Consider the following 72089-nt stretch of genomic DNA (forward strand, 5'->3'; position numbering starts at 1 on the left):
GAACATAGACATTGGCAACCCTCAAACAATGGACCCCACACAGATTGGGCACATGGAGGTCCAGTCTTGTCTACTGAAATGAATGACTGCTTTGACTCAGTCTGCATAGCTGTTGAAGAGGGTAAGGCAGTCCACAAAGCCTATGTGGACCTCGCCATTCCCTTCAACACCATCCCCCAGTCTGGAAACATAGATTAACATACTAATCTGGCCAAACATCCGTATGCCACTCGCTCGTTTACCACATGGCTTACTGACAGAACCTATACTGTAGGTGTAACTGACTCCAAATCCATCCTCAGGCAAGTGACAATGGAGTACCTCGGGGTTCAGTCCTGGAACTACTGTTGTTTGGCATCTATATCTCTAAAGTACAGGCCAACGGTATGGGACTCTGGCTAACAAAGGTAACAGATGACTGCAAAATGGGAGTCATTATTAGCCTGACTGTACTGCATGAAATGTTACTGATACCAGCCTGACATCATACAGGTGGGATGGAGTACTGTTAACATCTTGTGCCCTTGCCGTGTAAGGTCCTGGTTATGGGATCTGCAACAGTTGGTAGTGTATTGCAGGGCAGACATATTTGGCTGTGGAGGGGCATACCTATTCATACATGGCATATGTTGTTTGTGCCTGTCAACCCCATTAATGGAGCATGTGGACATATATGTTTCTGCTATGTTCCCACTTTATCTACAGATGCATTTATCTACAGATCTATACCTATATAGATATATATATCTGCTTACACATATATATATATATATATATATATATATATATATATACATATATATATATATATATATATATATATATATATATATATATGTGTGTGTATATGGGTCTACCTGATAATGCTGAAACTGCAAAATGCCGACGACGAGAACAGCAACACTGGAAGATCGGCAACGGAGATGATCGACAGTTGAAAATCCCGACGCTAAGAACACCGACATGTTAAGGTAAGTGTGGGCTTAGAGTTAGGGATGGATTAAGTGAGTTAGGGTTATGGCGTGGGTTAGGCGAGTGTGCGATAGTGACAGACTGTAGGGTTAGGGGCAGGTTAAGTGAGTTAGGGTTAGGGCGCTGGTTAGGTGAGTGTGCGATAGTGGCGGACCTTAGGGTTAGAGTTTGGGTTAAGATTAGTGTATAGATAGTTGTGTACGTAAGGTTTAGTGTAGGTTGGTAAGGTTTTTAGTGTGCTTGTGTTGTGTGTGTGTGTGCTTTTTGGACAGGGGATTTGTTTTGTTTGTCGATTGTTGGGATTGTGGTTTGTCGGGCATGTGAAGTTTCGTGTTTTGAACTTTCGGTTTTGTGGTATCGGTGATTTAGTTGTCAGTGTTTTTGCATGTTGGTGTTATCAGATAGACCCATGTATATATAGATATACTACATATATCAATATGTTGTACCTGTGTAGACATTAATATATTTTCACACACACATATATCTACATGTTGGAATACATTCTCTGTAACGTTTGTATGACTGGATTGGATGATATGTTTGTGAATACAGCAGGGTTATGTATATCTGAGATGGCTTAGAGGTAAATCACTTGGGTTGTGGTGTGCATGGTCCTGGGTTCAAGCCTAGCAGAGGTTATTTATTTTGTTGCTAGGCAGAACAAGGGCTGATGGATACAGAGTGATTAAGGCACTTTAAAGCAGTTGTAAGCAGGTTTGCGCAGGTTTGCGCAGAGGTAAGCACTGCTAAAGTCTGGTTACAGTTTCTTATACTCAGTTAGTTATTGAATTGCTTAACTAGTGTAGGCATTGCTTAGCTCCTCGCAAGCCCATGCACACCTGCTTACAACTGCTTTAAAGTGCCTTAATCACTGTGTATCCAATGGGCCGTGTTCTGCTCAGCAACAAAATATACAGCTCTTGCAAGGCTCAAACCAAGGACCCGCCATGCCATACCATAGACAAAGTGATTTACCACTAAGCCATGACAGATACAAAGAGATGTGATGTTTGCAGAAACATATCATCCACTCCATTCATGCAACAGTACAGAGAATGTATACCAACATCTAGATGTATGCGTGTGTACCTACTTTAATATTTAAACAGATACAACATATCTAGATATGTATATATATATATATATATATATATATATATATATATATATATATATATATTGATTTCTAAAGCTATATACATATATATCAATATATATGCACATATATACATGCATATGCCTTAATCAACACATATATATGTCTATACCTATATGTCTACATATACACAGCACGTTACATATGTGTACACAGATATATATCTATGTAGGTGTATACGGACATAGTTTATATATATATATATATATATATATATATATATATATATATATATATATATATATTAGCAGATGTATAAATCTATATAGGTATATATGGCCATACATTTGTAGATAGCAATGGCAGATTAACAACTACACATATGTCCACATGCACCGTTAATGGGGTTGAGAGGCCCCACACACTATACATCTTGTACGAATAAGCATTCCCCCCACAGCCAAACAAGTGGCTGGTTTTGATGTCACATGTATGGGTATGGCTTTGCACCCCAACCTCTCAGCTAATTTAATCTGTTATCCCTGTATGGTTGACATTGTGATATATAGTAGGGCTGCCATAAAAGAAATAAGCAAAACCCCCTCCACATTGCCCACAGCTGTCACCCACTCACAACCACCTCTACACAGGATTCGAGTTTCAAACACAGACACACACACACACACACACACACACACACACACACACACACACACACACACACACACACACCCACACACCCACACATACCTGGTATGTCTGTGAGGTGAACCCCTACCTAACTAAATTATTACACTACAGCACTACGCAGTTATAGTACACAGCATGGACATTACTGAAGTACTTCTTCCCCAAAGGTGTATTTCACAATGAATGACATCAGCAGGATTGCCAAAGTAGGGCATTCAAAATGGACTGTGAGTGTGTAGCCTATAATGCATTCCTCCATATACAGACATTGGAACTCACACAAAATATCCAGAACTGCCATGGGTGGAGATGGAACCCTACCATGGTTCTAGAGCACACTACAGCTGTACGCAGTTACAGGACGCGCTGCAGAGATTACTGAGTTACAACTTTCCCAGCAGTGTTTTTCTAGGTGGATGACATCAGCAGCCTTGCCAAAGTTGAGTATATGAATTCTAAGGAGTGTGACTACCCTAAAAAGCATTGTTCTCTACTCAGTGTAAGCCAGACAGAGACACATGCACACACAGATTCACACACACACACACACACACACACACACACACACACACACACACACACACACACAGTTGCCAAGTCTGGGGTTGGAACATCTACCTAACCACTTATCACACTAAAGCAGTACACAGTTACAGGATGCGCTATGGAGATTACTGGGTTATAACTTTCTCAGAGGTGTATTTCTAGGTGAGTGATATCAGCAGCCTTGCCAAAGTTGAGTATATGAATTGTATGGAGTGTGAGTGGCCTGAAAAGCATTGCTCTCTACTCAGTCAGACACACACACACACACAGATTCACACACCAGCACAGTTGCCAAGTCTGGGGTTAGAACACCTACCAGACTACTTTATCACACAACAGCTGTACGCAGTTACAGGATGCACTACAGGGATTACTTGGCTATTATTTTCCCAGAGTTGTATTTCCAGGTGAGTGACTTCAGCAGCCTTGCCAAAGCTGAGTATATGAACTGTACGGAGTGTGAGTGGCCTAAAAAGCATTGCTCTCTACTCAGTCAGACACACACACAGATACACACACCAACACATACACACACAGTTGCCAGGTCTGGGGTTAGAACACCTACCTAACTACGTTATCACACTACAGCAGCATGCAGTTACAGGACGCACTATGGGGATTACTGGGCTATGATATTCCCAGAGGTGTATTGCTAGGTGAGTGACATCAGCAGCCTTGCCAAAGGTGAGTATATGAATTGTACGGAGTGTGAGTAGCCTAAAAAGCATTTCTCTCTACACAGTCAGAGACAGAGAGACACGCACACAAATACGCACACAGTTGCCCAGTCTGGGGTTAGAACTACTACCTAACTAGTTTATCACTACAGCAGTGCACAGTTATGAGACGTGCCATGGGGATTACTAAGCTACAGCTCTCCCAGAGGTGTATTTCACATTGGATGACCTCAGCAGGCTTGTCATGATACTGCTATGGGGAGGGTGGTGTGTGCATGGGCCATAACCCATTCATGTAGGGGTTGTCATGCCACATGCAGGCTCATATGGGGTCATATGCCAAAGGTACATGTATACAGATACTAGGTGACTATTTCCTTGTACAGTCATGTTGCACAGCTCGCATGTGCACCATATAGTCTGTCATGCTGACAGATACTGGTGGCTAGTATCTGCAGTGAGTGACACCTGCACCTCATGTGTTTGGGGTCCTTAGGCTGTGTGCTGGGTGGGACAGGCCCAGATGGCTCCTTGTCACAGTCACCCTCTTCCACACATCTATGTCCATCTACCTTTGGCTTATTATAGTGTGTTGTCCTTACATATATCTCTGTATTCCCATCCACTGTGTGTGCAAGGCAGGAGTGGTGCATACTGACATGTGTCTGCAATAAGAACTGCAACTGCCAGATATGTCTGGTCCACTGGTGTTTGCAGATATGGCCTTCATGTGTTTAAGTGTATGAGCATGCCCAGTATGACCTTTCAGTATGTTGTTGACTGACATTGCCTTCATTTGTCTAAGTGTGTGAGCATGGCTAGTATGGCCATCTATATTGCATGTGTGGATCAAGTCTAGGTAGCTTGTACTGCGGTGCTGACCTTTGTGTTGTACACCGACAGGTAGTATGTTGTGTATGCAGGGTATACAATGGTCATTTGACATTGACTGTTGCTACATTTCTGCATGGGGGGCACCTGACTGTTTCTACATTTCTACACAGGGGTGGGGGAGCACACCTGACTGTTACTATAAGTGTAAGTAGGATGGCAGGGCACACCTGACAAGTTTACTAATTTGCTAGGACTGTACTGGTATGTCGGATACACCATTTCAGTCTGTTGACTTACCTATCGTGCTGGCTAGAGGCATACCAGTGTACTACAGATCTTAGCTTTCACTACCTACGTATTAGTTTCTGACTTCCTAGACTTCACAACTTACATCCAACTGCCTGACCTGCTGTAGTCTGTCTGTGTAGGCCTGGGGGAGGGGTTACCCATAGGGCTCATTCAGAGGCCATAGTGCAGCATTTGTTTGTGTTTGTTTACACCTATCCTGCTGGCTGTGACTGTTGTTGGGTGTGCGCCCCCCCAACTGGCATGTGTGAGTCACTTACCTTATGGGTGTCCCAGTAATGAGGGTGGTGCTGCAGGGCTGCCTATGTCGGATGCACACAGTACACTCCCTATACATGGTTGAGCACTGGTAGTGTCATGTTTGGCATCCCTTTTACTGTATGTGCGAGTCGGAGAGATGTGTCATTCCCTAGGTCCATACTGTGTCAGTGCATATGCTATGTGTTGCCTCTTTGCCAAGGCCATGGCATACTGGGCATGCCTACTTCTGCCTACTGGGGCAGGCTCAGGTTGTTCCTCCTCTGAGTCACTCTGTGCCTGTGAAGGCCTTGGCACTGGTGGGGGGCTCTGTGGACCTGTCCCATGCTATTCCTGCTGCAGCTGTTTCCACAGGATCATACTGTGTAGCATGGCACATACAAGGACAATTTGGGTACTTGTAGTTGGTGAGTACTGAAAGGCTCAACTTGATGTGTCCAAGCACCGGAACTGTGACTTGAGCATCCCAAACACACGTTCTATTATGATTTGTGTTTGTGCATGTGCCTCATTATAAATTTCTTGTTCGGGTGTGTGTGCATTTCTGATGGGTGTCATCAGCCATGGCTCCAGTGTGTATCCAGCATCCCCCACTAGGTGACCGTCTGGGATGTCCCCACTGGCAAATGTCTGGTACAACTGTGTCAGATGCCAGATGTGGGAATCGTGGTAGCTTCCAGGGCAGCCAGCACACCATTCATTATTATGCCCTGGGCATCGCACACCACCTGGCAGATGATGGAGGGGAAATCCTTGTGGTTGATGTAGACCCTACCCCACTCACCTGGTGGTGCATTAATGCATATGTGCGTGCAGTCTATTGCACTCACTACTGCAGGGTATTCTGCTATTTGGTGAAAGAAATGCATATTGCTGGCCATTGCCTCACAGGTGATGGGGAAATATACTTGCTCACCGACATGTGCTGACATGGCATCCAGGAACTGGTGGAGTACCCTGGATGCTGATGCCTGTGAAATCCCCATCATATCCCCAATTGGCCTTTGGAAGGTACCTGTAGCTAGTATTCTTAGGCCTACACTTACCTTGGTATCCACTGGGATGGGTTCCCTCTGTTAGTTCTGTGTGTGAGGTGTGGCTGGCACAGCTCAACAATTTGCTGTAGGAGGTCCCTGTCCACTCTATAGCACTCCACTATCTCCAGCTCATGTAGCCCTTGGTAGGTTACCCTGGGATTGTACACTCTTCTCCGTCTCCTCACTGTGGGTTGCTCAGCAGCATTCGCGTCCTCGCCACCCTCAGCCTCTTGCACATGCTGGTTTATGATAGCAAATGCAACCCCTAACATTTTTTTCTCTTGCTTTCCTTTTGTAAAATTTCCCCATCTGTATACACCGGTGGTGCAGAGGTTTTGGGAAAAACAAGGGGGACATGTGTTTGCATAGTTTATAGTGGTATGCTGGGCAGGGCTGGGCTGCTGCCTATGTAATTGGCTGTTTCTGATACATTTCACCTGTCAGCTAAGCTAGTTCTCCTTGATTACCTTCCTACTGCTGTTTTCCCTTCCCATTGCCTCCTTGTTTAAGCCTATGTGCGCACCGCACAAATGGAGTGCTCAAATGTGCACAGAGCTGCTATTTCCTCGTTTAACTTCCTTTTTCTTCCTGTAAGACCTAGTGCGCTGTGCGCACATCCACTTACACTTTGTAAAGAGTGCTAGGCAGTTTGGACACACCTCTGGCTTAGCTGTGCTAAGCTAGGAGCGGTCCTGAGCCACAGGTCTCCAATCTGCTTACAGTATGTCTGACACACACCCCCATGATATCACCTATATTCTAGTCTTGCACCCAGCTATTTATACTCTTACACTCTTGGGACCTGCTTCACATCCTGGGAATATCTGGGATTCTCTAACCTTTCCCTCATTTGCATAGGATTGCCTACTAATGCATAATTACATGTCCCACACTGAGCCTCCCCGCTTAGCAACCACTACTCACTGGCCAAGTTGTCTTTTGCCTGCCATTGACGTGCATGGCAGAATACTGATTTTTGTTAGAATGCTCATTTTCAGTTTATTTTATTATTTCCCCCCGATCCCATTTGCATGCCGCTGCCCTATGCTTAAACAGCTGAGATTGGCGAAAAAAAAATAAAAGTTGTTTTATTATTTTTTTAAATGGTTTGCGATGCCAATGGCCTTCTACTTGGCCATTGGCATGCTTCCTCAATAATATGCAACCTTTATTTGGAGCTGTCATAGCTCCGTTTTGGAATTTGCAGATATGTACTCGGTTACTAACCGAGTACATTTCTGCAGATAGCACTAGTCTTGCACGGACTTTTGCAAGCTTCCTGGATTGCAAAATCACCTCGTTTGCATGGATTTCTACTGCAAATGAGGTGATTTGCATACCAGGGCTTAGTCCGTGCAGGATTAGTGCTGGAGCTCTCGTGCATGCCCCTGCAGGCTGTTCCTGGATCGCATGGCAGACATATTGCCTGCATGGACTCCTGCAATCATCTTGCACTTCGTGGAAGCTTTTGAGAATCCGGGGGATTGTTTTCCCATTAGTACTTTATTTATCAAATAAGACTTTTTTATGAATGATAATTTATATGTTCTCCAGGAAATCCAGGTTTGTTTTATTTCTTTTATTGTTTTTTTGCATTGAATTCTACTTACATCTTGATTCCCAAATTTTATAACTAACACAGAAATTTTATTTTTTTATTTATTTGACATTTGTTTACCAGGATGTCCAACTGGACAGAAAGCCCTATATACCCTTATATTTACTACATTACCCAAATCTTTACTTTTCTCTTTATTTAAAGCTATCCTTATCACTTCTAGATATTCACTTGTGCAAATTATTTTGTCTTTTATACAAATTTTGTTTTTCTGCATTAATTATTATACTGTCATCTTCTGCATATGTTAACAGAACTGGAATTCTTAACCCTTTAGGTGTTAAATACCATGCTTCCTTCATTCTATAATTTATTTCACATGCTATCAAATTCATAGCTAATGAAAAGACTAAACAACTCATTGGACATACCTGTTTTATACCATTCTACATATGTACCCCTTGGCTTAACCAGCCACTTACAAGTATTTTACTTTGTTACTACTATACACTGATATACATATTTTCCTAATGTTCTCACTTATATTATATTCTTTCATTATTCCTCCATAAGATTTCATGTCCAGTTGTGTCAGATGCCTTACAAAAGTCTCCTATCATGATTTTTGCTTCGTCTTCTTTTCTATTCATAATATCATCCACAATTTCTGTACCATTAATAAGTATTCACAACCCTTCCCTTTCATACTATATATACTCTCTTCCATAATATTTCCCATTTTATTTTCAAATATCTTATATATTATTTTCATAAAGATCTTATAATCATTACTTTTCTGTATTATCAGTCTCCAGTTTTTAATTGTTCTCTATCGTCCTTCTTCTATGTGAAATTAAGTATTCCACTACATAACTCTATATATAAAACCTTAATTTAACCATTCATTCAAAATCTTTAAAAAACATTTTTAAGTCCCTTAAAATTTTTGACATTTCTTACTCTATTCCATCTTGTCCTGCAGCTTAATCTATATTTTCTTGTCCTAATACTTCATCTAGCTCATTTAAATAAACCCATTTCCAACTCTTTATTCTCCTTTTCTGTTAACTTTGTTTTAAGTTCCATATTTTTCACTACATTTTTTCTTTAAACATTTCTTGTATATATTGTACTATATAAGGCATAATCTTTTGTTGTTTGTTCTATTTCTCATTTTACATTTTTTATTTCTTTTAGGTTCATAGGTGTGTCCTAGGCTAATGGACCTGAAGCCTTTACAAGCCTAGCCCATTAAAAAATTGCCCTAGCACCGTGCCACCCAATGTTAGTTCACAGTGTCTCTATCCAGTAAGGCAACTGGTGTGATCCCTGGGATGAACTTTGTTACCCATCCACTCATCAAGATTTCTCTTGAAGAGGGCCAGTGAGGTGCTCTGCTTGACATGAATGGGAAGCTTATTCCAGAATATGGTCAGTCTTTGGGAAATGAACCTGTCCCTCCAGCATGTTCTGTTGATTGTGGTAATAAGGTTGTGATCTCTGGAGCATGTGGGCATGGGGGGATTGGGATTTTTTTAGGTGTAGCATTTCAAGTAGGGCTGGGTCAGACATTGGCCTTGTAAGTCAAGCAGAGGTCACCTCTAAATAGACAGTAAGAGACTGAAAACAGCTGGAGTTTTTTGTCTGTCCATGTAGGACTTGTGTTTAAGGCCCAGGAACTTTTTTGTGAGGTACTTTTGTGGCCTCTCCAGCTGCTTCAGGTGTCTGGCCAGGTACATGGCAAACAGGGCATTGTATTTGATGACTGGTCTAATGAGGGAGGAGTACAGAGGGATGATTTTTCCTGTATGCTGTATGCACTGACTTACCCTCATCCACAGCCTTGGTGACTGCCTCAAAGACGTCAATCAGGTTCAGCAGGCAGGATCTCCCCTTGACAAAGCCAAACTGTGTGGGGTCAAGAGTTTGGAGATTGCCTATATCTTTGTTATGCAGGTCCATGATGATGCGCTCCATAGCTTTGCATACCAGACTTGCCAGGCTAATGGGGTGATAGTTCCCAAGGTCTGTAGTTGCTCCCTCTTTATGGAGAGAAATGACTGTAGCAGTGCACCATTCATTGGGGACAAAGCCTGAGGTAAGGCTGTGATTCAACAGGGCACACAGGTGTGGTGCCAGTTCATTTTGTAGCTCATGTAGGATGCAGCCAGGGATATTATCAGGTCAGATGGATAGTATATTCTTGGCTTTGGACAATGCAGCTTTTACCTGTGCCACAGAAATGGTGGGTACCAGGCTTTCTTCTGGTATTATGATAAGGCCTTTGGGGAAGGGAGGGCTAAAGTTGGGACTGAATCTGTCAGACAGTATGTTGATTATATCGGTTGTCTCAGTATAGGAGGCACCATTGTGCAATAACTCAGAGCAAATCTGGCTATTGCCTTGGAGGTTCTTGATATAGCTATAGAAGGCTTTGTGGTTGTTTTTGGTGTCAGCCACAATTCTGCCTTTGTAGCTGGCTTTAGAGGATTTGATAAGGGATTTCAACTTTTTATTGAGGCTAAAAGGGAGTTTTTCCAGTCTTGTGACTTCATTTGTTTCTGCAATAATTTCTACCTTCTGTTGTAAAGTTTACTGATGGCTGGGGACCACCAGATTGGCTTCCTTTTTTTAGAGGAGAGCATCTTGGTTCTATTAGGTATGGCAAGATCCATGCATTTGTGTACATGCTTGTACAGTGCATTGGTGTATGATTCGGCAGTCATGCAGCTATTTTCCATTGGCATGGGCACCGATAAGTTAGCCACCACTGTTTTTAGGAACCCAAAGTCAGCTTTGGAGAAGTTTTTCATGGTGGTCATCTTAGTGAGGAGTATAGGTGAGATGGAGATTTCCATGGTGATCAGTTTGTGATCAGATTTAACCAGGGAGGAATTGATTATAGGTGTGCAGCAATGGTCACCCATGTTGGTGATAACCAGGTCTAGGATATTGCTTCCTCTAGTGGGGGTCAGAAAGACCTGGTCCAGGACTTTGGAAGTGATAAATTCCAGGAAGAGTTGGCCTGTACATTGGTACTCGAATAGTTTTCAAAGTTGATGGAAGGGTAGTTTGAAGTCACCCAGTATGGGTGTATTGGGTTGGACCTTGATAGATTCCAGGGTGCTTAGGAACTTGGAGCGAGAGTCTAGGGACATGGTTGGGGTTCTGTAGCAGGCTGACTTATATCGCCATTTTAACCCGTGTTAGTTGTACCTGAAGTATCTCGGATGCATTATGCTGGGCTACCAGTCTAGAGGTGTGTGCATCCTCTATGAATATGGAGACACGACTATCTTTGGAGGTTCTGGTCAAGTTCTGGGGATGAAAGCTATTAAATGAGTTGTAGCCTGTGAGTGCAGGAGTGCTTTCTACCTCTATTAACCAGGTCTCTGTTACAACACAGATGTTGACGTTCTCCATTTTGATTAAAGCTTGAGCGATTGCATCTTGAGATTTAGACTTTGGGCATTGAGCAGCATGACCCTCAGATTGCATTTATTTGTAGCTGTTACAGTGGAATTTTGGTCTTTGGAACACTGCTTAAAAAAGGCACTATAGGGGTGGTAAGAGCCTTAGCCAGTAGCCAGAATCCTAGGGGTGATAGATGCGGGCCATCTCTGATAAAGCATCAAGGTCTGTCGATCATGTCGTCCCAGGCAGACAGATACTGGATCCCCTTATAATGACACCCAAAACTTAGCCAGTTGTTGAACTCAATCATTTTCTGCTTGTACTGTGGTATCATTCTGGGCAATGGTAGAATAATGCTCAGGGCTAGGGTCATACCTGCCTGGGCCAGATAATCTGAGTTCCATCACATGTCTTTTCATGTAGTCCAGAAAGGTACATCTCAGGTCATTCACACCCACATGGACAATGACTGAGTCATATTTGTACTTGTTCTGGAATGACCTGAGCGAATATGTTATGTGGTGGATGGTGACAACTGATAGACAACTAACTGTCACATTCTCCTTGTTCAGCCTAGTGAGTGGGACATCAGTGTTCCTCACAATTGAGTCTCCTATGATTAGAACATCGGTCAAGGTATTTTGCCTTAAGGGCTTAGGTTGAGGGGCACACTGTGGTGGTGAGCTGTGTTCTGGGGTTGGTGTTGTGGTGATTGAATGTGCCATTGTCTTGGGGGTCTCTGTGTTTGGGTAAATTTTTATTGAGAGCCTCCATGAAGATGGGTGTATGGTTTGTGTTTCTATGTGTAGGTTGTGACGGTTGGTGTTTTGGAGGAGTGTGTGATCCAAGTAGTGAGTTGCAGGTGCTGACCTTCTCCTCTTGACCAGCTAGTCCGGTCTTGGCTGGAGAGTGAACTGTTTACAGTTTGATGATATGTGTATCTCTCACATGTATGAGTGTTGGGAGGTAAGAGGAGAGGGTTGTCTGTGTACATGAGACAGTTGCCACACTGTCTCAGAATGCTCAAGTGCAGCAGATTAGCAGGAGAAATCACAGGAAAGTGCCCTACAATCATTTCGGAAGGGGTGGTCATAACTAATAAGTACTGGTGCTGTTACTGCGTAGTAACAGCTAATGCTGATAGCATCTGAGTGTGCTACAAATAAATGCTAGAAAAGCCTGTTAAAGTGCTAGTTGATTAAGCTAATTGAAGTGCAAGAGTAAAAGAACAAGCATGTTCTAAGGGAAAAATTGAAGAGCAGACTTTCTGGCACTACCTACTAAACTACTTAAGTAATTCAACACTTTTATTTTTCCTTGTAAAAAATATATTTGCTTATATACAATTCTTATATTTTTCTTATTTTTTTCTTAAAATTCTTTTTCTTTGTCAAAGTACTTTTTATCATTATGTTCTAAATCATCCAATGCATCATTATATGTGCTTTTATATTTTTATTTCTCTGCTTTTTTCACATCATATTGCCACTGTAAATAAACATTTTTTTTTACATTTTCCTTAAGTATAATCTACCATTCAGACATTGTTTTACAAAATGTTCTTATAGTAATATGATCTTTCCATAACTGTATTGGTAATCTGTTTCCTGTTTCATTCCATGCTTTGTCATTTATCCTTTTAATTCATTTGTCTATTTTTTATATTCCTTGTTTTCCTTTATCACTAGCCATATTCCAAGATGATCAGAACATCCTGTTTTAACTATTACCTTTTCTCCTATAACTAAACTGTTGGGTACTGTAAAATAATTTATTTCAGTTCTTTACTGCGGTAGTGTTGTCACCTCACAGTAAGACGTTGTCCTGTTCGATTCTGAGCTAGAGCGTCTTCTGTGTGGAAACATGCATGAATGGGTGTACCTTCGTTGAAGGTTGTGCGTCAGGGATGGCAACTCGGCACGTAAATATTTACTGCCAATCATTAGCGGACCGGAGTTCCGCTGTGGTGACCCCTATCCGGGAAAAGCTGAAAGACACAACAACATATCCCTTTTGTAAGTCCATTAATTTTGTCCCAAAATTTTTAACTTACCACATCTTATAACTTCTAACATTTTTCTTATATCATTTCCTTTCTTTTTATGCTTGTCTCTTAAATCACAATTAAATTCTGCTGTTATTATAATATTAATATTTATCACTATATAGTCTAAAATCTGATGAAACAAGCTTTCCCCTTCTTTACAGTTACTATAAGCATATAATGTTATAGGTTCATAGGTAGGTACTAGGCTATCAGTCCAAGGGCCTAAGTAATCCTAGCCAACAAGGTTCCCTGGCTTATGCCACCCAAGAAGGTTAATTTCCTGTGCCCCTGTCAGGCAGAGCCACAGAAGTGATCCCCAGGGTATATTTTCTATTTCCCATCCACTCATCAAGATTTTTCTTGAAGTGTGCTAATATATTTATTCTTTCCATTTTAAATCTGCATTGGTTAATCTTCACATTTTTGCTAAAGTTACATCTGGTATTTTTGCTGTATTTATACAGAATACAGCTACTCCAGAACATCTCCCATTTTCCAAATTACAGATGATCTTTCCTCTTAGTCGTTTCTCTGTTTGTAATCGTTCTTCATTTGTTAAATTGTGTGTTTTCTAATATAATTACATCTATATCACGTGTATTGCACCTCTCCTTCTTTTGGCTTTTCCTGGTTAGGGGTCCCCACAGCAGATCACCTTGTCCACTCATGATTGGAAGTAGAGTTTTATGGTGTTAAGTTGCCATCCCAGCACCCAACTTTCCAAAGAAGGCACACACACACTTAGGGCCAATTTGGAGTGTCCAATCCACCTACAGCATATCTTTGGGATGAAACTGGAGCAGCCGGAGGAAACCCACACAACCATTGGGAGGACATGGAGACTCTGCACAGAAAGCACTCTAGCAGAGGACTGAACTGGAGAACCTCTTGCTGTAAGACAGCAACTCTAACCACTGCACCACTGTGGCCACCTGTGTATTGCACCACTCCAAAATCCCTATTTTTTTTTACTATATCAGCAATACGTATACCACCCTCAATCATTAGAGGTATATATTCATTTTCATCCATTTCCTTTCTTTTTTATTTTGTACTTTTCCCTTTACATTGTTTTACTGTGGTTTACCCTTTTTCTAAAAGAATTGTTTTTTCTTTTACTACCACTTCTTCATAACTTATTTCAGAAACTTTTTCTATGTTGCCTTTATTATTTTTTCATCTACTTTTTCTCCTGTTTCTACTACTTGTAAAAGTTCTTCTCTTTATTTCATTCTCTTACCTTTTCTTTGTCTTTACTCTTATTAACAGTTTTGCAATTCATCCATACATGTCCAATTTTATTACATATATAACATTTCAATTTATATTTTTTGCATCATGCCCCATTTCCCCACAAATTTAACATTTTCCTTTGTCAAAGTTACTTATCAAATGTCTTTTTCCATAGAAAAAAAAAATCATGCTTTGGGTTGTCCACAGAATTTTACAACACCCCTGTTCCCCTCCACATTTATCATACTTGGTATATGTATAGGTTTTCACTTTCTATTTTTTCCACAGTATTACAATCCCAGCCACCAGTCCATAAACCCCTTTTGTCATAAACATTTGTAGTGTCAGTGTCTAGTACTTAGGTTCATAGGTTCATAGGTAGGTACTAGGCTATTGGCCCTAGGTCCTATACAAGCCTAGCCAAAAAGGTACCCTGGCTTTCGCCACCCAAGAAAATAATTTTCCTGTGCCCCTGTCAAGCAGAACCACAGAAGTGATCCCCGGGGTGAATTTCCTATTACCCATCCAATCATCAAGATTTTTCTTGAAGAGTGCTAATGAGGAGCTCTGTTTGACATAGATAGGTAGTCTGTTCCAGAGTATGGGAAGTCTCTGGGACAGGAATCAATCCCTCCAGCATGTTCTGTTTATTGTGGTGACAAGGTTTAGGTCCCTAGACCGTGTAGCTCAGAGGGATTGGGATTTCTTTAAGTGGAGCATGTCCAACAGCTCTGGGTTTGACATAGCTTTGTATGTTAGGCAGAGACCACCCCTGAGTAGGCGATATGCGACGGAGAAAAGCTTGAGTTTTTTTTAGACGGTCTGCGTAAGGCATCTGTTTGAGGCCAGTAATCCTCTTTGTGAGGTATTTTTGTGGCCTTTCCAGTTGTTGTAGATGTCTTGTGAGGTACATACCAAAAGGGGCATTGTACTCTATAATGGGTCTAATGAGTGATGAGTAGAGGGGAACAATGACCTCTTTTTTTCTGGATGAGAAACCTTTTGTGATGAGGTGTGCCACGTAGAAGGATTTCCTGACCACTGTGGCAATGTGATTATCAAAGGAAAGACTACTGTCCACCTGTGTCCCAAGGTCTCTTATCACACTTTCAATGTTAAGTAGACTACTGCCTATGTGGTACTTCATGGGTACAGAGTTTTTACCAAAGGGGGTGACAATGCACTTTTTGGCATTGAGCTTGAGACCATGTCTTTGACACCAGGCATCTGTCTCAGTGAGGCCCTTTTGTAGGATGCCCACCTCATTAGGAGTTTCGATTATGGCTCCTAGTTTGCAGTAATCTGTGAATTTAGTTAGCCAAAGACTGTCTGTGTTAGCCTGTACTTCAGAGACATAGATACCAAACAGGAGAGGACCCAGGACTGAACCCTGTGGTACTCCACTTGTCACTGGTCTGAAGTCTGATTTGGAGTCTGCTGCTTTCACAGTGTGGGTTCTGTCAGTAAGCCAGTTGGCAACCCATCTTGTGACATAGGGATTTGTACCTAGTTTAGTGAGTTTATCTATAATTGCAGAGTGGGGGATGGTGTCGAATGCCTTGGTGAGATCTAGATAGGCTGTGTGAACTACCTTACCCTCATCTATGGCTTTGGTGACTACTTCAAAGAAGTCAATCAGGTTTAGGAGGCATGATCTGCCTTTTACAAACTCGAACTGTGTGAGGTCCAGAGTTTGGAGATCTCCAATGTCTTTGTTTATGAGTTCCATGATGATACATTCCATGGCCTTGCAGACCAGGCTCATCAGGCGAATGGGGCGGTAGTTCCCTGGGTCTGTTGTGGCCCCCCCTTTGTGGAGTGGGATAACCGTCGCAGTGCACCATTCGATGGGCACAAAGCCTGAAGTGAGGCTATGATTGAACACGGTACTTAGGTGGGGTGCCAGCTCATTCTGTAGTTCGTGTAGAAGGCAGCTTGGGATGTTGTCAGGTCCCATGGATGCTGTGTTCTTGGCTTTGGAGAGTGAGGTTTTTACCTGTGCAGCCATGATTACAGGAACTTTGCATTCTTCCCTTACAAAGATGGGCCCTTTAGGGGGTGAGAGGGGGGTAAAGTTAGCACTGAATCTATCTGCCTGGATGTTAGCAATATCAGTTGGCTCTGTATATTTAGTCACAAACCAAACGGGGAAAGTAGGAAGTCCAAAAGCTTCAGACAAGTACTTTCAACAACCTCAGACGAAGTTCTTTAACGTAAAAGAAGTTTAATATAAGAAACTCTCACGTTTTTGTCACTCTGAATGGAGTAACTTCTTCAGAAAACAAAACGCCGGCTACACAGTAACCGCTAATTTAAAAACTGTTACATAAAATTATGTGATGGTGGCAACCAATCACTCAAAGCCAAAGTAGTATATGAAATATGAAATTCAAGATTTAATTCCAAGGTGATATATAATACATACATTAACTAGAAATACAAACTCAAGTATTAAAATATTTGAATATTTAAATATTGTTAAAAAACGGCATAACAAACACATAGCCATAGTGTTCTGATGCAAAAGCAATGTTTAAGTAGCACCAGTACTATACCAACAGTCACTGTAAAGACCAGCGGGTATCTATAACCTCAGGAAAAACAATCATCCGCAAAATACAGATGGATAAATGAATGGAAACAAGCAACAGCATACAAGCAGACTGGATGGCACTAATAAACTAAACAGTCTGCTGGTATACTAAATAAGAAGCTTCACATGTATGTATGAATTCATGATGTTAAAATTGAAAATTACATTGTGTAGTTAGCATATTCCATTACTCAAGTATAATTGTGAATGATGCAGTCATACTGACAAATGCCAGTAGCTTCATCTCATGAGATTTTTTAATTTGAGTAAACATTGGAGATTGCTTGTTTTGATGAGGCCTTGCCCTCTGCCCCTGGTGCAAAGTTGTCTAGTAACTGGTCAGATTTCCTGAAGGGCTTAGTCCTATCAAGGTAATATCTGAGCTGTCTGTGCATGTCTAAAGAGTGCAGGATCCTTCACCCTTATTTTGAGGATTAGGGAAAAAGGGCAAATGGATAGATTGGTTAAGAGCCACACTGGACACCACTTTAGGCATAAAAGTAGGGTTAGTCCTGAGGGAGACCCTGTCAGCATGAAAAATAATGAAGGGTTCCACACCCATAAGTGCTTGTAGCTCAGACACTCTTCTAGCTGAAGTGATGGCCAGAAGCAAGGCTGCTTTCCAAGAGAGGAATTTTAACTCTGCTGATGCTGCAGGCTCAAATGGGGTAGCATGAGCTTTTCCAACACAAAATTAAGGTCCGAAGCAGGGGTAGGGGCTCTTCTTGGTGACCTTAAGTTGTTAGCCCCTCTCAGGAACTGTTTGATGAGAGGGTGAGAGAAGAGAAGTGGCTCAGTGCTGTAATGAGCAGAGATGGCAGAGGCATGGATCTTAATGGAAGAGAAGGATGGGCCTCTGTGGAGTAGGTCTGCTAGGTTATCCAGGATGAGAGGTAAGGAGGGCAGTGCTCTGTCTGCTCCTTTAAAGTGAATCCAGGAACAATACCTTTTCCACTTATAAGCATAGGATTTCCTTGTACTGGGTCTTATGGCATCATGAATGACATCCAGCACCTGCTTGCTTAGGCTGGCTGCCACTGGAGGAGAATTCAAAGAATAAGACAGCTGCAAGGTTCAGGGTTTGTAAATGCACATGCAAGATCTGTCTCTCCTGCCGAGTGAGGAGGGTTGGCATCTGGGATAGGTGACATGGTGGCACCGATGACAGACTGCACAATAGTGGGTACCAGTGTTGGTGTGGCCAGTGTGGGCCAATCAGGATTGCCCTTGGTCTTTCCTACCATATCTTGAGTAGTACTCTTGTAAGAAGAGGCAGAGGGGAAATGCATAGATTCAGAGGTTTACCCACTGGAAGGATAGGGAATCCACTTTCCAGGCCTTGCTGTGAGGTACCCTGGTGCAGAATTTGTTGAGCTGGTGATTGTAGGGGGAGGCAAATAAGTCCATCTTTAGGGTATCCCATTTCTGGGTTAGAAGGCTGAAGATGTTGTGGTCTAAGTGCCACTCTTGTGGGTCTAGGAGATTTCTGCTTAAGCCGTCTGCCAGAGAGTTTTGTTTGCCTGGCAGGAATTGAGCTTGCAGGTGAATATGCATAGCTGAGGCCATGTTCCACAGAGTTATGGCTAGCCTGCAGAGTGGGTAAGAGTGGGTTCCCCCCTGCTTGTTGACATACACATCACTGTGGTGTTGTTGGTTTTTATTAGAAGGGGCCCAGGTGAGAGTAGGGATCTGAAAGCTGTCAGGGCATGCTGAACAGCTAGCATCTCTTTTTGGTTGATGTGCATATGAATTTGGTTTGGTCTCAAGTGGCCCTGAATGCACCTGCTGTCCAGATGTGCACCCCAGGCATAGTCTGATGCATCTGTGGTTAGGGTCTGGGCTGCATGGGGTTGTGTAAAGGGAAGTCCCTTGTTGTGGTTGCATGCTGCTGCCCACCAAAGAAACTCTGTCCTGAGACAAGGTATTATATGTATGATAGTTTCCAGGTCCTGAGAATGTTGGCACCAAAGACTTTTTAAGTACCATTGAAGTTTCCTCATATGCAGTCTGGCATATGGAATTAGTAGAATGCAGGAGGCATGAACCCCAGAGGCTGCAGGATTTTCATTGCAGATAGTTGGATTCTGGTGGCCATTTGAGCAAAGTAGCCTGTCAGATAGGCTTGTTTTTCTGGAGTAAGGAATACCATCTGGGATGCTGTGTCCAAGCTTGCTCTTAGGAATACAATTTTTTGACTGGGCACTAGGTTTGATTTCTTTTCATTTGTAGTGTACCCCAGGGAGGTTAGAGGGTCCTTTACAAATCACAGCTGCTGCAACAGCTTTTTCTGCATGTTTGCCTGAATCAGGCAATCGTCCAAGTAAGGGTATTTTGAATCTTTCCCTGTCTGCAATAAGCAATGGCTGGAGCCAGGCATTTTGTGAAAACTCTGGGACCAACAGATAAGCCAAAGAGAAGTGCAGAGAACTGATAATGCATAGATCTTGCCCTGAAACATAGATATTTCCTGCAGGAGTCCCTGATAGGGATGCGCAGATAGGCTTCCTTTAGGTCTAGGGTGGCTAACCAGGCATCTCTGGACAGCATAGGGAGAAGCTGCTGTAGAGTGAGCATTTTGGATTTTGGTACCACCAGGAATGTGTTTAGAATGGATAGATCTAAGATTGGGCACTAGGTGCCCTCTTTTCTGGGTACCAGGAAAAGTCTGGAATAAGACTATTAGCCTATCTGTTCTGCAAGAACAGGCTGAATTGCCCTTATGAAGAGCAAGGGCTGAACTTTGTTGTGTGCCTCTGTCCACTGTTTTTGAGGAAGGTCTGGGAACCCTTTTGGGGTTGAGAGCGTGTGGAAATAAAATCTGCATCCCTGGGATACTATGTTGAGAACCCATCAATTGTTGGTGACGGAGGTCCAGTTTTTTGTATGGTGGGTATGTTTTCCTCCTAGAGGCACGAGCAATTGGGCAGAGGTGAGGAGTAGAGTTGAGAAGTCATTGTAAATTCTTTCCATAAGGGGATGGCTTAGCACTCCCTGTTTTAGAAGTTGAGGTACTCCATTGCTTAGATCTCTGCATACCCTGAGACTGTAATCTGGGGGGTCTGTTTCCCCTGGGTCTAGTTTCAGATGGTCTTGAGGGGGCTGGAAAGGACCAATGTTTTGAGGGGCAATGCCTACTGAATCTTGGAGGCTGCACTTGCAAAAAATCTTTGACTGTCTGCATAGACTTAGCCTTTTTCTTCCATCTGTTTTAAAGCCTCTTCTGCTTTGGTGCCAAACAGATTGTCCTTGTTCAAAGGAGCGTCCAGTAATTTTGATTTGACATGGTCTGGCAAGGTCTGTTCCTTAAGCCAAGCATGCCTTCTAAGTACAGAACCTGTGACTGCTGCCCAGCAAGATGCTTCTAGGGTGCCAAACCCACCTTGCAGGGTATGCTTGCTGACTTGGCTTGCAGAATGCATAAGATCCTGTAATTGTTTATTTTCTGCACAGTCAGGAAAGGTAGATAATGTTTGCTTAATAAGTTCCATAGCATGTTGCTGGTATTTCAGCATGTGGGACTGACAATTCAATGCTTTAATGGCGAGAGTTGCAGAGGTGTATACTTTTTTACCCATCTGTCTAAAGCTTGGGAATCCCTGTCCAAAGGGGTGAAATTCTTAGCTGTAGTTGCTTTTATTCCTTTAGTTCCTTGGGAGATGATCTCTGGTTCAGCAGTAGGATTTTTGAAAAGAAATCTGTGAGAGCCAGGGACTCTGTAGTTAAACTGAATTCCATAAAGACATCATCCACAACATCTAGAACAGGAGGGATAGCTAAGGGTCTGTGCTGTGGTAAATCTAAAAATTCCCTGAGTCTCTTTTTGGACTGAGGATAATCCTGCTATTCCCAGTGGAAATGCTCTCTCAAAGTATGTAGGGTTTCACCAAAAGAAAAATCCTCTGGATGGGAAGCATCAGGAATGGTTTTCTCTGCATTTGAATCCTCATAGGCAGATAAGGGCATGCCTTCATATTCAGAAACCTCAGAGTTGGACTCTTGGTCAGTTAAAGCTGCTGGGGGACAAGTCTCATTTTCTTTTAGCAGGGGAAGGCTGGCTTCCCCTAATCAGCATGATCAGGTCTTTTTCCATTTTAATTATTTGAGACTATAGGAAGGAAGCAGGTGCTTGAGTTTGGGTCATCGTTTATTTTAGGCATAGCTCATACTCTTGGCCTTAGAAACTCGGTAGTTTTAGAAAGAACTGAAGACATGAAAGAAGTCATCAGTTTGTGTCAAATATCCATAATGTGAAGAACTTCCTCAGAAGTCGGTGCCTACACAGTGGTTCCGGACCCATCCAAGGTAGAGACATCTGCAGGTTCCATAGTCAAAGAAGAGTCTTGTGGCATACCGGACTCCGAACAGGTCTCGGTAGTGACCTGTAAATCCACTGAAGTGGGCATTAGGGGCTGTGAAAGTGCCTCACTGGAGTACTGGTGAACTGATGACTAGCTTAATGGAAGCATCATTGGCAGTTTTGGACCTGTGAGGTCTGTCTCTGTCTGTATCCTTACGTTTTTTCAGAAGATCGGTAGTCAGATGGCTTACGAAGCCATTTCAGAATACAAAGGTCGAGAATGAAAGTATTTAGCTACAATAAGGGCCCGACGACAAATATTTTGCACTTTGAACCAAGCACAAAACCAACAGCGAGGTACGTCGTGGTCTGGGCCTAAACAGGTGATGCAGTAAGAATGGAAATCTCTTTGTGGTATTTGCTTTCCACAGGTGAGACAATTGTTAACTTTTTCTGACATCGGTTAGAACAAGAAAAAAGGATTCCCAATGGGGTGCTTAGCTTTAGAAGACTTCAGGATGATTCAATTTCAAAAACAAAAACTCAGGTAGCAGCCGACCGGCACTCGGGTGAACTGCTTCTGCTTCGGGCTCCTCAGCAAGAAAGACAGGTGTAATGGCATCGGCTGCCTGTTTTTATACATCTGATGTCAGTCCTGAAGTGACAGCAACCAACACAGAAATACTAAGTCTCTGGTATTCAGGCCAACTGAGGGCTACCCCTGGCAGGATAACCCAAGTGTGATGACTGCAACAGTGAAACACAAAGAACATTAATCATTTTCCACAAACATTCTACTGTTTCCAGCTTTTAATATGTCCTTTTGCCATAGTTTTGTCAGGATCAATTCTTTCTCCTGGTAGCTTACACACTGATAAAGGTTGGCTAGTTTCTCATGGCCAGATTCGGAGCATACACATGGTTTGCCCTTCCAGTAAACAGTTCCTACTGTGGCATACCAGTTCAATTGCTTATTCATGCCTTCATAAAATTAATACAGTCAGTTCCTTCTAGTTTCTCTGGTACAGCAGAAAATATCAGATTTTCCTGTGTACTCTGTCCTCTAATTCTACCAGTTTTTGAAATATCTCTTCTTGAACATTCTTATACTCAGTGAGTTTTTTCCTCATTTCAGCCTCTGATTTTTGCAGTTTTATCAGCTCACCTGGATATCTGTTTAAAGCTTCTATTTTTCCAGCCTTTTGTTACTGAGTTAATATACTCTTTCAGTTTTCCCTTTATTTTAGTCAGCTCTGAGCACATGTAAATTGTTTTTCCTCTAGATTACTGGAAGTCCTGTCTTGCACCAAAGCTGGTACTTGAACTGCTTTTTGCTAAACAGCTTCAGGATTTGTCACAGTCAATCTTTTCTTTTCACCTTTTCTAATATATTTTCTTTCAGGATCTCTTAGTTTCTTCTTTGATGGCATCCAATCAGTAACTGAATTTTACTCAAGCTGCCAATATCACCAACTGTTGTTTGTCAATTTCTGTTTTCACACTGGGAAAGCGGACGTTAAGCTGTTGGTCCGTGTGCAGCCATCTTAGAAGTGAAAGACTGATATTGTTGAGAGTTCACTGCATACCAGAGACTGGAGAATTTTCCCTTTTCCCCAGTACTGGCTTGGGTCCAGAGTTTGTAGATTATCTATGTCCTTATTTATTAATTCAATAATGATCCTTTCCATGGTTTTAGAGATGAGAATCATGAGAATTCTGGGTCTATAGCTTCCTGGGTCAATTGATGCCATGTTCTTAGGGTCCTGTTATGTGATGTCATTTACTATTAGCTCTGCACAGTGCTGGCCATTGTTTCTAAGATTCCCAACACAGTCAAAAAAGGCTTTGTGGTTTTCCATTGTCTGGGTAGAAGTATTTACATCCTGTTTTTACATTATATTTATTTTTGGTTAATTTGATCAAGGTCCAGAGTCTTTTTTTTTTTTTTTTTTTTGAATCTTGATATTTTCACATGGAATGATTTTTATTTTTTTTTAATTCTGTTTATATATGGGTTCCAACACAGGGATGTTTTTTGTATTTGGCATTGCAGTTACATTGGAAGAAAGGGGCAGATATATATATGCAACTATTCACACGTGCATAGAATTTGGCAGTAAAAGATTCTGCATAATCAGTGGTATCGAGTGGGAGGGGGGGTGCTGACTTAGGGACATCATTGGTTAGTGTTATCATGTGACTCCATACAGAATATCAATAGTGATGTAATACATTTTATATATATATATATATATATATATATATATATATATATATATATATATGTATATATATATATATATATATATGTATATTGTTGTTGTTGTTCTTGTGTGTTTCTGCTTTTCCCGGTTAGGGGTCGCCACAGCGGAACTCCGGTCCGCTAATGATTGGCAGTAGATTTTTATGTGGTGGCTTGCCGGGCCTAACGCACAACCTTCAATGAAGGAATGCCCATTCACGCATGTCGCCACACAGAAGACGCTCTAACTGTGAATCGAACGGACAACATCTAACTGTGAGGTGACAACGCTACCGCAGCACCACCACCACAGTATATATATATATATATATATTTATATATATATATATATAGATATATATATATACATATATATATATATATATATATATATATATATATATATATATATATATATATATATGTATTGGAAAAGAGTGTTTTATCTGAAAGTTTTGCAGCAGTTTGAAAATAAATTATATCTGCTCTGGTGTTTGAAAGCTCCAACTTTGTTTGGATTGATGTTATGTGCCATTGAGCCTTCATTTTGCAACCTCTGTATTGTTTGCTGAACCTAGGAAATATTGTCCTCTACTCTTCCTCCTTTCAGCAGAAGCAAAACATAAACACTGATGTCCTTCTATTCATATGCTGCAGTATCCATAACATGAGGGAGTCTGCCTCTCGTTGACTCATACATCTGGCTGTTATACCAAAGTTAAACTGCTACTGCAAAGATACGTGGGACGAGCAGCATCATACAGCAAACATTGGCCATAAACGGACATCAGGTATAAAGTGGACATCAGCACACACCTACTTCAGAATTTTGACTGCTAGTTCTGGTAATTGCTCACTTCAGAAAGTGGTGTCTGTGCTTCAGATATGTACTACACAGGGGTTTTTTTTTGTTATCTTACACACTGTTGTGCTTATTTTTTGTGAGTTAATGTCAACTAGGAAGGGAAAGTGTCAGTGTGGAAGGCAGATTACACATAAAGACGCTTACAAGCTCCGTTTATTTTGCTTAGGCCCAGAACACGCTATAAGTCCTGTGACATCTGTAAGGCCTTAGTTCCTAAGACCCTTAGGAGCCTGCTCACTTCCCTTAGGCTGTGTTTGGAAAATCAGCATATTTAACACCTTGCGTGGGGTATGGCCCTGATGTTGGCCCTTTTGGAAGAGCCGCAAATCAGAAAGGCCAAAAAGCCTTGGCCTGAACTGTTGGCTGCTCCCTCTATTCTGGGCATCCCTCCCGAGGCTGACGAAGGCCCAGAGGCCACATAAAAAAACTACAAAATTTCCTTCAATGGGTACTCGGGGCGAAGTCATTAAGGAGTCTGTTAGCATGTTTCACAGGGAATTGCAGGTGTCTTACTCAGCCACCTGGAAGAACCACAGCTCATCATCTCCAAAGGCCCATGTGGGGTTACCCAAATAGTAGTGCAAGAATACATTCCCTTAGACATCATCGAATGTCATCCAAACCATCCTTCAGGTCAAGCAGGTCTCTGTCCCCCATATCAAGCAGTGGAAATTTCAAATGTTTCTCTTGAGCACTGGGCACCCACAAAGACTTGTCCTCCAACTAAAGATACTAAATGCTAATTAATCCAAACAATCCTACAGGTCACACAGGTCTCTGCCCTCCATATCAAGCAGTGGAAATTTCAAATGTTTCTCTTGAGCACTGGGCACTCACAGACAGTTGCCTTGCAACTAAAGAGACTAAATACTAATTAATCCAAACCATCCTTCAGGTCAAGCAGGTCTCTACCCCCCATATCAAGCAGTGGAAATTTAAATTTTTTCTCTTGAGCACTGGGCACCCACAGACACTTGTCCTGCAACTAAAGAGACTAAATACTAATTAATCCAAACCATCCTTCAGGTCCAGCAGGTCTCTGCCCCCCATATTAAGCAGTGGAAATTTCAAATTTTTCTCTTGAGCACTGGGCACCCACAGACACTTGTTCTGCAACTAAAGAGACTAAATACTAATGTAGGTGCTTAACTTCCAAGTGTCTAGACAGTAAAATACCTTACATGCATTAACTTAAACAAATGTTAGTGAGTGTATTAGTACATTTCTGCTGTATAGTTCCTTAGTCAAACCTCTGTACTGATGAGTACATCACCAGGAATAAACAGCTGTACATTCCTCTCCAATTAGTGCCCCCCCAAACTAAAGTCAATTTTCTTTTGAGAAATACTCAAATAAATAAAATAGCATTTCATTTCCTCTCCTGTTTCATCTGTAGCTAACCACAGCTTTAATTCTATATCCTTTTAAGAGTGTCAGAAAAGTATACTTTGTGCCCATAACATAGTCTATAAGTTAGTGCAAACATACAGTGTAAATTACAGTTAAAATTTCAGTTTACCATATAACAATTTAAGCTAACACTACATACTTACCAAAGCCTAAAGAAACACTTGGAGTCAGTGTTAGCCCACTTTGCTCGCCCTCGCTGCACTCGGGCTTGCTCCGCTCTCCTCTCTGCCCCCTATTTTCACCCGTCCCCACTACTTCTACTTTTATTCTAACCCCTAATCACCTGACCAGTAGTCCAACCCCTAATTCCCTAACAACTAGCCCAACCCACTCAACCTACCTCCCCCAGCCCCCAATCCAATTACATCCCACACTGATCCCACTCCCAACAACACATTCCCAGACAACACAGCTCTACCCTCACACACAACCAACTAGGAATCCTAGTTGTACTTCTCACTCAAAGTTGTATCATGTTACCCACACTCGCATCCCTATCACTAGCTCTACTATTGCTAACCTTCCTAACTTCCTTACAAACAGACCTACCTCTGCACAACTACAATCACACTACCCACACTAACTCACCCTCTCAAACCCACTCAGACTTCTACATATGCCCTACAATCATAAATCTTACAACTACATATTACTCACTAACAAAAATTACACCATCTCACCACACTAAGAAAAACTCTCATAGACCAAGCTCACAAACAATTAATATTAAAAAACACATACTGACACTCCTACAAACTCTGCTAACCTCTGGTGACATTCACCCAAATCCAGGTCCCCTCTCAGCTAGACAAACATCTGACCTGCTAATCCTAAATCTCAACATAAGAAGTATTACCAACAAGCTAACAGACCTATATGCATTCATAGCCCACTACAACCCTGATATACTTGCCACTACAGAAACCTGACTTAAACCCAGTATCCAAGATAAAGACTTTCTTCCCCCAGGGTATAATACACTTAGATCTGATAGAACAAACAGGAAAGGAGGAAGAGTAGCCATTCTCTTTAAAAACACCCTAAACCTCCAACTACTGCACACCACATCACCCACTTTTCAAAATGCTGAAGTCCTATTTTCTGTCCTATCCATAAGAAACACCAAGAAGATCAATATAATATGCTGTTACATACCTCCAGGCAACAACTCGCTCATAATAGAAGACATCCTACACTGGACAAAGGACAATCTACCTCAGGAAACAATCCTACTAGGAGACCTTAACACTGACTGGGCAGCCTGTAACTCCAGCAGCCCCTCTACTCATATCAATCTATATGGGTTCTCTCAACTAATTAAAGAACCAACTAGAATAGATGAGAAAACAAAGAGAGAATCCATACTGGACTGGACACTAACCAACTATCCCAAACAAAACTATACAGTAGGCTGTCTCCCAGATGACTTAAGTGATCATCTCCCCACCTTCCTACTCCAGAAACACTCCAATCACCCCAATCCAGTAGTCCACAAATTTGTACGAGATGACCGTAACCTTACCCCACAATACCTAAATACTGTCCTAAGCCAATGCAACTGGGAACCACTACGGACACTCGGGTTAGAGCAGGCAGTAGACTACTTCAATACTACCTTTTCTAACATCCTTAACAGTCTATCTCCCAGCAGAAAGATCAGAGTTAAAGCCAACTATGCACCCTGGCTAAATAGGGACACCAGAGCCTTACTAAAAGCTAGAGATAAAGCCTGGAAACTCTGGAAAACTGACAAAACCCCTAACTCCAGACAATACTATCAACAGCTTAGAAACAAGGCCAAGGCTGAATCCAAAATAAACAAACAAAACTATTTCCTTAGCACCCTAAGGAAATATTCAAATAGTCCATAAAAATTCTGGCATGCCATTAACTCCCTACTAAAGCCAGGCAAAACCACAACCCCAGCACCCATCTCTACTAACAACACCCTAGACATAGCTTCTCAATTTAATAACCATTTTACTAAATCCATCTTAGCCCTGTCCAGTCAAATAACCAAAAACAGTTTACCTCAATCACAACCTAACCTATCCCACACCACCCCATCTTTTAGCCTATCACCAGTGCCCACCTCAGCTATCAAAAAACTCCTCCTAAAACTAAAGCCAACCACACTAGCAGCTGATAACATACCTGCTGCATACCTAAAAATGGCTAGTGACTCCCTATCATATCCTGTCTCCATCCTTATCAACCGCTCCATACTAGAATCCTACATACCCAAACTCTGGAAAGTATCTCACATCATTCCTCTCCATAAAGGAGGTAATTCTTATGAATTCTCCAACTACTGACCTATTGCCATCATTTGCCCCTTATCCAAAATTCTTGAGAAATGCATCCACTTGCAAGTGATGACATTTCTTAACATACACAATCTACTATCTACCACACAACATGGTTTCTGTCCACATCACAGCACTACCACAGCCCTTCTATCCTTCACTAATTATATAAACCTTCACAGGAATGATAACAAATATGTATCAGCCATTTTCCTAGACCTCTCAAAAGCATTTGATAAGGTCTCCCACTCCATTCTTCTAGACTCACTAACATCATTATCCTTCACCTCCTCTACTATAGCCCTGGTTCAGAAGCTACCTATCTGACAGGCAACAATCAGTCCACTGGAAAGCAACTCTGTCTACACAACTTCCAACCACCATAGGAGTCCCACAGGGCTCTATACTGGGCCCGCTATTGTTCTCTATTTTCACAAATAACCTCAAATGCTGTACACAACATGCCACACTCATACAATATGCGGATGATTCAACCCTGATCTGCTCCGCCTCACCTCCCACCACCCTACATACACTCACTCAAGATACCTTTATCTCAGTAGAAAAATGGATATCGGGTATCCAACTAATTCTAAATCCCAAAAAGTCAAAATTGGTACTATTTACCCTTAATAGATAAAAAAAAACCCTCTCCTTTACCACAACATCTAAGAACGGCACCACCATCTCCCCTTCTAACCACACCAAACTTCTGGGCATTGAAAATAGACAATAATCTCCACTTTGATGTTCACATCTCACATACCATAAAACTAGAACACAAAAAACTAGGCTCCCTATACAACCATACGTCCTTTCTCTCACAAAAAGCAAGAGAAACTTTTGCACAAAGCCGCCTCCTCTCAACTCTATTATACCCAGCACCAATCTTTACCCAAATCAGACAATATGACCTAGACAAACTAGAATCATGCTACAATAAAATAGCCAAGCTTGCTACTAACTCAACCTATAGAACCCATCACTGTGCTGCACTAAAAGAACTAAAATGGTTTGAGCTACCACAGCTACTTAACTATCACCAGCTTAGCACAGCATACAATATTCTCAAATATCCTGAATAAAAACCCTCCTTATCCAACCTACTTACTATCTATACTGCAAACCGGTACCTAAGAAACAGTGAAAAATCTCTCCTTTCCATCACCAAGGCTAACAATAATGCAGGGAAAGCACTCTACTCCCACACCATTGCCAGAAATTGGAACTCTCTTCCCCTAGCCATGTCCCCTGCCCCCTGCCCCCTCCACATCCATATTCAAAAACTCCCTCAAATCACACCTTTTTAGTACCTGGTTATGCCCTTGTATCACATAACCCTACCCATACTACTATTAACTCTCCAAATTCCTCTCTGATCACATGCTGGAGCTCTGATCCCCTGTAGGCTTGGTCATCTGAAAGGGTACTTTTAACTGTAGAATCTTACTTGATATATTTTCTTCTCTTACCAATGTATAACTGACATTGTCTTTTTACCCATGTTCTATATTTTCTTTTACCTGGAGTGTTTTTATTAATTTCTTGTTATATTACTATGCTCAGCCTACATGATGTAACCTGTTTTGTGTATTATGCTGGATGTATTGTATTTGTATAACTTGATGTTAGAGCTTTTCTCCCCGGGCCTCCGCTGAAAATGGACCTGGTCCAGTCAGAATTTCCCGGTTAACAAATGTAAAATAAATAAACTAAATAAATAAAATAAATAGGTTGCAGCCCCTCCCAGATGACATTAAAGCCAGGCTTATGGATGCCCCTTTAGACAACAAGGCCCTATTTTACACTGCAGCTACAAAGCTTTTCAAAGCCCTCCAATTAAAGGGGAAGAAGTTACAAGATCTTAAACACATTTTTGTTTGTCCTGTTCCCTGCTTCCAGATTAATTATCCAGCTAGGGCTTCCTTTGTGAGAAATGCCTTTCAGTACCACACTTCCCAGGGGGAAAAAGGATACAAGAAAGCAGGCCTCTGTGAGATCTTCCACACCTTGTCAAAAGCAGCCCTTTCTGGCAAAGCCTGGTAGCCATAGCCCCAATGTTATGCTCTCTCTTCACCTATCCCTATACTTACCAGCTTGGAAACAGATAATTGAAAGGACCCAGGGGTCCTGGGTTATCCAACACAGTTATTTCATGGTTTGGGAAGCCCTGCCAACCTTCAAATGTATGCCACAACCCCCTCCTTGGGACCAAATGGCTCTCTTTCCTTCTGTCCACCAATCCTTGCTATCCCAGGGTACCATCCAGAAGGTGCCTCCAAAATCAATGGGAAAAGGGTTCTATTCCAGGAAGTCTCTGGTCCCCAGTAAAGAAGGTCCCTGGAGGCCTATCTTAGATTTGTTTCATCTAAACACCTTTCTAAAAGTCCCTTACTTTTGCATGCTAACTCTTCCTACTCTCCTAATCCTGATTCTACATCAGGCATACATGTCTTTAGACATAAAATATGCCTATCTCTACATTCCTCTACATTCCCTGTTTCATGAAATTCCTGTGGTTTTCTGTGGATTCCTCTCAATTTCAGTTCTGTACTTTGCAATTTGGTCTATCTACGGCCCTCAGAGTATTCACAAAATGACTGTGCCCTGTTATAGTCTTCTGCAGAATGCAGGGGATCCAAATCTTTCCTTACCTGGATGATCTCCTTATCCAGGATTCATCCTTCCAGGAAGTGCAGGAGCACCTGCACTACACAATGTCCCTTCTGAGAAGCCTAGGGTTCACCTTAAATCTTCAGAACTCTACTCTGACCCCTTCCCAGGACCATGTCTTCCCAGGATGCAGAATTCTCTCTGTTCCAATGACAGCTTGCCTACCTACAGAAAAAATAGTGTCCATCGCCACTTACTTACAGCAAATGATTCCACTTCAAATCCTCACAGCCAGAGAGTTCCTTCAACTCTTGGGTTACATAGCTTCCATCATCCCCATGATACCCTTGGCAAGGCTACACATGAGGAATATTCAGTAGTTTCTGAGGACAGTCTGAAAGCAACACCTTCACCCTTTAGAGTATGTAGGTTCATAGGTTCATAAGTTCATAGGTTGGTACTAGGCTATCAGCCCTAGTGCCTATACAAGCCTAGCCATAACAATTCCCTGGCTATTTCTTCCCAGACTATTTACTTCCCTGGACCCCTGTCTAGCAGGGTGACTGATGTGATCCCCGGGGGGTGAATTTCCTTTCTCCCATCCAATCTTCAAGATTTCTTTTGAAGAGGGCCAAAGAGGCACTCTGCTTGACAAGTATGGGCAATCTATTCCAGAGTCTGAGGAGTCTCTGGGTCAGGAACCTATCCCTCCAGCATGTTTTGTTTATTGTGATGACAAGGTTTAGATCCCTGGAGCGTGTGGCTCTGAGGGAATGGGATTTCTTTAAGTGTAGCATGTCCAACAGCTCTGGGTTTGCTATCCCAGGGTACCATCCAGAAGGTGCCTCCAAAATCAATCTATGTTTAACAGGGAGTTAGAATGGTGGAAATCACAGGTTACGAAAAACACAGACCTTCCCCTCCAACCTTCCTCTCCCAACCAGGATCTGTACACAGATGCATCGGACATGGGCTGGGGTGCAACTCTAGAGAACTGGAGGGGGATGTTTGGACTTTGCTATAGTCAAAGGAGCATATCAACATCAAGGAAATGAGGGCTCTGACTTTTGTGCTAAAAATCTTCAAAGGCAAAATCCATCCAGGAGTGTTGAGATGATTCACAGACAACACCACAGTCCTCTGGTATATCAACAAGCAGAGAGGAACAAAATCCTACCTGCTTTGGAGACTGGCCGTGTATGCCTGGGAGAGTGCTCAACTCAGTCAGGTTTCTCTGCAGGCTGTGTACATTCTATCAGCTCAAAATTTGGTGGCAGATTAATTAAGCAGGTCCATCACCTACTCTCAGAATGGATGTTAAACAGGGATGTGTTCCTGGACCTGGTCTATCGATGGGTTACTCCACAGGTGGATCTCTTTGCCTCCCCCATGAACAAACACATTCATAAATTCTGTTCCAGGGTTCCAAACCCTGGAACATGGAGGGTAGATGCTCTTTCATTTCCATGGAAGGGGATTTTTGTGCATGCATTCCTTCCTTCCCCTCTAATCCAGAATGTGTTGCTGAAAATTCAGAAAGAACAACCAAAAATCTTGCTGGTGACTCCTTTTTGGCCAAGCCAGCTCTGGTTCCCCCTTCTTCATCAACTAGCCAAGGGCAATCACCACTAGTTACCCACAGGATGGACCTTCTCACACAGGACAAGGGGACTCTAATACACACTCAGATCTCTACCCTAAATCGAACTCTGTTGGAGGACATGCTACATGTTCTGCAGGAGGCCAGTAAACCCACTACCAGAAGATCCTATCTATCCAAATGGAAAAGGTTTTCTGTCTGGTGTCTAAAAAACAAATTTCAACCACTATTGGTGGATCCACCAGTTGTCCTGTCTTACCTGTGTGAGCTGATGAAAGGTGGTTTGTCATACTCTTCCATCAAGGCACATCTATCTATCATCTCAGCATGCTTACCCTTGACTCTTCTCTTGGCATCCAGGTTGGAAGTCAAGCTTTTCCTGAAAGGAGTCTTACATGCTAGACCACCAAGGAAACTAATTCTTCCTCCTTGGAGTCTTACTCTAGCTCCATTTGAGCCAGCTAAGACATCATCCCTTCAACATTGCACTTGGAAAACCATTTTTCTGGTGGCTATTACTTCAGCCAGAAGGGTTTCTGAACTTCAAGCCCTCATGGCCTACTATCCTTTCATAGTCTTCCATTGGGACAGGGTATCCCTTCATGCTATTCCTTGGTTCATACCTAAGGTGGTGAATACATTTATTTATTATTTATTTATTTTACATTTGTTGAACAGGCTTGTCCTACTGAGCTGAAAAGCCCTTTTGCAGCAGATGCCCAAGGAGAAAAGCTCCAACATATTATACAACTTTCCTTATAAACTAGCATTAAACAGCAATGTTACATAACTATTATAAGGCATTAAGTAGCAATACAATGTTATACAATGTCAATAATCAGGAGTATAACAAAGCTCTTTCAAGGTGTATAAAAAGAATAATATGTCATTAAGATAAATATAGTTTTTGGGGGTAAGTGGTTACTAAAACACAGTTTTATGATAATGTAGTTACATGAAGGCAAGATAATTACTATAGAATGTTCCTCTAAAGCAATTAGCTTAATAGGTTTTAAAAGACAGTAGAAAGAGTAGTCAAGGAAGATTAGAGAGAGCTAGTGAGAAGAGTGAGTTAAGGGCAGAAAGTAGATTAGGGTATGGGAAGTAGGGGATGTTTAAGGAGGGAGAATGCAGTGGCAGGACCAGTGATTTTTAAAGTGCTCTTTGGTGACTGTCTTAAATTGCTTAGGATGTGTAAGGGTCTTGATTTCTAGTGGGAACCTATTCCAGGGAATAGTGGGGGGATAGCAGCACATGTTATGTCCAAATTTAGATTTGGGTTTGTATTGATTTGTAGTAGGTTTTGGTTAGAGATTCGGAGATGTCTGGAGGCAGAATAATGGGAAATGAGAGGGGATAGTGTCAGGTAGTAGGAAGGCTGGTATAAGACAAAATGAATTATCTGGAGCTGAGAGAGAAAAAGCTGGTGGGGTAATTCAAGCCAGCTTAGGTGTTTTACAGAGAGACAGTGATGGAATTTGTAGGTTTATTGGGCAGCAAATCTAGCTACCTTGTTGTAGGTAGATTCAAGTTTGGTCAGGAGTGTTGAGTTAAGATTTGTGAGAATTTGAGAGTTGTACATTAGACTGGGTGGAAGGTAGGTAAGAGAGAGAGTGACCCTGGTTTCAGAGATAAGGAATTTGTTATGGTAAAGGAGCCCTAGTTCTGAATGAGTCTTTTTGATACAGTTATTAACATACAAGTCAAATTTAAGCTGATCGTTGATGGTGACACCTAAGAGCTTAGTGTTGGATTCTACCTGAATGGGAGTGTTATTAAGGGACTGTATGGAGAAGGAGGGTTTAATATTGTTGAATTTTTTACGTAAGAAGAGTAACAGCTTTGTTTTTTTTAGGGTTAAGGATGAGCTGGTTTCTGGAGAGCCATGTTTCGACTAAGTTAAAAGATGCCTGAGTAGCTGAGAAGAGCTTATAGATTCATAGGTAGGTACTAGGCTATCAGCCCAAGGGCCTACATAAGCAGTTGGCTATGGTGATGACTGTAGAGACATCTGTGTATTGCACTAAAGATGACTGAGGACAGAAGGTATAAAGCTGATTAGTAAAGATATTGAAAAGTAAAGGCCCTATGGCAGACCCTTGAGGTACACCCATTTTTATAGGGAGAGGAGGGGAGAGTGCAGAGTGCCATTTCACTGACTGAGATCTTTCTGTGAGGTAGCTGGAGAACCATGCAACAGTATCAGAGGAGAAGATGAGGCTATGCAGTTTGTGCAGCAGAAGAGCGTATGAGATGGTGTTGAAAGCTTTTCAGAGGTTCAAGAATAGGCAAGAAATACATTTATGGTTGTCCATGGGAACATACACAGTGTTGAGGAAGGATAATAGAGCTGTAGTGGTGCTATGTTTGGGTCTGAAGCCATGCTGAGTGTATGTAAGCAGATTTTCCTGTATTAGATACAGCATAACTTGTTTCTGAATACATTTTTCTAGTACTTTAGAGAGAGGGGAGAGGATAGCTATAGGTCTAAAGTTGGAGATATCAGAGGAGTTACCCCCTTTGTGTATAGGTAGAGTGTAGCATTGTTTCCAGATGGAAAAGACTTTAGATTCAGAGAGAGCGATTAATTATGATAGATATAGGGAGAGCAAGAGAGAGTCAGCTGCTAGTACAAGAAAAGTAAGGAATATTGTCATCTGCTGCTGAGCATGGTTTTAATTTAGAGAGTAGAGTTTTGACGTAGCTAGTAGGTACAGGTTTGAGGGAGAAGGTGTTTGAGGAGATAGTATTAGGAGTAGGTTCAGAAAAGGTGAAGATGTTAGTAATAGAGGTGTTTGTGTTTGGGTTCAGTAGCTTAGATAAAATAGGTATTGAAGATAGTGACAGTTTCTTCAAATGTCTTGTCTGAGCATGGATTGGGGGAGCATCATAAGATTACCAGGATGTAATATTTGGTTAACAGATTTCCAGAATTCTCAGGTTAAAATCCAAATGAAAGGCAAAATCCTCAGGTTAAAATCCAACTTTAATTCCACTGCAGGTCAGATAAGCGCTTTCACTCATTCATTTGAGCTTCATCAGATCATGTAACAAAGACCTTCAAGTACATAGGCTACATTTATACAGTTAAAACATTTCTTATTGGCTACTTCTTGTTACATATTCATGAGTTAATCTAAGCTTAAAGATATATGCACATATAAACATGCTGAGATGTATAAAATGACAAAGTGAATATAAAAAACATATAAAAACTCTCCATGAACACTCAAGATGCTCTAATAAATATGTATATATAGATATATATATGTCAAAAGAAATCTATTTCAAGGGGTAAAAACATATATGTTCCATCATTTATTATAAAATCTACAAAAATTCCTCCGTTTGTTTAACATAGGTTTAATGGAGGCTCTCTCATTGAGACCTAAACCCCTATCTGCTCTCAATCTAACTATCCACATACTCTCCTTACTCTCAGTATGGTTCCTGATGTCAACTCCTCGTATACTGAGTTTAATATTCTCAAGAGCTCTAAATAGGAAATAATGTCCAGGACCTGCTTGGATTACGTGCTTAGTTAAGGCATTGTGAGGTGAAGCCTTCCTAATGTGGTAAAGATGTTCTCTTATCCTGTCTTTAAAACGACGATTGGTTTTGCCAACATAAAATGCATCACATATTTGGCACACTGCCAAATAAACTATATGAGTAGTATCACAGGTAGCTACAGCATGTGTGCTAAAGTTAGTGTGCATGTCAGGATGTTCAAAAAATGGACTGGGGTCAAGAGAATTACAATAATTACAGCGTCCACATGGTTTTGTGTGTTCAAGAGGCATTGACCATTCATCCCTTTTTGAATAACATAACATTCTCCTTAAAATGTTAATATGCATGTTTATATGTGCATATATCTTTAAGCTTAGATTAACTCATGAATATGTAACAAGAAGTAGCCAATAGGAGATGTTTTAACTGTATAAATGTAGCCTATGTACTTGAAGGTCTTTGTTACATGATCTGATGAAGCTCAAATGAATGAGTGAAAGCGCTTATCTGACCTGCAGTGGAATTAAAGTTGGATTTTAACCTGAGGATTTTGCCTTTCATTTGGATTTTAACCTGAGAATTTTGCCTTTCATTTCTACTTGTGACTCTGCATCAGCCTAGTTGCTCCTTTTGGTTTTATTAATATTATTCAAGTTTTTCTGGAGCACTGGGCATTTATCCTGTTTGTCAGCAAGTGGTTTGTTCCTGTTTTATTAGCTTCATTTTTTCTTGCTGACTTTGGAGCAGAGTCTACTACCAGTGAATAGCGCTTGCTTAGCGCATAACTTTTGTTTGTATCTTTACCCTGCATACAGCCATTTTTGGCTATTTTATTTGTTACTGTGCTTCTGCACTATTTTTTCCATTATGCAGAGTCAGAGTGAAACTGTAGATATTGAGCTAGACTATGAGCCCCGAGGTGTAGACCTGGGCTCAGTCGCTCATCTACAGAAGAGGTTTGAACAGAATCTCGTCTGTTCAACAGTCACTTTCTGGCAATTCGGCGCTTTGGAGCACTTTGATGACGCGGATACGGCGACACCCGACTTGGATGAGCTACAACGCCTGTTAGACAGTCTAGAGAAAGACTTTGCACATTTGAAACGTTTGCAAACACAGCGCTTGCATTTTCGTTATTGTTTGGACACAAAAATTGTACCGAGAGGATTACGTATATTAAACATGCCCAATCAGGGGGAACATTATCCAGAGTTGCTTTCAAGGTGGCAGCGTCTGAACTTGGAGGTAAGCAAACAGTACATGGAGTTACTTATTGACTTTTTTGCCTCTGAAGAGGAGAAACTCATTAATAACATTAAGAAACAATAGAAGAGAATGTTTTCTTGTTTCCCAAGTACTGTAATAGAATCACTATTTGAAAGCCTGTTGGATGGAATATCAGCCTTAGAGCGGAAACTTCTCCAACAGAAGAGAAGCAAGATAATTAGAGATCACAGAGATTTTAATTTAGGACAAGTCTTCGTTTGGCCTAAACATGGACATTATAGTGCTACCATTAAACCTAATGACTATACTAGTGTTAGACAACTGAGTTCCGAACCTAGTACTGGTTCTGAAAATGTTAATGTTGTTAATAATGCTTGTGAAGCTGTGGATATTACTAACTGTGTACATAACAATGTATCGCCTAGTAATAGGGTACAAAATATAGCTAACATTAATAACACTACTACTTCCAATGATACTGATGATGTAATTACTATTTTACATAGTGAGAGTGGATCTAGCTCTATTAATACAAATAATAAAGAAGTTAGTCAGCCTACTACTGTGAATAATATTGCAGACAGAACTAACTTATATCCAGCAGTACATGTTGTGAAGGGACCGATCAATAAGAGGTTGTCAGTAGATGACGGCATAGTGAGATCCAAGTTACCTCACAAAGTACATACCACCATCACTACAGGAGTAGTAAGTGAGCTCCCTTTCCTCCCAGTCCGAAAGGACAAGAATATAACAAGGGGACGCTCTATGAGCAGGGGGAGACAGAAACGCAAATTATCAGAAGAGTATGTACCACATCAGACAATAAAGAAGATGTGGAAGAACAAAGTAAATTAGATACAGCTGAAATTTTGATACCAGCAGATTCTATGATACATAACATCTCAGGATATTTGTTGACTGAATGTGATGAGAAATTATTATGTAAAGGCCTAAACTTTATACCAAGTGCACACAGTAACTTTACGGACACTGTAGTAGACATGAGACTTTTCTGTCGAAATCTTATGCTTAAACTGCTATTTCATGATAAAACTGATAGTGAATTGATGGATAATAACGTTACTAGACCACCAAAGTTTAAGAAGCTTAGCAACTTTGTCCCACGTAATCATCCGTTAGTTGAGGCATATTTGAAACTAACTGAGGATGATTTGTATGAATATTTTTCTCTGAAGAAATACAGGAAGAATGGTAATTTGACTAGAGGGGAGCAGACTAGCTTACTTAAACTCCAGTCATTACAGTCTATAACCATCAAACCAGCTGATAAAGGTGGTCGGATAGTAGTTATGGACACTAGCAAATATCATGATGCTATGATTAAACTCTTGGAAGATGATTTCTATTTACAAGTTAACGAACAAATAGTGCAAGCCACTATTAGTCACGTAAACAATATGTTATTAGATATGTTGAAAGGTGATATCTTGGATCAAGAATTGTTTGACTATCTCTTTGTTAAGAATCCACTTGTACCAACAATACATGGGTTACCTAAGATTCACAAAGACTCCATTGACCCACCAATGAGACCCATAGTATCTGGTCAGGGTTGGATCACTGAAAACCTTTCTGTCTATGTTGAGAAACATTTGCGACCTATATTAAATAAGAACAAAGTTGTACTGAAAGATTCCAAACAGTTTTTAACAGATTTGTATGACTGCTTAGGTGACATTTGTGACGTTGATAACTTGATTTTTGTAACGTTTGACATCAAGTCCTTGTTTACTGTGTTACCAAATAACATAGGCCTGATTTATATCACTGAGTATCTACTCTTACATAGCGAATATACATCAGTTAAAGTAGACCTCATTGTACATTTCCTTGAACTCATTTTGAATAACAATCTTTTCACCTATGACAACAAGTTTTACCAACAGCGAGGTGGCGTAGCCATGGGCACACCTTGTGCCAACAGCTATGCAAACATGTTTTTGGCATTTTGGGAATTTGAGAGTCTCTTTAATTTAGAAATGTTTAAACAACATGTAACTTTTTATAGACGTTTCGTGGATGACGTTTTTGTTTTATGGAAAGGCAGTGTTGATGAATTGTTTGTGTTCCATACTATATTGAACAACCTCACTGGCTATTTAACCTTCAGTATGAATCACTCTAGAGAGAAGATAGAATTTCTTGACTTGTATATAGAAAAGTTAGCATGTGGTTTGATTAATACAGGTGTCTATAGGAAACCTTGCTATTTTAATACTCTATTACAGCGTGATGGTATGCACCCACAGCATATTTTTAAGAATATCATTAGAGGCCAGGGGATGAGAACCTCTAGGCTAAATGCCACAGAAGAAGGCTTCCTAAATGAAGTGAGTGACCTCAAGATAAGGCTAGAAGAACGGGGCTATAGCTCACAAGAGATTGAGTCCAACCTCTTAGATGTCAATAAACTTAGACTGAACAGAGCAGCCCCTTATTTTGGACCAGTTATTACTGGTGGATCCGTTACAATAGACAATGGTAGAAATGATAGATCAACTCATGTAAGGGTTTCTTTACCATATAGTATTGATTGTCCAGCAATCAAGAATATTATTATGAAACACTGGCCTATTCTCTGTACTGATGACACCATCGGTAAACTTGTGGGGACTAAACCCTCGTTTTTATATAGGAACAAATTAAATTTAAGGAGAATGCTATGTTATTCAAAAAGGGATGAATGGTCAATGCCTCTTGAACACACAAAACCATGTGGACGCTGTAATTATTGTAATTCTCTTGACCCCAGTCCATTTTTTGAACATCCTGACATGCACACTAACTTTAGCATACGTGCTGTAGCTACCTGTGATACTACTCATATAGTTTATTTGGCAGTGTGCCAAATATGTGATGCATTTTATGTTGGCAAAACCAATCGTCATTTTAAAGACAGGATAAGAGAACATCTTTACCACATTAGGAAGGCTTCACCTCACAATGCCTTAGCTAAGCACGTAACCCAAGCAGGTCCTGAACATTATTTCCTATTTAGAGCTCTTGAGAATATTAAACGCAGTATACGAGGAGGTGACATCAGGAACCATACTGAGAGTAAGGAGAGTATGTGGATAGTTAGATTGAGAGCAGATAGTGGTTTAGGTCTCAATGAGAGAGCCTCCATTAAACCTATGTTAAACAAATGGAGGAATGTTTGTAGATTTTATAATAAATGATGGAACATATATGTTTTACCCTTGAAATAGATTTCTTTTGACATATATATCTATATATACATATTTATTAGAGCATCTTGAGTGTTCATGGAGAGTTTTTATATGTTTTTTATATTCACTTTGTCATTTTATACATCTCAGCATGTTTATATGTGCATATATCTTTAAGCTTAGATTAACTCATGAATATGTAACAAGAAGTAGCCAATAGGAGATGTTTTAACTGTATAAATGTAGCCTATGTACTTGAAGGTCTTTGTTACATGATCTGATGAAGCTCAAATGAATGAGTGAAAGCGCTTATCTGACCTGCAGTGGAATTAAAGTTGGATTTTAACCTGAGGATTTTGCCTTTCATTTGGATTTTAACCTGAGAATTTTGCCTTTCATTTCTACTTGTGACTCTGCATCAGCCTAGTTGCTCCTTTTGGTTTTATTAATATTATTCAAGTTTTTCTGGAGCACTGGGCGTTTATCCTGTTTGTCAGCAAGTGGTTTGTTCCTGATTTATTAGAGTTCCAGAATTGTTTAGGATTGGATCTTAAGGCTGCAGGAGGTTTGTTATAGAAGTCTTTTTTATCTTTGTTTATGTGTTGTCACTGAATCAGGAAATCAACCTTCTTTCATTTTTCCCTTCTCCACAATCATCTAATGAGAGTATCCTTCACACTTTAGATGTGCACAGACAGCTGAGATACTACCTGGACAAAGTCAAGGCCATCCATAAATCAGACAGGCTTTTTATATCCTATCACCCAAGAGCCCTGGGACTCCCTGTTTCCAAGCAAACTATTTCCTCCTGGATTTCTAAAGCCATTATACTGCTAATGGGAAGGATGTTCCTTTTCCAGTCAAGGCACACTCTACTAGGGCTGTGTCTTCTTCTGGGGCCTTCATTAAAGGTTTGGATACAGCTTCTATTTTGGAGGCAGCTACATGGTAATCTGTTCATACCTTTACCAAACACTATAATTTGGATATTGTTTCCAGGTCTAGAGCAGGATTAGCCAAGGCTATTCTGCATGGTTTTGTGGAAAAAGTCTCTGCTCCTCCTCCCAGTCCCTCGTCTGCATGAGCTTTGGCATTCTCCCTCATGTTATGGATACTGCAGCATATGAATAGAAGGACACAGAATAGTTGTGTAAAATCTTAACATAACCATAGATGTCCTTCTCTTCTATATGCTGCAGTATAGTCTCCCTCCCTGCCTTCCCCCTGATACTTGCCAGATCTTCTGTATACTTGCTCCTTCGAGCTGGTGCTTCACGGCATTCAGTTCTGAGGTAGGTGCGTGCCAACGTCTGCTTTATACCCGGCGTCCATTTATGGCCGATGTATGCTGTGTGATGCAGCTCATCGCACATACCTTCACAGTAGTAGTTTAACTATCGTATAACATCTGGACATGAGTCAACTGGAGGTGGACTCCCTCATGTTTTGGATACTGCAGCATATAGAAGAGAAGGGCATCTACGGTCATGGTAAGATTTTACACAACTGTTCTTTCCCAAGCTGATTCCTGATAAGAAGTTCCTAGGCAATCCAGTGATACACATAGTAGTACCAGATGTTACAGATTTTAAAAATAAGATGGCAAAAGGGATTAATGCTTTAAATATTGTAGTGTGTACTAAGTAAGTGGGATGATATGAAATATGGAATTGTTCAAACTTTAAGAGTTTAAGAGGAAGGCCTTCCCAATAAGATCTTTTAGTGGCCAGTAGAATGAACAGGTAAGATAAGTCAACATCAAAGGAACAGAGCAGGCAGCTCAAAAATTAAGTTTAAAAGCACAGCAGGACATGGTGAATGAGTGGCAAAATCCAATGAAGTCACACAGAAGCAATAGTCTCACAAAATTTGCAGCTAAATAAGAAATATGATTTCCCACTTCCCACATTCAATCAGTGAATGGAAAAGGACTGAATTTTTTCTAACTTGCCATAGTCAAGAACTTTTAAAACTACAGGATAAAAACATTTTAAGGTAAAACAAAACTAAAATAAAACAAATTAATATGATCAGAAAAGTTAATGGAAGCATCCAAACATTAAATGGAAAAATAGTCCTAAAATATAATGCAGTCACACACCAGCTGTAGTCTCACAGCAGTGCAGTCACACACCAGCTGTAGTCTCACAGCAGTGGTCACACACCAGCTGTAGTCTCACAGCAGTGCAGTCACATACTGCAGTAGTCTCACAGCAGTGCAGTCACACACCAGCAGTAGTCTCAAAGCAGTGCAGTCACACACCAGCAGTAGTGTTACAGCAGTGCAGTCACACACTAGCAGTAGTGTCACAGCAGTGCAGTCACACACCAGCAGTAGTGTCACAGCACTTCAGTCACACACCAGCAGTAGTGTCACAGCAGTGCAGTCACACACCAGCAGTAGTGTCACAGAAGTGCAGTCACACACCAGCAGTAGTGTCACAGCAGTGCAGTCACACACCAGCAGTAGTGTCACAGCAGTACAGTCACATACCGCAGTAGTCTCACAGTAGTGCAGTCACACACCAGCAGTAGTCTCACAGCAGTGCAGTCACACACCAGCAGTAGTGTCACAGCAGTGCAGTCACACACTAGCAGTAGTGTCATAGTAGTGGTCACACACCAGCAGTAGTGTCACAGCAGTTCAGTCACACACCAGCAGTAGTGTCACAGCAGTGCAGTCACACACCAGCAGTAGTGTAACAGCAGTGCAGTCACAAACCAGCAGTAGTGTCACAGCAGTGCAGTCACACACCAGCAGTAGTGTCACAGCAGTGCAGTCACACACCAGCAGTAGTGTCACATCAGTGCAGTCACACACCAGCTGTAGTCTCACAGCAGTTGCAGTTAAATAGGAATGTAGCTAAAAAAGCAATCCTATGTCTCAGCTAATCTCTTTAATCAGCTAGATGTAACTCTTTACAGTCAATGAATGAAAAAGGATTTTTTTAACTGATCATAGCCAAGTAATTTTAAAACAAATTGTGATATAATAGGAGCAAAAAATACTATGATGACAAACAATAATAATAATAGGAGTATACAAACATTAAATGGAGAAATAACAATCCAAAATCCAATGCAGTCACACACCATTATTTTGTTTTAATTAAATCCTGAATAATAGCAGAACTAACTTATATATATATATATATATATATATATATATATATATATATATATATATATATATATATATATATATATATATATATATATATATATATATATATATATATATATATATATATATATACATATATATATATATACACATATATATATATATATATATATATATATATATATATATATATATATATATATATATATATATATATATATATATATATATATATATATATATATATATATATATATATATATATATATATATACATATATATATATATATATATATATATATATATATATATATATTATATGGGTCTACTTCATAACGTTAAATTTCATAACATTGAGACCAAAACATCTTAATCCCAGAATATTGAAAATTAAGAACATTGAAAGTTTCACTGTATCACAATTACCATACACTGGGGCTAAGAAATTTACTTTTTTCCACTGTAGTGTGATCTTGGAGTTGGTATATTTAATTTACGGGGGGATGTGAGGTGCAGAACTTGCCCCCCTGCAGAAACTTAGTAGAAAGTGAGTTTGTTAGTTAGGTGGTGGTGATATTATTTTCTTGTGCAATGTAGTTTTCAGTGTTATGAATCACACTTTCGATGTTCTGAGTTTTCAGTTTTGAATGTTCGATGTTATGGTGTCAGTCTTATGAATTTCAATGTTATGAAGTAGACCCATACATACATATATATATATATATATATATATATATATATATATATATATACATATAGGTATGTGTCACTTCACCTAAACCTGAGCTTTAGGTGAAATTAACTGTAGGTGATTTGGTCTCAGTGAAATGAATTTAGGTGAAATGGGTTTTAGGTGAAGTGACACCTACCCATATATATATATATATATATATATATATATATATATATATATATATATATAAATGTGTATATATATATATATATATATATATATATATATATATATATATATATATATATATATATATATATATATACGGATCACTGTCAGCTGACTGAAGTTTCAAAACTTCAAAGACCATATGGCCGACACCATATTTTCAAATTTTTGAAACTTTGAATACTTTGTATTGAGATCACTGTATAGCACAGAACTCAAGATTTACCATTTTCCTCATTGTAGTGCGATCTCTGAGTTGGTATATTTAAGTAGCAGGGGGTGTAGGTGGTGCACGACGCTTGCCCCCTGCAAAAACATACAGGTAAGTTGTTTTATTTTATTTTACTGTTTTTTATTTTTATTTTGAAGTTTCAAAACTTTTAACATATGGTCTCGGCCATATGGTCTTCGAAGTTTTGAAACTTCAATCAGCTGATAGGGATCCATAAATATATATATATATATATATATATATATATATATATATATATATATATATACATACATACAAATACATACCTATCCTTAATTTTGACTTTTGTTTTGTTGACACACCTTAACTGACAGAACAAATGGTTAACAAGTGTGACAATAGCTGGGGTTCAGGACTATGGCCTTTCCCCAGGATTTTGCAGTCTTGGAGAAAGTGATGTAGAGGTGTGTCCTGCAAAAAAGTGTTTTATTGTGTTTGTTCTAAGGTTAATTCTCGGAGCATTTGTACAAGTTCATTGGCATAGTATTGTCAATGTCATCGTGTTGATGTCAGGGTCATCAACATTTACATAGGTTGATCTCATTAATTAGATTCATATGTATATATATAGCTAGATGTGTGCATATATAATATCAAAAGGATATTATGGTTTGGTCTACCTGCATCATTGCCTTAACTCAAAAATTAATAAGTAGTCATCAGACCTTTTTACAGGCAGTATGTATAGTTCCCGGTTTGCCTTTAAGTAGAATGATGCCTTTTCATTCTCATTTTTCCCTTATGTAACACTTAGTGAGGTATAGTTTCCATGTTTGCTTAAAATGAGAACTTCATAAATACATGCACATCTGTATAAATCCCTGTAAATCTTCCAAGTTTTTTTTCTTTCTTGTATTTTTCATTGTGTAATAGAAAGTGAGGCATAGTTGCGATTTCATTTCATTTTATAGCCAGTGAGTTTTAGTTTCTTATTTGTTCCTTTCGATTCCCTCTCTGTTCGTCTCAGTCTCTATTTGTCCTGTTGTCTGTTTCATTTGTCCTCTGAGTTTAGGATATATGTTTGTTTCTGTGTTACTGTCTATGACTCAAGATTTTCAGTATGGAACATAAGATTTATATGTGCTAAGCAAATCAGAATGGAGAAATCCAAAGGATCATTTATAACAAAACTGAAGAAAATTATATAGTTTTAATGTAAGATTTATATTTCTTTCATTAAGCTAGGAAGTTACAGCTCTAATATTCAACCTTGTGTGTTCAGTTTTGTTTGAATAATGCAATAGTACCTCGTTTTATTCTATTGTGATGTAATTATACTGCTATTCATCACTAATGTTTATAGTTTATTTGACTGGGTTTTAGATTTCAGACCTGTATATTAGTATTACTTTTAAAAGATGAAGTACACTTACTATTACTTGGTATCATGCAGACACTGAATATTATGGCTATGACTCAGTATTAAAGATGTCAGCCCATCAGGTTATCATTTCCTGTGCCTACACACCATAAAATGTATTACTTCATTATAAAGTGATCTCTGTCCTCAGCTGGTTCACAGAGATAATTCTCATACTGCTTTCATTATCAAAAACAACTAAAAGAAATCATAATTTAATGAGTTTTCCACACCCAGTTGGAAGTTAATGAGAGTACAATATTCTCATTAACCTCCATGATACTGTTTCTTTAGAAATTGCAATGTTCTCAGATATACTTATTGTCATATATATCTCTGATCAACTTCTAAAACAATTTACAAAAAGATAACCTGAATTTTTTGGACAAATTCAACTATGTAAATACATTTTATGTAACTAATGTACTGTGGAGTACTTGACTGTGTAATGTGCATGTTCAGAATAACCTTTTCATATGACTAAAGAAAATGCTTCGGCCTACCTCATCAGTATCAGTTAATTTAGAGTACACTGGTTAATTCCTCATATACTATGATGGAAATACTGTTAACTCTTAAGTATAAAGGATTTTAGTTTGGCCAGTTTCACTGACAGGACTTTTATATGTGGTATACACTTTTACTCTGAACTTTAAATATAGAGACTGAAGCTTGCTTGCTCAACAATAAAGGCTTGGAGAAAAGCCTTACCAGGTAATCTAGGAAAAAGGAAAAAAGTTAGGGGGGGTGTTGACAGCAGCCTCCCACATGGGGGGATATGTGGGGCAAAGCCTTCCACTTTGGAGGGTTTTCTTGTTTCACTGTTTTCTGTTTTGTTCCAGTGGTCAAGTGGTTCTTTTCCCAGGGTTTGTTTTTATTGTTCTGGGAGTTCGATGTTGCAAAGATTCGACAAAGTCATCTCAATGAGGTGGGATTCAATACTGTGGTAAGTCTATGTTTTGAAGTAGACCCATGTGTGTGTGTGTATATATATATATATATATATATATATATATATATATATATATATATATATATATATACATACATATATATTTATATATATATATATATATATATATATATATATATATATATATATATATATATATATATATATATTATATACACACACATACATATACATATCTGTCTGCCTATCTCTCTAACTGTTATCTGTATGTAGGGTAGTATATTCTGAAAACCCATTTCATATAATCCTTCTGCTTTTGCAACATTTGTCCCCTTTAAGAAGATCTACAGAAATCATGACTGCCAGAAGAAATGGAGTGCAAGAGAGAAAGAGAGAGAGAAAGAAAAAGTTCAAAATGAGTATGGAAGGTATCGGAGCTGCCTAGCTGGGTGAAGACCAAAAGTCTTGCAAAGCAAAATACTTATTTCTATGGACAGGACTGACATTCCCACTTCTTACAGGTCTCTGCTCTGGAAACTTTAAAGACTTTTTTCCTGAAGTCTGAGGATTGATTTTTTTTTCTGCTAACTAGGCACTAAGAGAGTATTAAGGTGCCCAAAAACTTTCACATGACATGGTTCAGCAGAGAATAATCATCTTTTTTTTGCAAACAAAGTCATGTACATGGGAGACAAGGAAACCAAGGCCCTGTCTCCCTGAACAACAAATTCATGGAATTTTTATACTTTCTTTGATTAAAAGCAACATTATTGTAATACTCTTAGAACCACTGATCAATTAAAAATGAACCCTACAGCATTAATTTTGCTAAGATCTCCTGACTCCATGTTTATGACTTTCCATATTAGGCACGAGTTCCAAATTTCATAAGAGAGCTTTCTAAAGAGATCAAAATGTTTACATTTCTACCCTGTCAGCAATTGGTAATATTAGGCAGGAAGTACATCAGCTGATACATGCTGAAAAATATGAATCCATCTTGTTGTGTCGAGCATCATAAATGAAATACACACATTAACATTTTTTCCTTTTCTGTATGCCTCACCCTTCACATTCCCCCATCTGATGCTGTAAAACATCACCCAAGCCATAATGTTTTTTTCTACTACTTCACAATGCATACAAATCCTCAGATTGAAAGACACATTTTCACTTACTATCAGAGAGTTTTTACATGTTGTTTCCTTCTTTCCCTGGCATACGCAGACGTTTCAAAAATGTAGTCTTATTAACAATGGAAACATGCCTATATCCTGATGGAATAAAAATACAATCTGAACACTGTAAATCATTTCCAGTAATACTGTCTCTAATTCTATTTCATTCATTTTCACATTTCCCATGATCCCTTGTATACCATCATATATTTTATTAAAATCTTGCAACACTTTATTTTCATCTTCTGCTATGCTATGATTCTTATCAGATGTGGTCAGTGATAATGATTCAGTTTTTTTTTTGCATTTGTAAGTTAATATTTTATCTGAATTCTAATAATTTTAAAATGCACACTTACCATAAAAAGAATAAAGCCTACCAATAAAATAATAGCTGTAAACATGAATAATTTAAAATACCTCCTCACCAGCCAGAGAAAAGTTAGCTAACCATGTCCACTGGGAACTATCGGCTTCTTTGGCCTGTAAAGAAAAATTATTTTCATTCAATTGCTGCTAAAATTTAGCCTGAACAGGATAAGACATTGCAGCCTATATTGCTGCCCTGTCTACATAAGTATTAACCTTTGTCAAAAATGAATCATTAGTCTTATATATGGCACACTTTACCATAGCTATCTCTCTTGGCCACAATAAAGCAGCTAACAAATCACTAAAAAAACAAAGTTTTTGATAACTGTTCCTGCTGTTAAATAACCTCTTTCTTTGTAAACAATTTCAAAATCATGAACTACTCCATAAGCATAGAGCAACTCTGTAAAAATTGTTACTGACTGATCTTTATCAATATTAAGGGTTTCAGTAATAGCTACAAGCTCAGCTATTTGAGCAGACAAATTTCCTTCACTTATCCAGTTAACAAAGTCCTGTTTTGTGTGCAAAAAGAAAAGCTGCTATGACCTCACATCATCCAACACAGGAGCCATCCAAGAAAAGAGTTTTATCTGGATTCTGTAAAGGAACAATGTTTTCAGTCTAATCTAGGAGAAAGAACAGTGTTACTGGCAACTACACAATCACGAGGTTCTCCTTCATCCCATGTAGGAATTAATGAAGCAGGGTTAAATGGTGGACATCCAGAAATCTGTAAAGAAAGGTAAGTAAGTAAAGACATTTCATATTTAGACAATCATGACACAGGTAAATATTGTCTTTTAATCTTTAACATCAAAGGTTTTACAGAATATGGTATATAAGCACCATTACAACTACCAACCTAAGGCAGTACAGGAGGGCTGCAGCTACAGGATTAAGATACATACTGAGATAAGCAACAGGTCTAAAGCCATCATTTCTGCTTCATAGGTAGGTTCATAGGTAGGTACTAGGCTGTCAGCCCTAGGGCCTATACAACACTAGCCAAAAAGGTACCTTGGCTTTCGCCACCCAAGAAAATTATTTTCCTGTACCCCTGTCGAGCAGAGCCACAGAGGTGACCCCCAGGGTGAATTTCCTATTTCCCATCCAATCAAGATTTGTTTTGAAGAGTGCTGATGAGGAGCTTTGTTTGATGTAGATAGTATTTCGTTCCAGAGTATGGGTAGTCTCTGGGACAGGAATCTATCCCTCCAGCATGTTCTGTTTATTGTGGTGACAAGGTTTAGGTCCCTAGAGCATGTAGCTCAGAGGGATTGGGATTTCTTTAACTGGAGCATGTCCAACAGCTCTGGGTTTGACATAGCTTTGCATGTTAGGCAGAGATCGCCTTTGAGTAGGTGATATGCGACGGAGTAAAGCTGGAGTTTTTTGAGACTGTCTGCGTAGGGCATCTGTTTGAGGCCAGTAAACCTCTTTGTGAGGCATTTCTGCAGCCTTTCCAGTTGTTGTAGATGTCTTGAGAGGTACATGCCAAAAGGGGTGTTGTACTCTATGATGGGTCTAATGAGGGATGAGTAGAGGGAAACAATGACCTCTTTTTTCCTGGATGAGAAACCTTTTGTGATGAGGTGTGTGAAGGATTTCCTGACTATTGTGGTGATGTGATTATCAAAGGGGAGACTACTGTCCACCTGTGTCCCAAGGTCTCTTATCACACTTTTGGTGTTAAGTAGACTACCACCTATGTGGTAGCTCATGGATACAGAGTTCTTACCAAAGGAGATGACAATGCACTTTTTGGCACTGAGCTTGAGGCCATGGCTTTGACACCAGGCATCTGTCTCAGTGAGGCCCTTTTGTAGGATGTCCAAATTGTTAGGAGTTTCAATTATGGCTCCTAGTTTGCAGTCATCTGCGAACTTATTTAGCCATAGACCTTCTGTACTAACCTGTACTTCAGAAAAGTAGATACCAAACAGGAGAGAACCCAGGACTGAACCCTGTGGTACTCCACTAGTCACTGGTCTTAAGTCAGATTTGGAGTCTGCTACTTTCACAGTGTGGCTTCTGTCAGTGAGCCATTTGGCAACCCGTCTTGTGACATAGGGATTTATACCTAGTTTAGTGAGTTTACCTATAATTCCAGAGTGTGAGATGATGTCAAAAGCCTTGGTGAGATCTATACAGGCTGTTGAACCACCTTACCCTCGTCTACGGCTTTAGTGACTGCTTCAAAAAAGTCAATCAGTTTTAGGAGACATGATCTGCCCTTTACAAACCTGAACTGGGTGGGGTCCAGAGTTTGGAGATTACCAATGTCTTTGTTTATAAGTTCCATGATGATACGTTCCATGGCCTTGCAGACCAGGCTCATTAGGCTAACGGGGCAGTAGTTCCCGGGATCCATGGTGGCTCCCCCTTTGTCGAGTGGGATGACCGTCAGGGACAAGAGTTGATCAGTCAATTCCAGTGTTTCTATTTTAGTTTGGTTTTTGTGGTATTTAAACCCTGCATTTGGTTTGTGCATGTTTGCCCATCACACACTACCGCTATACTGTTTTAACCCTTTGCAAGGTATCTTAGTTGGATTTTTTCCCTTACCAGCACTCCTGTCTAAGTGAGGCATGCGTCTGCAGCTACTGTATTGATTTTATCCAGCCATACTTACACCTATAGGTACTTTCCTCAGACAGTACCTACTCTACTATCCCTGATGTCTCTTCCACAGATTCTGATAACCATGGATGGACAACTTCCTATGGTTTCTCCTGCTAGTCTGGTTGATATGGGCATCCTAAGACAGTTTAGCAGCTGCCTTATGTACACAGAAAACCCTCTACTACTATTATTTATTTTTATTTATTTATTTCAGTTTGATTACTGGGGAAGTCCACTGGGCCATGAGGTACCCATTTTCAGTGGAGGCCCGGGGAGAAAAGCTCCAAAGGCAGTACAATCAAGGTTACAAATGAAAGATAAAAATATGATAGAGGTACAATAGAAGTGTCTCATATTAATTATACATAGTAAGAACAGTGCAACAAACTAAAATAATGTTTTAAAGTTCTAAAAATGATCTAAAAACAGTCTAAAAGATTCTAAAGAAAAAATGTTCTAAAAATGATCTAGAATTTTTTTTTTTTTTTGTGCAATGTTTTCCTCTGTACAGTCAACTGAGAGGTAGCTTAGACATTTTGGGAGTTAGAAATGAAATCAGAGAGCAGATATGAGAGAGGGTAATGTATGTATGGTGAAAGCAAGAACATTTCCATTTGGATGATAGGTATGAGTGGAGTTGGGTCTTGAAAAATTCCGTGTTAGGTATAGTCCTAAGTGAAGGAGGCAGAGAGTTCCATTTTTTGCCAAGAGAGTAGGATAGTAGTAGCTGGCCAGCAGAATGTTTTGGTCTGTGAATGGAGATTAGGTTTTGGTGTTCTGATCTCAATGATCGGCTGGGGATGTAAGGGGGAAGGATGTTGGATAAAGCAGGGCATTTTTCAGGGTAGAATATTAATTTATGAGCGGTTGTTAGTTGGAGATAGTTGAGGTGGTTAGGGAGCTTTAACCAGTTTAGAGATTGAAGGGTAAGGCAATGGTGGGTTGAGGTTTTGGATTAAGTGACGAATTTAGAGATTTTTATTATAGCAAGCTTCAAGTTTAGAGGTGAGGGATGCAGACAGATTAGTTAGTAGAGGGGCACCATAAAGGAGAGAGGGAAGGAGGTAGGAGGTAGCTAAGGTGTGCCTAGTGGAGTTTGAATGAAATTGGTTGTTCCTGTAGAGCATGCCTAACCTTTGGTGGGTTTTTTTATGTTTTGTTGTATGTGGAGATCTAATTTGAGGTGCTCATCAATGGAAATGCCAAGGAGTTTTGCAGAAGGGACTACTTCTATGGGAGTATTGGTTTGGCTTAGGATGTTGAAAGTGTTTTTGTCAAAGGAGGAAGCCTTGGTACGGGAAAAAATTAGTATTTTAGATTTGTTGGAGTTGAGGGAAAGATGGTTATTGTGCATCCAGTTTTCTGTAGTGGAAAAAGCTTTTTGTGTTTTGGACAGAAGTTCGGAAAAAATGGGGGCAGCGCAAACTAAGGTAGAGTTATCAGCGTATTGGATGACTGTAGTGTCAGGGAGGGCAGAGTGAAGGTTATTTATGAAGATGTTGAAGAGTATGGGACCGAGGATGGAACCCTGAGGAACTCTGGTAGGAGTAGGTAAGAAGGAAGAGGTACAGTCCTTCCATCTGACAGCTTGAGATCTATCAGAAAGGTAACTGGAGAACCAGGAAAGAGTATCTGGGGAGAGATTAAGGTAGGAGAGATGAGAGAGAAGGTGTGTATGGGATATGGTGTCAAAGGCTTTTGAAAGATCTAATAGAACAGTGGATACAAGTAAACCAGAATTGCAGACTTGATTAACTGTTTCTAAGAAGGAGAGTAGGGCAGTTATGGTGCTGTGGCCAGGGCGGAAGCCATGTTGGGTGGGAGTAAGTAGCTGATTATGCGTTAAGTAGAGTAAAAGTTGGTGGTGGACGCATTTTTCTAGAATTTTAGATAAAGGAGAGAGTAGGGCTATGGGGCGGAAGTTAGAAATAGAGGTATTTTTACCTCCTTTGTGAAGTGGTAGAATGTAGGCAGAGCGCCAAAGTTTGGGTACATATGACTCTTTTAAGGATCGGTTGATCAGGATGCTAATAGGGAGAGCAATCCCTTTGGCTGCGTGTTTGAGGAAGGAGGGTGGAATGTTGTCAGGGGCATTAGAGCATGGCTTTAGTTTAGATAGCAGCTTTTTTGTAAACATTCTGGAGACTGGTTTGAGACGGAACATAGAGGGGCTGTTATTTGGAGAGTCTAGGAAATTGGATGTACTGTTGTTGGGAAATGTTTTGGTTAGCTTAGTTATAGAATCAGTAAAGAAAGTGTTGAAGTGAGAACTTAGTTCTTTGTCGGATAAATTGGGGTCAGGGCAGGGGTTACTTCTTGACCCAGGATGGAGAAGAGAGTTAACAGATTTCCAGAAAAGTTTAGGGTTGTTATTATTATTATTGGTCTGAAATTTATTGTAGTAGTTTTTTTTGTCTGTGGAAATTAATTTTTTTACCTGGTTGTGGAGTTGGGTATAATGGAGCTTAGCAGAAGGAAGTTTAGTTTTCTGAAAAAGCTTCCAGGATTTGTCTCTAAGATGCATGGTATGTTTAGTCTCTTTGGTCAGCCAAGGAGAAGAATTGGCTTTGATTTGTTTGTACCTTAGGGGGGCTAATGAGTTAAGAGTATTGAGGAAGAAAGAGTTGAAATGCTCAACAGCATTGTCAAGGGAGAGAGTGTTAAGGAATTGCCAATTAATTTGCTTGAAAATGTTGGAGAAGTATGTGGGGTTGTGATGTGGGCACATCTACTACCACATAGAAACACAATATGTGAGAGATGCAATTACATTAAAAACCTTGAATCCTTGTTGTCTCAGTCACAAGCCAGTACATCTATCACTGAGAAGGTTGTCTGCACAAGCACTAAGAGCACCACACCTCTAACACCACCCACACCTGTACAACACACTCCTACATATGCGGGGGTTCTCAACAAAAATATACCTAAATAAAGGAGACCTCCGAAGCAAAAACACACATGCACATCACAACCCACAAAATTTGAGCATCACACATAGTACACACATCTGTGTCTCATAGCCTCTAAGACCCAACCCCAAACCCAAAATACTAGTCATAGGAGAATCTATTGTGAGACACACAGATGTGCCCCTCACTGGGCTAGACAAGGAGAAAGTCAAGTTAAGTTGCTTGTCAAGTGCTAGAATCCACCATATCATGCATGCATGCAATAAAGTCTCTTAAAAACAGGTACTGTTATGACTCTGTCACAGTCCATGTTGTTGTGAATGACTTGGGAAATACCTCTCTGGACTATATGAAGAGAGACATGATTGAGCTTGCTCACTATGTGTCCCAGGCAGGTATGTCCCAAGTCTTAAGCAGCATCCTACCATCACAGAGGATGATGCCTCAATGCAAACAGAAAATTATTGACTTTAACAATTGGCTTAGTTTCTGGTGTCATTTCAAGGGGATCCAGTACCTGACAGCCTGGGAGCACATGATTGACTGACCATGATGCTTTGCCAGAGATGGCCTTCATCTGTCTCTCCTGGGCTTCAGGCTTCTGGCAAAGGCTCTTGCCTCCCACATAGTGCCTTTTTTTAGGCAAAGTCATGAGCACAAAATTACCAACATGAAGAATTCTTCTAAAAGAAATTTGAAGGTCATGCTTCTAAACGCTAGGAGTCTTAGCATGAAACTGCACTCATTACAAACATTTCTTGCCCTGGAGGATGCTGACATTTGTGCAGTCACTGAAACCTGGTTCAAAGCTGTGGAAGCACCCCAGCCTTACCAGGTTACTCATCCTACCATACTTTCAGTCCTTAAATGGAGGGCTACAAAGCCAAAGGAGGTTGAGTTTCAATATTTATTGAAGACATATACACCTCCAGGCTGGTCAAATGGTATGATCCTCAGGAGATACTCCAAGTGCAGTTAACTGTTGACAAAACACCTATTGAAATTATGGCTAGCTACAGACCCCCAACCATAACTCAGGACACCCACTCCACCTATCTGGACTTTCTTGAATCCATCAAGATTCAACTCTCTACCCTGATCCTGGGTGACTTTAACTACCCAACCATAGAGTGGAAGACATATTCGAGCCCAAACATAAATGCCCGATGATTCCTCGACTTTATCAACGCCAATGCATTGGATCAGCTGGCCAAGACCCCTATGAGAGGTGAAAAAATCCTAGACCTGGTCCTAAGCACCATAAGTAGTCACTGTAGCACCCCCTATAGTGTCATCCTCCTTGGTAAGATCAGACCATAAAGCAATCAGTCTTTAAGTCAACATCTTCCCTGACCCCCCCCCCTTGCCAGGGTCAAACAAAAAAACTTTTACAAAGCTGACTACAATCTCCTCAGAATAGGTATAAGCAGCTTCCTAGCCACTGTTCTTTCAGTTGGAACTATCACTAATGTGATGTCCATGCCTACACCAAAAAACTATGAGCACCTACATAGCTGTATGGACTCAGCAATACCTAATAGGACCAAATCATTTTCCTCAAGGAAGAGTAAACCTGCCTGGTGTACAGCTGCAGTAAACAAACTCTATCATAAAAGTAAAAAATGCTGTCCAGGACCAAGAAGGAGCAGGTGCCAAGTTGGAAGCAATCTCTCCTTTGTATGAACAAGAAAATAAGGTCACTGGTGAAATCCTCTAAGGCTAACTCCAAGTCCAAATTGGCCACATCCGCTAAGAACAATCACAAGGCCTTCTTCACATATGTCTGCAATCTCAAAGGTAACACCCAAATCTGCTCTGAACTGGAGGCCAATAACAGCATGTACACAAATGCCATAGGTATAGCCAACCTGCTGGCAGATAGGTTCAGTGAAAACTTCACCCCCCTGTCCCCCCATCAGTAAACGAGGACATTAGCAGCACTTGCCCACTCCCATCACCAGGGAGCAAGTCTTTAATGCCCTCTCAAAGGCAAAAAATACAGTCTCAATGGGATCAGATAAAATGCCTGTCTGTATCCTACAGGAGCTCAGGCATGAGCTCTCAGCTCCATTATGCACCCTATTCAACCAAAGCCTGAGAACTGGCTTCATCCCAGCTGAATGGAGGACAGCCACTGTCATCCCTCTACACAAAGGTGGAGCACCCACTGACCCAGGCAATTATAGGTCCATCAGCCTAACTAGCCTGATCTGCAAGGCCATGGAATGTATTATCATGGACCTTATAAACAAGGCCATTGACAACCTCTAAACACTTGACTCCACACAGTTTGGTTTTGACAAAGGGAGATCATGCCTGCTAAACTTGGTTGACTTCTTTGAAACAGTCACCAAAGCCATGGACAAGGGAAAGACAGTGCACGCCACCTACCATGACCTAGTCAAAGCCTTCGAAACTATTCCCCACTCAGGCATAATAGATAAACTCTCCCAGGTAGGCATCGACCCGCATGTTACCAGATGGGCTGCTAACTGGCCTCACTGATAGAACCCACTCAGTCAAAATAGGAAGCCACCTCTAGTAGTAGACTCATAACAAGCAGCGTACCCTAAGGATTGGTGTTGGGGTCTCTGTTGTTTGGGATATACTTCTTTGATATGTAAGCCAAAACCAGCTGTGGCTGACCAATTTTGTAGATGACTGCAAGCTGGGTGGTGTCTTTAATTCCCCTAGTGATGTGAACATCCTCCAAGATGGCCTTACCCAAACTAATAACTCATGCCAGAAGCATGGTCTCAAACTGAATGCAAAGAAATACATCATTATCCCCTTTGGGGAAAATGGCATTCCTATTAATTATCACATTAATAAGAATATACTAAGCATTCAATCAGCCGTGAGGGACTTGGCATCTAGGTTGATAGCAACCTGTCTTTTGACCACCATGTTGCCTCCATTGTATGAAAGGCTTTCTACATGACCCACGTCATAAATAAGGGCATTTCATCCAGGAACAAGGGTGTCCTAACATCCCTGTACTCCTCCCATATCAGACCCATTATCAAGTACAATGTCTCCTTCAGCTGCTGCATGTGCTTGGCAAGATACATGCTGGAAAGACCACAGAGGTTTCTGACCAGGAAAATCCAGAGTCTCAAACACCTATCCTATACAGTGAAGCAAAATGCCCTGTCACTCTAGTCAGTCCCATACAGACTGCTCAGAGGTGGCCTGTGTCTGGCATACAATGCCATCTTAGACCCAGTCTTGCTGGAGTTGCTGAATATCCATATGTCAAACTCCACTCACGCAACCCACACGCAAGGCCTTAACCTGGTCTGTGACATTAATAGAACTTGGTGGGATAGATTTGTGTTTCAAAGTTTCTCCCCATCTGTGGAATACACAACCTCTCCAGGTGAAGCAGAATACCTCTCTAGCCCTCTTTAAGAGGAACTTGGATGACTGGATGGGAAACAGAAAATACACCCCAGGGATCCCACCTGTGTCTATGCTGAACAGGGAAAACAGGTGCTGACTTTGAGGGAACATGGGCAAAATTCTTAGCTAGGCTAATAAGGGCCTCTGGGCCAATAGTCTAGTATCATCCTATGAACTGATGAGCCAGGGGTTGTGTTAATACACTTAATGTTATTTTATTTCTTTCACTACAAAATAAAAAAAAAATCTCTTACAATAATCTGACAACACGAGTGCAGAAGGATTTAAAAGTAATGTTTTTAATCACATAAAAGCTTGATTGTCATAATCCTGCCAGGGTACCCTGAGAAAGTTGTGGCATCTGATGGGATATAACTCAGTATTGTCTCTAGGATTAGAAATAACTGGAAATGATGGTGCTACCACAGCATTCACTGTGCATAAATCTTGTACACATCTATATGCATTTTTCATGTTTTCTTAACTGGTGAAATACGGGTGTTACATGGACTACAAGTTGAGACAATAATACCTTGCAAACAAGTCAGAAATAATAGGTTTGGTTCCTTTTCCTGTTTTTACAGACAATGGACACTGAACTACCACAGGTTCATAGATTCATAGATTGTTACTAGGCGAATGATCTGAAGGCCCTTTCTAAGCCTAGCAAAGCTAGCAACCTGAAACAATAATGATGTCCTGTATCCAAATAGGACATTGAGGGCCAGGCATTTATAAGCTACCTCTGCAAATACGGGACATGGGTGCCAGGCCCGGTGTAAATTTCCTATTCTGTATCCAGTGTTCTAGGTTGTGCTTAAACTGGGTAACAGACAAACTCAGCTTTAAATGGATGGAAGCCTGTTTCATAAGAGGGGAAGTCTCTGGGCAGTTATCTGTCTCTCCAGCATGTTGTGTTTAAGTGACAGACACAATTGAGGTCCTTAGACCTTGTATTTCTGGTACTGTTTGACTTATAGAAGATGGAGATTCATAAGTGTGGGGGTTGCGGATGCCTTGTAAGCTAGCCATAGATCACCCCTCAACAATCTAAAGGAGGCTGAGTAGAGGGAAAAGGCTTTAAACTGCTCTGCATGAGGCAGGTTTGTTATGCCTTGTATTCTTTTTGTAAGGAACCTCTGAGGTCACTCTAGTTGCTGCATTTGCCTGGTCAGGAAAGGTCAATCGCCTAGTCAGGCTAAAACAGAAGAGCTTCTGTGGGTTTTGTTCAAGCAGCTGTAGTATGTGCAAACACATCAGGATTGAGGCTTAATAATGTGCTATGTATATGCATGTGCTATCCTTGAAATGCTTCTTAAAGGTACAACACACATATACTATTCTACATCCTCCCTCTGAGAAATAGTCATGCATTATTGATGACATCAATTGACATGCAAGTAATACAAAATAATTATCTGTCATGCAATTATACAGAACTAAATACATATTGAGAAATATGTCCAGGTTGCTGTGTATTTCACACTGGGTCTGGGAATATGTTTAATTCATGTGACACAGAAATTAAAACTAAGTCTAGCAACTGGCACTGTCTCTGCTGAATGTTCAACTTTGGGGACATCAGGAACAGAACTAGAAGTTAATACATGTTCTGCAACAGGAACATTGTCTAGATTGCTCTGAGATCTAGAGTCTGCATCACAGGAACAATGCCATGATATCAATTCTGGTACAGGAAGAAGATGCCTGTGATTTCTCCTGTACCCCACACCCTCAGATTCTATGAAGTAGGATTTTGGCTCGGTACATATACCTATCACTCGACCAATCCACTTGAAACCTTTCCCTGTTTATATCCTCACTGTTTCTCCTTTCAATGGATGACGAAATCTGCTTGATTTATCTTAGCTGGACTGCTGGAAAGAACACTTTCTGAATAGTTGTGCTTTGATTGTTCTATTGTTCTTAGATTTAGGCCTCAACAAACTGGAACTGATAGGCAATGTTGTTCTGGTTTGCCTAGATAGAAGTCTCTGAGCAAATATGCCAAGTATATTGTCACAGGATATGTTTCTGAGATTTAATAAGTTCAAAAAGATATCCGTATTGCCACGCTTTGACTTCTCTTGTAATTGCTTTGCACTCTGTACTGCACGTTCAGCTAGTTCATTTGACTGTGGGTATTTTGGACTACATGTAACATGTACAAAGTCCCATTCTTTTGCAAATTTCTGAAACAACTGACTGGGAAATTGGGTACCATTGTTAGAAATAACTGTGTGGACTACCATGGACTGAGAAATGACATTTCAGCTCTGCGATAACAGCAATGGATGTTAGATTAGGTAGTATATCAATCTCAAACCAGATTGAATAAGAGTCCACACACACTACGTAATGCTGATTGTTCCACTCAAATATATCAGTGGCTATTGTTGACCAAGGTAGTTCAGGAACTTGACTTAGCTGCAGTGGTCCTTTTTGCAAATGCGGTTTAGTACTATTGCATACTGAACAAGAACAAAGTATTTTATCAATGTCTTTTACTATAGAAGGCCAAAATACTAGTCCTCTCACCCTTCTTTTGGTATATTCGGAACCTGGGTGACCACGATGCAAAATCTAGATATATTCATGTTGTAAGGAAGCAGGAACAACAATTTTAGGACCTTTGAAAATAGTGCCATCTTCCATTGACATCTCATCTCTGTAAGGAAAATACATTTGCACTTCAGGTTGTTCACTAGATTGCTTTGACAGCCATCCAACATTAATGTAGTGGTTGAGCTTTTGCAAAACTGGATCAGTCTTTGTATGATCTCTCAAGTTCATTTAGTCTCGTGGTAGGAAATTTACGCACTTCCATGACATCAAAGTCAAAAGTCTATGCATTAAGCTGTTCCATTGCATTTCTGGGTGATCTGGATAAAATATCAGCCAGATAAAGAAGCTTATCTTGTGTATAGACCATTTTGAAGTTGTACTTTTGCAATTTGAGCATAATTTTTTTTGTAATCTTACTGGAGCTGAATGCATAGGCTTCTTTAAAATAGTGACTAGAGGTTGGTGATCTGTTTCAATCTGAATAGTTCAACCATAAATATAATCATGAAACTTTGAACATGCAAATACTAATGCCAAAAGTTCTCTCAATTTGAGCATATTGCATTTCAGTTTGGGTAAGAATTCTAGATGCATAGGCTACTGGTCTGCCTTCTTGAAGAATAACTGTGCCAAGATCAAATTTTGAAGAATCATAGGAAAGAATGACTTGTTTATTAACATCATAGTATCTTAATGTAGGTGGGGTGGCATTTTTTTGCCTAAGGTCTTCAAATGCTCTCAGATGCTGTTCCAGCCAAGACCATGTGACATTTTTGACAGTCAGCTCTCTCAAAGGCGATGTCAACTCATTGAAGTCTAGTATAAACTTGTCTATATAGTTGACCATACCAAGAAAATGTTGTAGAGCTTGAACATTATCTGGTGTTGGCATCTCTTGAATGGCTGCTTGCTTGGACTGGTCTGGTCGCAAGCCAGTGCTAGTAAACAAATGACCTAGATATGTAACTTCTGGTAGCCTGAATTTGCACTTCAGAGGATTGAGCTTCAAGTTCATGTCACTTGCTCTGTCTAGAACTTTAAGGTTTCTGTCATGCTCTCCTTCACCATTGCCTCCAACTAATAAATCTACTAGTATGGCACAATGATAACTCGAAAAAATTTGCTCCTTTGCACGCTGAAAGACTTCACTTGCAGAATTTATTCCAACTGGCATCCTGAGGAATCTATATCTTCCAAATGAGGTACTGGAAGTAATCAGTAGTGAAGATCTGCGATCAAGCATCACTTCCCAAAATGAACTTTTGGCATCCAAGACAGAAAAAAAACAGTGGCATTCGGTATTAGGGCTGCAACTTCAACTATACACATAGCATGTTGAGGTCTCTTTAATGCTCTGTTTAAATGCTTTGGGTCAATGCATATTCTGATTTCATCTGAGCCTTTTTTGTGGGCTGCTACTATGGATGACATCCATTCAGTTGGTTCGGTAACTGGACAAATTATACCTTGCGGCACCATTTGATCCAACTGAGCTTTGACTTTATCCTGCATAGCTATTGGAACTTTTCTTGCTGGTCTGACCACTGGACTGACCTCTGGGTCAAACTTCATAGAATACACAACTGGAAGTTTGCCTAACTTGTTATCGAAACCATCAGCATACTCTGAGAAAACAGCTTCAGTAAAACTGGAACTCAGATATGTGCATATATGATGAACTTCTTTGGTAAAGGAAAGCAGAGTCATTCTCAAACTGTCTCTGGGACCCAACAATGACTGCACAGGTCTTCTGACTACATAGAATAGTAAGCTGTAGCAGTTACTAGCCAAATAATATGAAAGTACTACCAAGCCTTCGGTTTGAATTTCTTCACCTCCATAAGCAACAAGTTCCGTACAACTGGCCACTTTAATTTGCTCACCAGTCCTCACCTTAGCAAATGTGTCTGCTGACATAACATTACACCTTGAACCAGTGTCTCCTTTGAGCTCAGTGGCTTTACCATTGATCTGGACAGTACAAAATACTTTATTCTTTGCAAACAAATTTACTGCAACAACCTTTTCGCCAATTACTGATACACCATCTACAGTAGATATAAAAAGTTTACACACCCCTGTTAAAATGCCAGGTTTTTGTGATATAAAAAAAATGAGGCCACAATAAATCATTTCAAAACCTTTCCCACCTTTAATGTGACCTATAACCTGTAAAATTCAATTAAAAACAAACATTTGTTAGGGGAAAAATATAAAAAATAAAAAATGTACAATACGCTGGTTGCATAAGTGTGCACACCCTTAAACTAATACTTTATTAAAGCACATTTTGTTTTAATTACAGCATTCAGTTTTCTTGAGTAGGAGTCTATCAGCATGGCACATCTTGACTTGGCAATATTTGCCCACTCTTCCTTGCAAAAGTGCTCCAAATCTGTCAGATTGTGAGGGCATCTCTTGTGCACAGACATCTTCAGGTCACACCACAGATTTCCTATTGGATTTAGGTCTGGGCTCTGGCTGAGCCATTCCAAAACTTTAATTTTATTCTGGTGAAGCCATGCTTTTGTTGATTTGGATGTATGCTTGGGGTCATTGTTATGATGAAAGGTGAAATTCCTCTTCATCTTCAGCATAGGTTTTGGGATAAAAGTGACTGGTATTTGAAACTGCTCACAATTCTCTCCACCTTGACTAAAGTCCCAGTTCCAGCTGAAGAAAAGCAACCCTAAAGCATGATACTGCCACCACCATGCTTCAATGTGGGGATGGTGTTCTTTTGGTGATGCGGTGTTGTTTTTCGCCAAATGTACCATTTGGAATTGTGGCCAAAAAGTTAAACTTTGGTCTCAGACCATAACACATTTACCCACATGCTTTTGGGAGACTTTATGTATTGTTTTGCAAACTTTAGCTGGTCCTGGATGTTTTTCTGTGTAAGAAAAGGCTTCCGTCTTGCAATCCTACCCCATAGTCCAGACATATGTAGAATATGGGAGATTGCTGTCACATGTAGTACAAAACCAGTACTTGCCAGAAATGCCTGCAGCTCAATCAGTGTTGCTGTAGGTCTCTTGGCAGCCTCTCTGACCAGTTTTCATCTGGTCTTTTCATCAATTTTGGAGGGCCGTCCGGTTCTTTGCAACACCACTGTTGTCCCGTATTTTCTCCACTTTTTGATGACTGTCTTCACTGTGTTCCATGGTATATCCAATGCTGTGGAAATTTTTTTGTACCCTTCTCCTGACTGATACCTTTCAACAATGAGATCCCTTTGATGCTTTGTAAGTTCTATGTGAACCATGGCTTTTACTGTATCAGGCAAATGAGTAAATGTCAGGAAAATCCTACTAGGTCAGCTGAACTTTATTTTGGGTTAATCAGTGTCTCTTTAATTGATGGCAGGTGTGTACCCAAGAAGACTGACTATAGTAATTAAATCAAAAAGTGCTTCAACAAAGTATTAGTTTAAGGGTGTGCACACACAACAAAGTATTAGTTTAAGGGTGTGTACACTTATGCAACCAGCGTATTGTACATTTTTTATTTTTTATATTTTTCCCCCCTAACAGATTTGTTTGTTTTTCAACTGAATTATACAGGTTATAGGTCACATTAAACCTGGGAAAAGTTTTGAAATTTTTTTATTGTACTCTCATTTTTTTTTTTATATCACAAAAACCTGGTATTTTAACAGAGGTGTGTAAACGTTTTATATCCACTGTATGTAGAAAGTAGGGTTGCAGCTCTCTTTATGATCAACCTGCTTTTTTAAGTGACCCATCTTTATAACTGTGTAAGGTTTACTTGACTTGCAAAACTTTTAGAAATGGTAAAATTTTTGACACTTGTGGCACTGCCTACCAAATGCTAAGCACTTTTCCCTTTTAGACTCATGATTGGCACCACAAATGTGTCAGTTAACAATAAAGATTGATTTAAATTTTGCCGACACACCCTTGTACTGCACTGACTACGTCCTTTTCACTGACCCAGTCGTAGAACTTGCTGGAAAACTGCGGGTTTTACCTGCCACACTTGCAGAGGTTATAGCTCCCATGTGCTTAGGCCTGCTTCTGCTAGCCATGTGTTTCATGCTGTCTGCATTTGCTCTAGAACCTATTGAAACAATGCTCTTATCACTTGCAAGCATATTTGTGTGCCTTTCTGTAACTTCATGGATTTGACAAATGTCAATAACTTTGCTCAGCGTTAAATCACTATCACAAAGCAAAATCTTTCTCACTGCAGCACTATTAATACAACACACAAGCCTGCCCTTTAATAACTCATCCTTTAAGTCACCAAACCTGCACATTTTAGCTTTGTTTCTCAGATCAGTAAGGTCACTAATATAATCTGCAAAAGGTTCCCCTTGCTTTTGATCTCTTGTGTAAAACAAATGCCTCTCTAATGCAATATTTGTCTGAGGTTGCACACTTCCCTGAATTTGCATTTCAGACACTAGGGGTCCTCCCTAGATTCAGCCTGTACAACAATAAGATGGTTTTTCCCTTCTCCTTCATATACTGCTGACGCATGCACAAATGAACACTCTCTTTCAGTGGCCTCTGACCCACCTAGGCTTAGCAAAATGAATGCCCTGTGCATGCATCTTTTTCAGAATAAACTACTTGTATAAAAATATCATACTCTTGCTCAGATATTCTCTAATTATTTGCAATATTCTGATCAAATACAAGTGGTGATGGTTTTCCAAATCAGTCTGCCATGCCAAAAATTACAGTAAAACACAATGCAACTCAAGTCCATTGGTAACTACACAAACATGCACATATACATATGCCAGAAATGTATGCCAGTATTTGTAACAATGCCCAATAGCACAAGCCTCTGAATAAATAAACTATTGCAAAATAAGTCTCCTGAGCACAAGAATACTCTTGAAATCACTGTACAGTAAGAAATCACCTATCAGTGTAAGCATCATTTCAAAATAACTACACTGTGCGAATAAACTGGCCAGAAGAAGCTCAGAGTAAAAACATTTTGAAGTAATTGCACTTTGAAAATAAACAGTACACAGCATGCAGAAACTTCCCCCAAATGGCTGTATTTGCTAAATAACTCTTTACTGTGCAAGAAACTCTGTAATGGCTGTACTCCGCAAATAGACACACCCAGCACAAGAAACTTTTTGATATGGCTGTATTTTGACTTCACTTTACAAAATAGTTGCACTTTGCTCACCATAAATTCTTTGGAATAAATGCACAGTAATAAGCACACATTGTAAGCAATTTTACACACTTTGAGATATTTTGAATAACTCTAGCTATGCCCTGAATAGCTTCAATCAATGTGAAACTGTAGTTTATGCCAAAACACAGTACTTTGCTAAAAAACTGCAGTTGCCTTGCTTAATTTATGCTTAATGTGCCTTTTTGTTCTTTATTATATCTGTTTCACTTGTTTAATCTTTTTTCCATGCCTATTATACTTTCTTGTGCTTGTTTTCCTCTAAACATGCACATTTTACTTTAAACATGCTAGTTTTGCAATTCTGAGAATTCCAAACACCTTATGTGCTTTTCTGATAATCGTTTTATCAAATCTCTTAATTTTAAACATTTTGTTTAATTATACTTTTTATGCTTCCTGCTTGCTTAATAATGTGTTTTGTGCCCTTGCAATGCTCCTTTATATTTTTTTAATAAATAGATCGTTCAGGCAAGTTTTCATTTCCTTTGGTTCATTTCTGGCCCTTTTTTGTGCTTGCTTCTCTTGGTTTATCATCACTGTTAACTCTGCACCTCATAGCTTTGGAAAGCAGTCTTTGGAATCCCTGTTCTGAGACCATGTCGATCGTCTGGTCTGGATAAAACAGACAAACTTCTGTGGGTTCTGTTCAAGCAGCTTTATTATGTACAAACACATCAGGATGGAGGCTTAATAACTAACTTAGATAAACTTAAAAACAAACTAGCTGTCTCACTCATACATGCTCTCTCAGTCTCAAAATGACACTGAAACTAGCGTGTGCTTGCTATTTATATGCACATGTTGTCCTTGAAATGGTTCTTAAAGGTACAACACACACACACACACACACACACACACACACACACACACACACACACACACACACACACACACGCTATTCTACAGATACATACCAAAGGGAGCACTGTATTCTATGATTGGTCGGGTAAGGACATAGTACAGTGGGATAATGACTTGTTTGGATCTAGATGCAATGCTCTTACTTATAAGTTGTACAACATAAAGGATGTCCTCTCCAGCATGGCCATGTGTTGGTCAAAAGTAAGGCCACTCTCTATGTGCTACCTAGATCCCTGACCACAGGGCTAACTCTTAGGAACGTATTATTAACATGGTAATTAGCCAAGATGGTTGACATCCCAAAGGGTACAATTATGCATTTCTTAGCCTTGCATTTGATTCTATGGCTTTAGAACCATTTGTTAGTCAGAGATAAGCCTAGCAGAGGACAGCTACTATCATCCCTTTACAAAAAGAAGGAGCATCTACCGATCCAGAAAATTATAGACCCATCAGCCTAGCAAGCCTGATCTGCAAGGCCATGGAGCAGATTATGACATGGACCTTATTAACAAGGACACTGGCAACCTCCAGACACTTGATCTCACACAGTTTGATTTTGTTAAGGGGAGGTCATGCCTGTTAAATTTGGTCCACTTCCTTGAGACAGTCACCAAGGCCATAGACAATGGGAAGATGGTGCACACTGCCTACTTTGACCTGGCCAAGGCCTTCGATACTATTCCTCACTCATGTATAATAGATAAACTCTCTCAACTAGGCATAAATCCATATGTTACCAGATGGGTACAAACTGGCTCACCTAGTCAAAATAGGGGAAGCCACTTCAAGTATTAGACACATAACAAGTGGTGTACCCCATGGATCCGTCTTGGGGCCTCTGCTGTTTGGGATATACTTCTCAGAGGTGCAGGCCAAATCTAGTGGACCATGGCTGACCAAGTTTGCAGATGACTGCAAACTGGGTGCTGTCATCAACTCCCTAGTGATGTGGAATCCTCCAAGAGGGTCTCACCCAAACAAATGACTGGTGCCAGAAACATGGCCTCAAACTAAATGCCAAAAAATGGATAATCATCACTTTTGGGGAGAGTGATGTTCCCATAAATTATCACATTGATAATAAGGCACTAAGCACACAATCAGTTGTTATGGACTTGAGCACCCAGGTTGATAGCAAACTGACATTTGACCACCATATTGCTTCTGTTTTATGGAAAGCTTTCTACATGGCCCGCCTCATTGGTAAGGGTATCTCATCTAGGGACAAGGTGGTCATAACATCCCTGTATTCTTCCCTTACAAGACCCATTATTGAGTACAATGCCCCTTTTGGCATGTACCTCACAATGAACATGTGGAGAGACCACAGAGGTTCCTCATCCATAGAATCCAGGGCCTCAAACATCTACCCTACCCAGATAGGCTAAAAGCCTTGTCCCTCTACTCAGTCTCCTACAGACTCCTCAGATGTGACCTCTGTCTGACATACAAAACAATCTCATATCCCACCCTGATGGGACTGCTGCATATCCGCAAGTAAAGCTCCACTCGAGTAGCCCTCACACGCGACCTCAACCTGGTCTGTGACATCAATAGGACTTGTTGGCAGGACAGATCTGTGTCCCAGAGACTCCCCTTTTGTGGAATAGACTCCGTCTTACTCCTTACATATGAGGCTGGTCAGAATTATGGGCCTGTAGTTACCCAGATCATAGGCTGGACCTCCTTTTTGCAAGGGAATAACTGTAGCCATCTTCTATTCTTTGAGCCCACAACCTAACTGTAGGCTCCAGTTGAAGAGTGATTCAAGTGGACCAGAGTGGTCATGTTTCATACTATTTAAAAAGCATCCCAGGATATTATGGGGGAACCATCGATGCAGTGTTTTTGAGCTTTGAAAATGCAATGAAGACCTGTTCCCCAGTAACATTTGTGGGGATTGTCATATGAGGTATTTCCTTTGGACTATCAGGGGGAGTGTGGGGGAAGGAATTTGAGTTGAACCTGTGAGCTAAAATGTTGGCAATGGCCTCTGGTGGGTGATGCCATTTACATTAAGTTTTATGCATTGTTGCGTATTTCCCTTGAGGTTACAGACATAGCTGTAGAAAGCTTTGTGGTTTTCCTTTGCCTGAGGAGCTATTTCTTTTTCATCAAATTTAGCCTTTGAAATATTAATTAACCCTTTTAACTGTTCAAGCAAACTGCTAAAACTGCCAAGTCTCTTTATACACGAAGCAAATTTATTTAAGCACTTTTCGTCCAATAGTATCGTTGGACTTCTTCAGATTGACAAAAACCATTTAAAAAATCCAACTGCATTTAAATAACCTTCACAAGTTTGCATGATAAAGTAATACAATTTTTAAAGTTATAAACACTTTTAAATAGTTCACTTACTAAAATCAAATAAATATATATTAAAATGACTCGTATTGCCATAATTGAAACAACCTATTAATGTATGTTAGTATTTGTGTTCCGTATCCATATTAGTTGCCTTAAAATATAATAATGACAATAATAAACAAAGTATAGCTTTCTGGTATAAGACATCTCTACTTACTTCCCTATGAACCTAATGTGTTACAATACATAATATATTTGCATATATTTACATACATATTTTATCTATTCATTTAAAAGTATATAATTTATACTTCAGAAATTATACATCTTATCTATCCAAACTTTTAAGCTTCAATAAATAATATAACATAATTGAACACTTTTCATTTAAACCAGGATCCATACATGCATTCAGCCTAACTTGCCACATTAGTTCTATTTTTTCCAACAGTAAACTAAATGGACCACCCCTCATATCCTGAATGACCTGATCAATTACCTTAAATTTGAACTTATGGTCTGGGTGTGAAAGTACATGCCTAGCTAGAGCATTTTCTTCTTTATGTTGACTTATGCTCCTAAGATTTTCATACACCCTGTCCCTCAATCTCCGATCTTCTTACCTATATAGAAAAAGGGGCAGGCTTGACATTTAGCAACATAAACAATTCCTTTTGAATTACAGTTAAATCTATTCTTACAATTGAATCTAAACCCATTTATATCAGTTGTGATTCCAAGTTCCATAACATAGCAGTATGGACAATTACCACACTGCATCATGCCCAAATTCCTCATTTTTGAGTTTATTTGTTTTTGTAATAGGTTTTTGAAACTCAGTCCCCTTCTCCAGACAATTTTTGGCAATTCTCCTACTTTTGAAACCAGAGTATTGTCATCTTTCAATACATTCAAATTTTTTATTATTATTTCTTTAATTTTGTTATAGTCTAAAGAAAATGTTAAAATACATGCCAAATTAAAACCAGGCATTTCAGACTGTTGTAAAGAATCTGTTTGATTTATACTAGTTTATTGTTCTATAACAGTGATGGATATATCTGTATATTTCTTTAGTAATGGTTTATATAAACCCTTAGTCCTTTTGTATGTGATTTCATGTATTAATTCTTCTATTAAATCTAAAGGGTATTCTCTACTTAAAAACATATGTTTCAAATTTATGCATTCCTCAGAAAAATTTTCTTTTTCAGTGATCATCCGAGCTACTCGGACTAGTTGGCCCTTCACTACAGACCATTTCTGATGCAATGGATGTGCACTTGAATAGTGCAAAAATGTATTAGAGTAAGTAGGCGTTCTAAATATTTTAGCCTCATACCCTTTTTGTTGTTAATTTGTGATAATTTCAACATCTAAATAAGATATGGATTTAGTGTGAAAAAAATGGGTGAATTGCAAAAAATCAGATGTATTATTTAATGCTTTTACCAAGTTTACAGCAGTTTCTTCATCAGCCTGAATCACCATAAACATATCGTCTACAAATCTTGTGTATAATTTAATTATTTCTGTGAAGTTATCATTGCCTAATACATATGTATGTTCCCTAAAGGACATTACAAAATTTGGATAACTAGAGCCACACGGCGAGCCCATTGCTACCCATTTCTTTTGAATATAATATTGATTGTCAGACAGAATATAATTATAAGTTAAAATAATATCTAATAACTCCTGTACTAGGGAAATTTCTTCCTCTAGTGCACACTTCTGTCTCATTCTCGTAGTCGCCCATTCTATCACTTGTTGGTAGGGTATACTAGTATACAATTCCTTCACATCTACTGTAAGAAAATTATATTCCTGTTTGTATTCTAAATTATTCATCTTATCTAAAAATGCCCAGGAATCTTTTGAAATCTTTTCTTCTGTTGACGCGTATTTTTTCATTATGGAGTCAACATATTTTGCACAGGCATAAGTGGATGAATTTCTCCCATCTACTATTGCCCTAAATGGGGGATTACTCATACTCTTATAGAGTTTAGGTACCCCAAACATACAAGGTACTCTTGGTGTTAAGATTTGCAAATAGTTATATGTATGCAGATCTATTCTTGCTTCTATAAATAGGTCATTTAGTAAACTTTTAATAAGTTGATTTGACCTATTATATTCATTACGTGAAGCCAATTCATAAGTATCAGCACTCAATATTTCTTTTATCCTGCTTTCATAATATTGTACATCCATAAAAACTAAGCCCCCTCCCTTATCGGAATTCATCACCCGTACTTTTGCTGCCAAAAAGAGGTCAAGGACTTCTTTTTCATCCCTACTCATGTTGTACATATATGTAGATTCCATTTCCTTTAATTTCCTCAAGTCTAATTCACAAACCTTTTCAAAAACATATAACAAATTATGCAAAGGTGGGTTAAAACAGCTCAAAACTCTAAGTTGATTAATGGCTGTAGTTTGCGTACCTAAAAGTTGTTTCAAATTTAATTTTTTTACAAACAATTTAAGATCACATATAGTTTGTGCTAAATCCATTTTCCGTGTGGAAACAAATGTCAAACCTTTAGAAAGAATGTCCCCTAAATATTGGGTAACCTGGAAAGAAAAAAAAAGAAAAACAGTGAAATCACCCTGTTTATTTTTTACAATAATAGGTGTATCCTTATGTTGGATCCTTAGGGTCACCTCCTGTTGTTGTTGTTTTTCCATTTGTTCCAATGTTTCCGTTGGTTGGCCTTCATAAAACCCTGTTTAGTGTTTGAAACCACTGTTTGTTGGTTATTATTATTTCATATTTCATTGTTAGTATTGCGTCTCAAATACATTCACTCCTTTTCACATTATCTCCCTCCGAATCACCATCTGGATGATTATTTATGAAGTCCGCACTTTGCGGTGCTGATGTTGGTATAACAGTGGCCCCTTGGGATTGGGTTCCCCTGTTCTCTAAATTAGAAGTCTGATGGTTCGACCATGCTTGAGATGGTGGGGGTGGGGGTAGGCTGACCCTGCATGATATTGCAACCGGTCCCTTTCCAATTTTTTTATTTTTGTTTGTCTGATTTTAGCCAAATATTGTTCTATACTTTGAAAAGGTATGTAAATATTTGTACTTATACCATTCAAAGTCATTATGTTGTTTTATTTGGATATCCAATTGACCAATCTGTTCACCTAATTCTTTAGTTATTGTAGTATAGTGTTTTACCATCATTTGAAGTAGTTGCAAGCCCTGTTGGTTAAACAATTTTATCAGATCCTTATGAAATTCAGAACCTGATATCAAACCTGCTGGGTATCGCCATGTTCTTAACCCCTTAGGTACTATCTCCAGTCACAGGCACTCTTGGAAACATTCTATTTCCAAACATAGTTTCTTGTATTTTAACATATTATGATCTAACTGGTTTAATAACTCTGATAATGATATGTTCACTGTATCTCTGACTATTTGCGAATTATTAGTTATCAACTGCAAATAACTGTACTGGAGTCACCAACCAATCTTTTAGGTTAGGAGTCTGTATCAACCCCAAACAGGGAGTCTGATCTTGTTGCTGTTGGCATTGAAAAGTACCTGGTGCTGAACGCAAATTACAATTTACGTTA

The sequence above is a fragment of the Protopterus annectens genome, chromosome 1.part2 (assembly GCF_019279795.1).
Source record: "Protopterus annectens isolate FY-2018-M chromosome 1.part2, PAN1.0, whole genome shotgun sequence".
NCBI classification, from domain to species: domain Eukaryota; kingdom Metazoa; phylum Chordata; order Ceratodontiformes; family Protopteridae; genus Protopterus; species Protopterus annectens.